Source organism: Coregonus lavaretus, assembly GCF_964263955.1.
Source record: "Coregonus lavaretus genome assembly, contig: HAP1_SCAFFOLD_4430, whole genome shotgun sequence".
NCBI lineage: Eukaryota > Metazoa > Chordata > Actinopteri > Salmoniformes > Salmonidae > Coregonus > Coregonus lavaretus.
In genome coordinates, this window is record NW_028159106.1 from 1 (window position 1) to 50,486 (window position 50,486).

Below are 50,486 nucleotides of genomic sequence, written 5' to 3' on the forward strand. Positions count from 1 at the left end.
GGTTACAATGAACTACTACCCCTCTATCTAGGGTTACAATGAACTACTACCCCTCTATCTAGGGTTACAATGAACTACTACCCCTCTATCTAGGGTTACAATGAACTACTACCCCTCTATCTAGGGTTACAATGAACTACTACCCCTCTATCTAGTTACAATGAACTACTACCCCTCTATCTAGGGTTACAATGAACTACTACCCCTCTATCTAGGGTTACAATGAACTACTACCCCTCTATCTAGGGTTACAATGAACTACTACCCCTCTATCTAGTTACAATGAACTACTACCCCTCTATCTACGGTTACAATGAACTACTACCCCTCTATCTAGGGTTACAATGAACTACTACCCCTCTATCTAGGGTTACAATGAACTACTACCCCTCTATCTAGGGTTACAATGAACTACTACCCCTCTATCTAGTTACAATGAACTACTACCCCTCTATCTAGGGTTACAATGAACTACTACCCCTCTATCTAGGGTTACAATGAACTACTACCCCTCTATCTAGGGTTACAATGAACTACTACCCCTCTATCTAGGTTTACAATGAACTACTACCCCTCTATCTAGGGTTACAATGAACTACTACCCCTCTATCTAGGGTTACAATGAACTACTACCCCTCTATCTAGGGTTACAATGAACTACTACCCCTCTATCTAGGGTTACAATGAACTACTACCCCTCTCTCTAGTTACAATGAACTACTACCCCTCTATCTAGGGTTACAATGAACTACTACCCCTCTATCTAGGGTTACAATGAACTACTACCCCTCTATCTAGGGTTACAATGAACTACTACCCCTCTATCTAGGGTTACAATGAACTACTACCCCTCTATCTAGGGTTACAATGAACTACTACCCCTCTATCTAGGGTTACAATGAACTACTACCCCTCTATCTAGGGTTACAATGAACTACTACCCCTCTATCTAGGGTTACAATGAACTACTACCCCTCTATCTAGGGTTACAATGAACTACTACCCCTCTATCTAGGGTTACAATGAACTACTACCCCTCTATCTAGGGTTACAATGAACTACTACCCCTCTATCTAGGGTTACAATGAACTACTACCCCTCTATCTAGGTTTACAATGAACTACTACCCCTCTATCTAGTTACAATGAACTACTACCCCTCTATCTAGGGTTACAATGAACTACTACCCCTCTATCTAGGGTTACAATGAACTACTACCCCTCTATCTAGGGTTACAATGAACTACTACCCCTCTATCTAGGGTTACAATGAACTACTACCCCTCTATCTAGGGTTACAATGAACTACTACCCCTCTATCTAGGGTTACAATGAACTACTACCCCTCTATCTAGGGTTACAATGAACTACTACCCCTCTATCTAGGGTTACAATGAACTACTACCCCTCTATCTAGGGTTACAATGAACTACTACCCCTCTATCTAGGGTTACAATGAACTACTACCCCTCTATCTAGGGTTACAATGAACTACTACCCCTCTATCTAGGGTTACAATGAACTACTACCCCTCTATCTAGGGTTACAATGAACTACTACCCCTCTATCTAGGGTTACAATGAACTACTACCCCTCTATCTAGGGTTACAATGAACTACTACCCCTCTATCTAGGGTTACAATGAACTACTACCCCTCTATCTAGGGTTACAATGAACTACTACCCCTCTATCTAGGACTAGAAGTCCGTTTGAAGTGGTTGAGCTCATTCCACAGTCTGAGCAGTGGTAAGAATTCTCTCCTGTGTGTTTTCTCTTGTGTAAAGCCAGGCTTCCTGACTGAGTGAATCTCTTCCCACACTGATCACAACCAAAAGGCTTCTCTCCAGTGTGTATTCTCTTGTGTCCAGCCAGGTGTCCTGACTGAGTGAATCTCTTCCCACATTGATCACAGCTATAAGGTTTCTCTCCTGTGTGTATTCTCTTGTGTCCAGCCAGGTGTCCTGACTGAGTGAATCTCTTCCCACATTGATCACAGCTATAAGGTTTCTCTCCTGTGTGTATTCTCTTATGTCCAGCCAGGTGTCCTGACTGAGTGAATCTCTTCCCACATTGATCACAGCTATAAGGTTTCTCTCCTGTGTGTATTCTCTTGTGTCCAGCCAGGTGTCCTGACTGAGTGAATCTCTTCCCACATTGATCACAGCTATAAGGTTTCTCTCCTGTGTGTATTCTCTTATGTCCAGCCAGGTGTCCTGACTGAGTGAATCTCTTCCCACATTGATCACAGCTATAAGGTTTCTCTCCTGTGTGTATTCTCTTATGTCCAGCCAGGTGTCCTGACTGAGTGAATCTCTTCCCACATTGATCACAGCTATAAGGTTTCTCTCCTGTGTGTATTCTCTTATGTCCAGCCAGGTGTCCTGACTGAGTGAATCTCTTCCCACATTGATCACAGCTATAAGGTTTCTCTCCTGTGTGTATTCTCTTGTGTCCAGCCAGGTGTCCTGACTGAGTGAATCTCTTCCCACATTGATCACAGCTATAAGGTTTCTCTCCTGTGTGTATTCTCTTGTGTCCAGCCAGGTGTCCTGACTGAGTGAATCTCTTCCCACATTGATCACAGCTATAAGGTTTCTCTCCTGTGTGTATTCTCTTGTGTCCAGCCAGGTGTCCTGACTGAGTGAATCTCTTCCCACATTGATCACAGCTATAAGGTTTCTCTCCTGTGTGTATTCTCTTGTGTCCAGCCAGGTGTCCTGACTGAGTGAATCTCTTCCCACATTGATCACAGCTATAAGATTTATCTCCAGTGTGTATTCTCTGGTGTATTACCAGCTGGTCTGATATAGAAAAACTCTTCCCACATTGATCACAGCTGTAATGCTTCTCTCCTGTGTGTATTCTCTTGTGTCCAGCCAGGTGTCCTGACTGAGTGAATCTCTTCCCACATTGATCACAGCTGTAAGGCTTCTCTCCTGTGTGTATTCTCTGGTGTGTTTTAAGTATTGCTGAAGAGGTGAAACTCTTTCCACAGTCAAAGCAGCGGTGAGGTTTCTTCCCTGTAAGTCTCTGCTGGTGTTTCTTGAGGTCTTCTGATCTGGAGAGACTCTTCTCTGCCTCGTCAGCATCATGATGTTGGTTAGCCTCCCCAGATGATAAGCCCCTTCTACTGAGAGAGCGACGGTTAGGGCTGTCCCTCCGTCCCGGTGTTTTCCTGCAGTCGACCAGCAGCACAGACACCCTCTTCAGACCCATCAGTAAGTTACCAGGAGAGGCACGACCTGGGGACCCCAAGAGGGGGAGGGGGGAGGAGGGTTGGAGGGAGAGGGAGGAGGGGGGTGGGATAGGTGTTTCCTGATTCATTGTAGAAACGTGTGTTTATGGTCGATTGCAGAGTTCAGGCAATGCAAGAGGAAATGCGTTCTGAGAAAGAAAGAGGAGTAGGGACATCGGTTAAACCCGTAACCGTCGTATTCCTGCCCTCCTTGAACGCATCGCGGGTCTGAATTGCGCTGACCGAGGCCACAGCCTGCGGCAGGGCACCATCCCCAGCAAGCGATTGCGTCATCTTAGGTGAAGTCTGTAGTATGAGGTCTCTATGAGGTAAAAACAAGGCGGCGCCTTGATACCTTCTTAACTTTCACCTTCTGTGTGTGTTCAACTCTGCACCCCTGTTGGTTTGAGTCACGCTCAGTGTGGTGAGTATTAGCGCGTTCAAAGGGAAGTGGGGGCGCCGATACACTGGGCACCTTCGTGACCGTGGTAATCGGGCCCTCCGTGAACGCAGCATGGGTCTGAATCGCACTAACCGAGACCTTAGTCTGCGATAGTGTGCCATCCCCAAATAGCGGCTGCGTCATCATGTCTCCTGACTGAGACTGCAGACTGCTATGAGAGACACTCACTACAGTACTCCTTGGGGTCTGTAAAGTGAGGTCTCTTTGAGATAAGCCAAGATGGTGTCTTGGTATCTTTCCTCACTTCACCTCCTGTGTGCGTTCAGCTCTGCACCTCTGGTGGGCTGAACTACGCTCAGTGTGGTGAGTATTAGCGCGTTCAGAAAGAAGTGGGGGCGCCGATACACTGGGCACCTTCGTGACCGTGGTAATCGGGCCCTTCTTGAACGCAGCATGGGTCTGGGTCGTACTAACAGAGACCTTAGTCTGTGATAGTGCGCCATCCCCAATTTGGTTATTATCAGCGCGTTCTGAGAGAAAACGGGGGCGCCGATACGTTGGTTACGCCCGTAACCGTAGTAATCAGGCCCTCCGTGACCGCAGCACGGGTCTGAACTGCACTGACTGAGGCGTTAGCCTGAGACAGAGCGCCGTCCCGAATAGCGGTCGCGTCATCATGCCATTATCTGGCTGAGACTGCAGCCTGCTATGTGAGACACTCACTACAGCACTCCTAGGAGTCTGTAAAGTGAGGTCTTTATAAGGTACACTTAATACCTTTTATATACCTGCCTTATGTGTGCATTCAGCAACGCACCATGGTGGGCTGAGCTGCACTCATAGTGGTAAGAGAGAGAGCGAGAGTGAGGAAGGTCGAACGCTCTCGGATGTATTATGGAAAAGGGGCTCTTTTTTGACAGTGTCAAGTAGAGCCAACCCTTTATTACACACATCAACAAAAAACATTCTCCTCCATACACTCAACGGTAGAGTGGGGGGGGGCAGTGGGCTCGGTCACAGCAGGCGCTGTGCCGTCTTCCGTTCTCTCCCCCTCGCCTGTCATAAACGGCGTCTCTTCTGGCCGCCCTTCGGGTGATGCCAGGATGACGCTTTAATGACCTCTCTCGCCGGCACCTCTGGCGCTGCAGGGGGGGGGACGAGGCCCGCTCCCTTGCTGCTTGAGGCCGCCGTCTGACGCCAAGCTGTAGCGAGAGTAACGGCCGCCCTTCCTCATATCCACTTCCGGGTTGGAGGGAATGGGGGGCAGCTTAATCTCCCGCTGTTTAGCAGCCCACTCAATGAGACCTGAGAATTCAGGCACAGAGAGGCTGTGGCGTCATCATCCAGGGATGTAATGACCTCACAATTTCCCGAAGGAAAAGGGGTGTTAAACATCTGGGTCAGTGTAATGAATTGTTCCAATAGAATATTCATTTCTTCCCCAATAGCCCTGTCATCTCCTGAGTCAGCGCCTTCAGATGATGCCTCAGAAGCTGAGACTAACACTGATAGCACATCCTCAAGAGGAATATCCTCCCTAAAAATGCCCAACGCTGCTTCCACTCCTTCAAAAAGGAGGGCGCAGCTGGCACATAGTGGGGGATTAATGAAGCTGTCCCTGGAGTGCTGTGTCCCTCAACCCACGAAACATATGTCGGGGGGGTCGACAGCCGCCAAGGGGAACAGCGACATTGAGCTCTGAAAAGAGCTTTTGTTAAATACTTACCCTATGGATAAGCTTGGTGTGCTCATTGTAGGACGACATCGATGATCTGGAAAATCGACGCCGTTTTCTTCGTCCTGAGTCTTCTCTTCGTCTCTTCTTGGCTTCTTCAGTCTAGTCCAGTCGCTGAAGAAAAAGGGAGGCTGATTGAGGGGAGGCACCCCCTCTTATAGGGACACCTGTACTCCTATTGGCTGTAGGTGTGTGCATAATTTTGTCTCAGGCTGCTGCTGCCTTAGGGCAGAGGGTAAACCACTAGGAGCAGAGCTCCCCTATGGGGCGGAGCTCCACGATATAGAACGGCAGTGTATCAAATACTTGTTCTCCCCACTGTAGTTGGCTTATATGTTTGACTTGGAGCAGAGAGGGGGATGGGAGCAGAGAAGGGGATGGGAGGCTGATCATTGATTGGCTGTAGTGTAGGGTGTGTCATACAATGTATCAAAATTCCAACTGCTAGCTCAAAATCTCACTCAAATGTACCACTAATATGAAAATGTTCCACAGATTGTCTTGCAGAATACTATGCACTGACAAAACATTTAGTGTTACAAATCAAAGCTTAACATTAAAATATGTGATTTCAAATGACTAAATAAAATTCAGACAGGCCTGTAATGTGCTCTCTAACACAAACATAAACTGTGTTGTTGTCAACCTTTTCACAGATCTAGGATCAGGTGACCTCCACAGAATGTTAACATTAGCCACAAATATCTGACTTCTGCAGAGTGCACAACCAACAGTTTCACAGGTCAACACGTCTCTGCCCAGGGTTGCCATGTATGCTTTTTTGGGGTTTATTGAGGTACTTTGGAAACTTTGCTGCAGGTGAAAGGTTTTGGTCGCTGGGTGCAAGGTTTTATACTACTTCTATATTGCAACTTTACCAACATGGCATTTTAAAACATTTATTAATTTCCCTGTAATCTGCTGAAATTGTGCTAGTTTTCAGGCTTTGAAGGCAGGTTTTGAGTGACTTCTTAGAAATTAGCAATTGACCTGGCAAGCCTGTCTCTGCCTTGAGCAGCACCTTTTTAAGGAAGAGGAGGATGGTTGCAGATGTTTACGTTCATGCAAGAAGGTAAGCTATTAACTAAACTGCTAACCAATATTTTAGCTAAAATTGTATTTGTATTTGGTGTATTGGCAAGCAATGCATGTTCCCGTTGTCTTTATTTTTAATTAATTAATGTTAGCTCCCAAATGTCTTTCGGTGGAATCCAACATGCATTGACAATGTTGTGTCAGATATACTGCGTCATGACATTGAAATTGGTAGGCTTATCCAAACAATTCATAAATGTGCAATTGTTACTTTGCATGTTTCTACCTTATACTTATTTACTGCTTGCTAAGGGTTAGCGTGCTAGCTAAGGGTTAGCGTGCTAGCTAAGGGTTAGCGTGCTAGCGATGCTAACGATGCTAGCTATGTTGGCAAGCTAGCTAATAAGTTTAGCATAATTGGTAAACATGTCTTTGATTCAGAATACATCAATACACTGTGGTTAACCCAATGTTACATGCATTGGAAAATAAAATTGCTAGTGTAACTTGAATTGGTTTACAAGCTAGCTAGAAAAGCCAGTTCCTTTTCATCTGTTTTGTCAAGTTATAAGCCTGCATGTGTGCTAAAATATTTAATTAAATCCCCTCATTAAATTAATATATTTAAGTTGCATCAGTTTTTTATAGCCCTTTCTTACCCAAATACCATTTTTTCCGTTGGAATAATTTGGATGAAAATAAGAAATATGTGAAAGGAAATAAGTGACCAGATTTTGTTATTGAAAACCCTGGACATTCACTTCTTTAAAAAATAAATATATATACAGACATTGCCAGATTCTTTAACCAAATCCCTATTTGCTACACTAATTTTTTAAGATCGAAAACAAAATGGAAGATAAGAGTCCAGGAACCTACAAAGCAACCATTCGAGACACCCTTCCTCCAAACCTGCCCACATCAGTCTGACAGCTGATTATTACATAATGCGGAGCTGTAGTAAACTGGGACATGCCGGGCATATCCAACTCGGCACTAAGGGTGGAGGGGGGTGCACAGACGCAGGGTGGCCGCTAGGTGGGTGACTCAAAGCGGTGTGCTCGTCATGCTTCGACATGTCAAGGGAGGTTAGTAATCTGGCTTCAGCCCTACACCGGCGTCAACAGCCGGAGCAATGCTAGCCCTGACATGTCTTTCCGAGCCTATTTAAATCCCGGGGAGACGGGGAAGTGGTTCCTACACTTTATGTACAGAATATGAAGGGTGTATTATAGAGATGTGTGTGTGTGTGTATAAGGGACGTCTACTCTTTAGTACTTCTATTTATTTAGATAGGTAAGCTTGTTTCTGTCTTCCAAAGCTTGTCTTGACGTGTATGTAATTGTATACTTTTATAAGGCATTGCATGTTAACTTTGACATTTTAAATGTATTTTTTGCTCTACTCTTCAACAGGTGAAAGACAGAATGGCAGAGAATTGTGAGAGAATGTCAGAATGGCATAGAACTGGTTCCCAAATAAATACGTTGGACAATGAGAAACTTGTAAGTATTAACTTAAATAGCTCTCCCTCTCTCTCTCTATCACACATTTTACATCATATTTGTTTACAATGACATTGAATCTAAAATAACGTTTTTGTTTTATGTGCTATTTTTTCCCAGGTACGACCAAAAGAGAAACTGCACATCTTATTACAGCAGGCAGGTGCAGACAAAGACGTTTTCACCATGAAAGAGGTATGAAGTGACTTGACAGCTGGCTGTCTTTGTTGCCTGTACCCTGCTGATATAGAAACCACACGTCTTTGGCTCAACTTTAGTTAATCAACTTATTGTTTGCGTGAAGCAGACAGATGAAAACCGTTAAGACCCTCAATGGACATTATATCCCAGACTTTTCAGTTTCCATAATATTTTCTAGTCTCATATTTTAATTACGTTTTTTACATTTAAATATTTGATGTTTTGAATTTCCAATTGCAGTATATCTTAGTTTACTCCTAGAATAGTGGATATTAGTTCATTTCTAAGGAAGGAATAGTTCCTCTTCATGTGTTGTTAGCAGCCAAACTACTGGTATAGAAGTTGTGTAGGTGTTGAATCTGGATTCTTCTCCACATAGTTAGATTTACACTAGTTTCACTATTGGTTGTCGCTTTCATCAACTAAGTACTACATACAGTAGATGCTCTCAAAAAATATAAAGGCTTTTGTCTTGGTTCTGTTGTTTTTCCTGTTGATATACTGTTTTACCTACTTTAGTTGAATGAACTGATTGTCACTCTAGATAAGAGCATCTGCTAAACTAGAATACAAATGCACTGTCATTTACTTATTTTAAACATAAATGGTGAGCTATGATTGGCTAGCAGGTCCCCTTGGTTTTGAAGACATGTCACACAGCTTTGGGGAGAATTGTCAGGGGGTCTATCTGTCTGTGAGGAAGTCTGAGTCATAGAGAGAGATTGGTGTTTATCTTAGTTAGAATGTTAGAACATTCAGTCACCTCTTGACTTCCACTCTGACTCACTGGGGTTCAAATGGACCTCTGGAATGTCAAACTAGTCTGGGACTCCTTCCTCTCTGACTCACTGGGGTTCAAATGGACCTCTGGAATGTCAAACTAGTCTGGGACTCCTTCCTCTCTGACTCACTGGGGTTCAAATGGACCTCTGGGATGTCAAACTAGTCTGGGACTCCTTCCTCTCTGACTCACTGGGGTTCAAATGGACCTCTGGGATGTCAAACTAGTCTGGGACTCCTTCCTCTCTGACTCACTGGGGTTCAAATGGACCTCTGGGATGTCAAACTAGTCTGGGACTCCTTCCTCTCTGACTCACTGGGGTTCAAATGGACCTCTGGGATGTCAAACTAGTCTGGGACTCCTTCCTCTCTGACTCACTGGGGTTCAAATGGACCTCTGGAATGACAAACTAGTCTGGGACTCCTTCCTCTCTGTTGTTCATCAGGGAGACAGTTATCTCAGACTGAGAGGCTGCATTGATGCTTTAGTTTATAGGGTGTTGAGTGTTTAACTGGTCCACATTGATTGCTGGAGAATATGTTTACAGTCTGTGTAATCTGCTTTTATGATAAGGAACTGATGCCTTCATGGCAGTGATCAATCACAATAGCCTCCTGTCAGTTAGAGAAGTATATGGGATAGAGTCATATATTTCTACTCAGTACAGTGATTATGTGTCTTATCAGTTGCCTGTCTAAAATGGGACCCAGAATACTCTTATTCTGTTGCCTGGATCAGTATGGGATGAGGTGTATCAACTAGACTGAGACAGAACTGCCTGGATCAGTATATGGAGAGTAACGACTAGACTGAGACAGAACTGTCTGGATCAGTATATGGAGGGAGGGTAACGACTAGACTGGGACAGAACTGTCTGGATCAGTATATGGAGAGTAACGACTAGACTGAGACAGAACTGCCTGGATCAGTATATGGAGAGTAACGACTAGACTGAGACAGAACTGTCAGGATCAGTATATGGAGAGTAACGACTAGACTGAGACAGAACTGTCTGGATCAGTATATGGAGGGAGGGTAACGACTAGACTGGGACAGAACTGTCTGGATCAGTATATGGAGAGTAACGACTAGACTGAGACAGAACTGTCTGGATCAGTATATGGAGAGTAACGACTAGACTGAGACAGAACTGCCTGGATCAGTATATGGAGAGTAACGACTAGACTGAGACAGAACTGCCTAGATCAGTATATGGAGAGTAACGACTAGACTGAGACAGAACTGTCTGGATCAGTATATGGAGGGAGGGTAACGACTAGACTGAGACAGAACTGTCTGGATCAGTATATGGAGGGAGGGTAACGACTAGACTGGGACAGAACTGTCTGGATCAGTATATGGAGGGAGGGTATCAACTAGACTGGGACAGAACTGTCTGGATCAGTATATGGAGGGAGGGTAACGACTAGACTGGGACAGAACTGTCTGGATCAGTATATGGAGGGAGGGTATCAACTAGACTGGGACAGAACTGGCTGGATCAGTATGGGATGAGGTGTATCGACTAGACTGAGACAGAACTGTCTGGATCAGTATATGGAGAGTAACGACTAGACTGGGACAGAACTGCCTGGATCAGTATATGGAGGGAGGGTAACGACTAGACTGGGACAGAACTGGCTGGATCAGTATATGGAGGGAGGGTAACGACTAGACTGGGACAGAACTGGCTGGATCAGTATATGGAGGGAGGGTAACGACTAGACTGAGACAGAACTGCCTGGATCAGTATATGGAGAGTAACGACTAGACTGAGACAGAACTGTCTGGATCAGTATATGGAGGGAGGGTATCAACTAGACTGGGACAGAACTGTCTGGATCAGTATATGGAGGGAGGGTAACGACTAGACTGGGACAGAACTGTCTGGATCAGTATATGGAGAGAGGGTATCAACTAGACTGGGACAGAACTGGCTGGATCAGTATGGGATGAGGTGTATCGACTAGACTGAGACAGAACTGTCTGGATCAGTATATGGGGGGAGGGTATCGACTAGACTGAGACAGAACTGTCTGGATCAGTATATGGAGAGTAACGACTAGACTGGGACAGAACTGTCTGGATCAGTATATGGAGAGTAACGACTAGACTGAGACAGAACTGTCTGGATCAGTATATGGAGAGTAACGACTAGACTGAGACAGAACTGTCTGGATCAGTATGGGATGAGGTGTATCAACTAGACTGGGACAGAACTGTCTGGATCAGTATATGGAGGGAGGGTATCGACTAGACTGGGACAGAACTGTCTGGATCAGTATATGGAGAGAGGGTATCAACTAGACTGGGACAGAACTGTCTGGATCAGTATGGGATGAGGTGTATCGACTAGACTGGGACAGAACTGCCTGGATCAGTATGGGATGAGGTGTATCGACTAGACTGAGACAGAACTGCCTGGATCAGTATGGGATGAGGTGTATCGACTAGACTGAGACAGAACTGCCTGGATCAGTATATGGAGGGAGGGTATCAACTAGACTGGGACAGAACTGTCTGGATCAGTATATGGAGAGAGGGTATCGACTAGACTGAGACAGAACTGCCTGGATCAGTATATGGAGGGAGGGTATCAACTAGACTGAGACAGAACTGTCTGGATCAGTATATGGAGGGAGGGTATCGACTAGACTGAGACAGAACTGTCTGGATCAGTATATGGAGGGAGGGTATCGACTAGACTGAGACAGAACTGTCTGGATCAGTATGGGATGAGGTGTAACGACTAGACTGAGACAGAACTGTCTGGATCAGTATATGGAGGGAGGGTATCGACTAGACTGGGACAGAACTGCCTGGATCAGTATATGGAGAGTAACGACTAGACTGAGACAGAACTGTCTGGATCAGTATATGGAGGGAGGGTATCGACTAGACTGGGACAGAACTGTCTGGATCAGTATATGGAGAGTAACGACTAGACTGGGACAGAACTGTCTGGATCAGTATATGGAGGGAGGGTATCAACTAGACTGGGACAGAACTGCCTGGATCAGTATATGGAGAGTAACGACTAGACTGGGACAGAACTGTCTGGATCAGTATATGGAGGGAGGGTATCAACTAGACTGGGACAGAACTGCCTGGATCAGTATGGGATGAGGTGTAACGACTAGACTGGGACAGAACTGTCTGGATCAGTATATGGAGGGAGGGTAACGACTAGACTGAGACAGAACTGCCTGGATCAGTATATGGAGGGAGGGTATCAACTAGACTGAGACAGAACTGTCTGGATCAGTATATGGAGAGAGGGTATCAACTAGACTGAGACAGAACTGTCTGGATCAGTATATGGAGAGAGGGTATCAACTAGACTGGGACAGAACTGTCTGGTTCAGTATATGGAGGGAGGGTATCAACTAGACTGGGACAGAACTGTCTGGATCAGTATATGGGGGGAGGGTATCAACTAGACTGAGACAGAACTGTCTGGATCAGTATATGGAGATTAACGACTAGACTGAGACAGAACTGCCTGGATCAGTATATGGAGAGAGGGTATCGACTAGACTGGGACAGAACTGTCTGGATCAGTATGGGATGAGGTGTATCGACTAGACTGGGACAGAACAGTCTGGATCAGTATGGGATGAGGTGTATCGACTAGACTGAGACAGAACTGTCTGGATCAGTATATGGAGAGTATCAACTAGACTGAGACAGAACTGCCTGGATCAGTATATGGAGAGTAACGACTAGACTGGGACAGAACTGTCTGGATCAGTATATGGAGGGAGGGTATCAACTAGACTGGGACAGAACTGCCTGGATCAGTATGGGATGAGGTGTAACGACTAGACTGGGACAGAACTGTCTGGATCAGTATATGGAGGGAGGGTATCAACTAGACTGAGACAGAACTGTCTGGATCAGTATATGGAGAGAGGGTATCAACTAGACTGAGACAGAACTGTCTGGATCAGTATATGGAGAGAGGGTATCAACTAGACTGGGACAGAACTGTCTGGTTCAGTATATGGAGGGAGGGTATCAACTAGACTGGGACAGAACTGTCTGGATCAGTATATGGGGGGAGGGTATCAACTAGACTGAGACAGAACTGTCTGGATCAGTATATGGAGAGAGGGTATCAACTAGACTTGTACAGAACTGTCTGGTTCAGTATATGGAGGGAGGGTATCAACTAGACTGGGACAGAACTGTCTGGATCAGTATATGGGGGGAGGGTATCAACTAGACTGAGACAGAACTGTCTGGATCAGTATATGGAGATTAACGACTAGACTGAGACAGAACTGCCTGGATCAGTATATGGAGAGAGGGTATCGACTAGACTGGGACAGAACTGCCTGGATCAGTATATGGAGGGAGGGTATCGACTAGACTGGGACAGAACTGCCTGGATCAGTATATGGGGGGAGGGTATCAACTAGACTGAGACAGAACTGTCTGGATCAGTATATGGAGATTAACGACTAGACTGAGACAGAACTGCCTGGATCAGTATATGGAGAGTAACGACTAGACTGGGACAGAACTGTCTGGATCAGTATGGGATGAGGTGTATCGACTAGACTGAGACAGAACTGTCTGGATCAGTATATGGAGGGAGGGTATCAACTAGACTGGGACAGAACTGCCTGGATCAGTATATGGAGAGAGGGTATCAACTAGACTGAGACAGAACTGTCTGGATCAGTATATGGAGGGAGGGTATCAACTAGACTGGGACAGAACTGTCTGGATCAGTATATGGAGGGAGGGTATCGACTAGACTGGGACAGAACTGTCTGGATCAGTATATGGAGGGAGGGTATCGACTAGACTGAGACAGAACTGTGTGGATCAGTATGGGATGAGGTGTATCGACTAGACTGGGACAGAACTGTCTGGATCAGTATGGGATGAGGTGTATCGACTAGACTGGGACAGAACTGTCTGGATCAGTATATGGAGAGTATCGACTAGACTGAGACAGAACTGCCTGGATCAGTATATGGAGAGAGGGTATCAACTAGACTGAGACAGAACTGTCTGGATCAGTATATGGAGGGAGGGTATCAACTAGACTGAGACAGAACTGCCTGGATCAGTATATGGAGAGTATCGACTAGACTGGGACAGAACTGTCTGGATCAGTATATGGAGAGAGGGTATCGACTAGACTGAGACAGAACTGTCTGGATCAGTATGGGATGAGGTGTATCGACTAGACTGAGACAGAACTGGCTGGATCAGTATATGGAGAGAGGGTATCGACTAGACTGAGACAGAACTGTCTGGATCAGTATGGGATGAGGTGTATCGACTAGACTGGGACAGAACTGCCTGGATCAGTATGGGATGAGGTGTATCGACTAGACTGAGACAGAACTGTCTGGATCAGTATGGGATGAGGTGTATCGACTAGACTGAGACAGAACTGTCTGGATCAGTATGGGATGAGGTGTATCGACTACACTGAGACAGAACTGTCTGGATCAGTATGGGATGAGGTGTATCGACTAGACTGGGACAGAACTGCCTGGATCAGTATATGGAGGGAGGGTATCGACTAGACTGAGACAGAACTGTCTGGATAAGTATATGGAGAGTAACGACTAGACTGGGACAGAACTGTCTGGATCAGTATATGGAGGGAGGGTATCGACTAGACTGGGACAGAACTGCCTGGATCAGTATATGGAGGGAGGGTATCAACTTGACTCTAGATGTGTTCAGTCGTCATGTCCTCATTTCGTACTTAGTCTGTTCAAGACGTAAATGTGTTTCAGATGACGTCCCGATATGGTATGACCCAACCAGAGTAGAGTGTGTGTGTTACACGGTCCTCATATTGTTGGTTAGCAGATATTGTACAGTTTTAACCATTTCTATAGAGTCTTGCATAAAAAGCCCAGATCCACACATGAATTATCTTTCCTAACATCTGTGGTCAATGCAGCCCTTGACCACGGCAATGAGTCTCACCCCAAAGGCGATTATGATAGACAGGTGGTAGGAATATATTGTGACTGAACTGAGTATGATCATTAGTTTACTAATTAGATATGATCTATATTATATAACACAATATTTCTGACATGTTATTGTTGTATTTCGTTACAGACACCAAGTGACAAGATCCCAGCTCAACCTTCAGCAGACCCAGAAGTGAGACAGAAATCCACTTCATCCTTCCAACAGGTTATTAAACATTTATTGTAGATATTTTCTATTTAAATTAAATTGATGTCTCAGTTCATTCCAATATATACATTAAATGGCTTTTTACTGTATTACAACCAACTTTTTGTGTAAAATGTTCACAATATCAACATCCCGTAACTTGTTTCGATATCATTGCATAAACAAAATTAGCCCAACCATTTGACAGAACTAACCGCCCCTCAAAACATAAAATTAATCTTTATTCTCTCTAATGCCTATGTTTTTTTTTTTTGGGGCAATGTTTTTGCCCATTTAACATACTTCTTATCAATTTGCGTGATTTAATTTATATGGCAGTAGATCCATTTACATTACTTTTCAGGTTGTGAGCTTTCTTTGACCACAAAAGGATAACTCAAAGTCAGGAACCTTGACTCTAGATGTGTTCAGTCGTCATGTCCTCATTTCGTACTTAGTCTGTTCAAGACGTAAATGTGTTTCAGATGACGTCCCGATATGGTATGACCCAACCAGAGTAGAGTGTGTGTGTTACACGGTCCTCATATTGTTGGTTAGCAGATATTGTACAGTTTTAACCATTTCTATAGAGTCTTGCATAAAAAGCCCAGATCCACATATGAATTATCTTTCCTAACATCTGTGGTCAATGCAGCCCTTGACCACGGCAATGAGTCTCACCCCAAAGGCGATTATGATAGACAGGTGGTAGGAATATATTGTGACTGAACTGAGTACAATCATTAGTTTACTAATTAGATATGATCTATATTATATAACATAATATTTCTGACATGTTATTGTTGTATTTCGTTGAAGACACCAAGTGACAAGATCCCAGCTCAACCTTCAGCAGACCCAGAAGTGAGACAGAAATCCACTTCATCCTTCCAACAGGTTATTAAACATTTATTGTAGATATTTTCTATTTAAATTAAATTGATGTCTCAGTTCATTCCAATATATAAATTAAATGGCTTTTTACTGTATTACAACCAACTTTTTGTGTAAAATGTTCACAATATCAACATCCCGTAACTTGTTTCGATATCATTGGGTAAACAAAATTAGCCCGACCATTTGACAGAACTAACCGCCCCTCAAAACATAAAATTAATCTTTATTCTCTCTAATGCCTATGTTTGTTTGTTTTTTGGGCAATGTTTTTGCCCATTTAACATACTTCTTATCAATTTGCGTGATTTAATGTATATGGCAGTAGATCCATTTACATTACTTTTAAGGTTGTGAGCTTTCTTTGACCAAAAAAGGATAACTCAAAGTCAGGAACCTTGACTCTAGATGTGTTCAGTCGTCAGGTCCTCATTTCGTACTTAGTCTGTTCAAGACGTAAATGTGTTTCAGATGACGTCCCGATATGGTATGACCCAACCAGAGTAGAGTGTGTGTGTTACACGGTCCTCATATTGTTGGTTAGCAGATATTGTACAGTTTTAACAATTTCTATAGAGTCTTGCATAAAAAGCCCAGATCCACATATGAATTATCTTTCCTAACATCTTTGGTCAATGCAGCCCTTGACCACGGCAATGAGTCTCACCCCAAAGGCGATTATGATAGACAGGTGGTAGGAATATATTGTGACTGAACTGAGTACAATCATTAGTTTACTAATTAGATATGATCTATATTATATAACACAATATTTCTGACATGTTATTGTTGTATTTCGTTGCAGACACCAAGTGACAAGATCCCAGCTCAACCTTCAGCAGACCCAGAAGTGAGACAGAAATCCACTTCATCCTTCCAACAGGTTATTAAACATTTATTGTAGATATTTTCTATTTAAATTAAATTGATGTCTCAGTTCATTCCAATATATAAATTAAATGGCTTTTTACTGTATTACAACCAACTTTTTTTGTAAAATGTTCACAATATCAACATCCCGTAACTTGTTTCGATATCATTGCGTAAACAAAATTAGCCCGACCATTTGACAGAACTAACCGCCCCTCAAAACATAAAATTAATCTTTATTCTCTCTAATGCCTGTTTTTCTTTTTTGGGGGGGGGGCAATGTTTTTGCCCATTTAACATACTTCTTATCAATTTGCGTGATTTAATTTATATGGCAGTAGATCCATTTACATTACTTTTCAGGCTGTGAGCTGTCTTTGACCACAAAAGGATAACTCAAAGTCTGGAACCTTGACTCTAGAAGTGTTCAGTCGTCATGTCCTCATTTCGTACTTAGTCTGTTCAAGACGTAAATGTGTTTCAGATGACGTCCCGATATGGTATGACCCAACCAGAGTCTTGCATAAAAAGCCCAGATCCACATATGAATTATCTTTCCTAACATCTGTGGTCAATGCAGCCCTTGACCTCAGCAATGAGTCTCACCCCAAAGGCGATTATGATAGACAGGTGGTAGGAATATATTGTGACTGAACTGAGTATGATCATCTGTTTACTAATTAGATATGATCTATATTATATAACACAATATTTCTGACATGTTATTGTTGTATTTTGTTGCAGACAACAATTGACAAGATCCCAGGTCCTCATATTGTTGGTTAGCAGATATTGTACAGTTTTAACCATTTCTATAGAATCTTGCTTAAAAACCCCAGATCCAAAAACAGTATTGTCAATTTCTTAAGCCAAATTATTTTCACATACAGTATAATGTATAATATCCTAATTTACTGTTACGGTACTGTGTTATTACAAACAAATATTTATTTTTCATCATTTAATTCAAGGCAAGCAAGTCCAGTGGATTTGTACCCTTCCAGTGTCCTACTGCAAAGCAGGTAAGAAAGCTGCATTATTTTCATTAGATAAAATAGTTAATGTTCTTTGTTAACACAGAAATTTCAAGTAAGACTTATACAAATTAATTTTTGATTTGTACAGCTTAGAAAAAGACGCCATCTGCAAAATCTGAGGCGCCATCATGATCGTTGTGAGGATCGTTATGAGAAGGCTAAAAAAGAGATAGCTGAGAGACAGAGGTCAATCGAAAAAGGAAGACTGCCTTACCTGCAGGGGAAAGGGCTGGATGACATTGAGGTCAATCCTGAAGGTAACATTTTGTTTGAAATATAGTTTTTAGTCACTTCAAATATAACTATTATAAGTGTTGTTAGTCCTTAATTTAAATAATTGGCCGTAAATGTTTTTTACCTAACCAGATGAAGTAGAAATGAGTGATGATGATTCCAGCGAAGAAACCATTGCTGACCTACATCAATGCAAAGGTATCCTGACTTGTATATATGTGGTAATATCTTTAAGTTATGTCACATAAATGTCGGTGATCAGGCCTACCACCGTCGTGCCGTCGGCAAACTTAATGATGGTGTTGGAGTCATGCGCGGCCACGCAGTCATGGGTGAACAGGGAGTACAGGAGGGGACTAAGCACACACCCCTGAGGGGCCCCCGTGTTGAGGATCAGCGTGGAAGATGTGTTGTTGCCTACCCTCACCACCTGGGGGCGGCCCGTCAGGAAGTCCAGGATCCATTTGCAGAGGGAGGTGTTTAGTTCCAGGGTCCTTAGCTTAGTGATGAGCATTGTGGGCACTATGGTAGTCAATGAACAGCATTCTCACGTAGGTGTTCCTTTTGTCCAGGTGGGAAAGGGCAGTGTGGAGTGCGATTGAGATTGCGTCATCGGTGGATCTGTTGGGGCGGTATGCGAATTGGAGTGGGTCCAGGGTGTCTGGGATGGTGTTGTTGTGAGCCATGACCAGCCTTTCAAAGCGTTTCATGGCTATAGAAGTGAGTGCTACGGGGCGATAGTTATGGCCCTCCTGTATGTCAGTTGGTAGAGCATGGCGCTTGCAACGCTTGGGTTGTGGGTTCGCTTCCCACGGGGGGCCAGTATGACAAATATATGCACTCACTAATTGGAAGTCGCTCTGGATAAGAGCGTCTGCTAAATGACTAAAATGTAAAAGAAAATGTAAATGTTACCTTGGTGTTATTGGGCACAGGGACTATGGTGGTCTGCTTGAAACGTAGGTATTACAGACTGGGTCAGGGAGGGGTTGAAAATGTCGGTGAAGACACTTACCAGCTGGTCAGCGCATGCTCTGAGTACGCGTCCTGGTAATCCGTCTGGCCCTGCGGCCTTGTGAATGTTAACCTGGTCCGCTGGAAGTGGATGTAACATTTCAAGAACCCTCCCCCCACATGCCCGTTGCTTCTATGTGCTATGTTCGTCACTGTTTTCAGACCTGGTAGGACACATTCTGCAGAGAGTTATTCGATATGCTAGTTTGCAAAATTGCATAAAATGTAAGAAATACTGGAGGAAAAACTGCATTGTGTTCTGCCAAAAGTGTTCTCTTGACACTAAATCCACAGACTAGATCCAGGCTACCAGCAGGCTAGATCCAGGCTACAAGCAGGTTAGAACCAGGCTACCAGCAGGCTATATACAGGCTACCAGAAGGCTAGAACCAGGCTACCAGCAGGCTAGAACCAGACTAGAACTAGGCTACCAGCAGGCTAGAACTAGGCTACCAGCAGGCTAGAACCAGTCTACCAGCTGGCTAGAACCAGACTATATCCAGGCTACCAGCAGGCTAGATCCAGGCTACCAGCAGGCTATATCCAGGCTACCAGAAGGCTAGAACCAGGCTACCAGCAGGTTAGAACCAGGCTACCAGCAGGCTAGAACCAGGCTACCAGCAGGTTCGAACCAGGCTTCCAGCAGGTTAGAACCAGGCTACTAGCAGGCTAGAACCAGGCTACCAGTAGGCTAGAACCAGACTACCAGCAGGCTAGAACCAGGCTACCAGCAGGCTAGAACCAGGCTACCAGCAGGTTCGAACCAGGCTTCCAGCAGGTTAGAACCAGGCTACTAGCAGGCTAGAACCAGGCTACCAGCAGGCTAGAACCAGACTACCAGCAGGCTAGAACCAGGCTACCAGCAGGCTAGAACCAGGGTACCAGCAGGTTAGAACCAGGCTACCAGCAGGCTAGAACCAATCTACCAGCAGGCTAGAACCAGGCTACCAGCAGGCTAGAACCAGACTACCAGCAGGCTATATCCAGACTAGAACCAGGCTACCAGCAGTCTAGCACCAGACTAGAACTAGGCTACCAACAGGCTAGAACTAGGCTACCAACAGGCTAGAACTAGGCTACCAGCAGGCTAGAACCAGGCTACCAGCAGGCTAGAACCAGACTAGATCCAGGCTACCAGCAGGCTAGAACCAGGCTACCAGCAGGCTAGAACCAATCTACCAGCAGGCTAGAACCAGGCTACCAGCAGGCTAGAACCAGACTACCAGCAGGCTATATCCAGACTAGAACCAGGCTACCAGCAGTCTAGCACCAGACTAGAACTAGGCTACCAACAGGCTAGAACTAGGCTACCAACAGGCTAGAACTAGGCTACCAGCAGGCTAGAACCAGGCTACCAGCAGGCTAGAACCAGACTAGATCCAGGCTACCAGCAGGCTAGATCCAGGCTACCAGCAGGTTAGAACCAGGCTACCAGCAGGCTAGAACCAGGCTACCAGCAGTCTAGAACCAGGCTACCAGCAGGCTAGAACCAGGCTACCAGCAGGCTAGAACCAGGCTACCAGCAGGCTAGAACCAGGCTACCAGCAGGCTAGAACCAGGCTACCAGCAGAATAGAACCAGACTACCAGCAGGCTATATCCAGACTAGAACCAGGCTACCAGCAGTCTAGCACCAGACTAGAACTAGGCTACCAGCAGGCTGGAGCCAGGCTATATTCAGGCTACCAGAAGGGTAACAGCATGCTAGAACCAGGCTACCAGCAGGCTAGAACCAGGCTACCAGCAGGCTAGAACCAGGCTACCAGCAGAATAGAACCAGACTACCAGCAGGCTATATCCAGACTAGAACCAGGCTACCAGCAGTCTAGCACCAGACTAGAACTAGGCTACCAGCAGGCTGGAGCCAGGCTATATTCAGGCTACCAGAAGGGTAACAGCATGCTAGAACCAGGCTACCAGCAGGTTAGAACCAGGCTACCAGCAGGTTAGAACCAGGCTACCAGCAGGGTAACAGCATGCTAGAACCAGGCTACCAGCAGGTTAGAACCAGGCTACCAGCAGGCTAGAACCAGGCTACCAGCAGGTTAGAACCAGGCTACCAGCAGGCTAGAACCAGGCTACCAGCAGGTTAGAACCAGGCTACCAGCAGGCTAGAACCAGGCTACCAGCAGGTTAGAACCAGGCTACCAGCAGGCTAGAACCAGGCTACCAGCAGGTTAGAACCAGGCTACCAGAAGGCTAGAACCAGGCTTCCAGCAGGTTAGAACCAGGCTACTAGCAGGCTAGAACCAGGCTACCAGCAGGTTAGAACCAGGCTACCAGCAGGCTAGAACCAGGCTACCAGCAGGTTAGAACCAGGCTACCAGCAGGCTAGAACCAGGCTACCAGCAGGCTAGAACTAGCAAAATACTCTGACAGAAAGCCTCCACCTCTTCTGTTGGCCAACCAGAACAAAGGACTGAGTGTGGTCCAGACTCCATTCAGCCAATCCGTTGGCGCAGGGGTTGGTCCCAACTCCTCGGCATTCCATTTGTTGCCAGGCATAAGTTGCTATCATTATAACCTGTGGAGTCAGCACCCAAAAGACACCATTCCACTGTACTCCATGTTCAAGGACAGTTTCACAGACATCAAAGAGAGAGTGTTCGTATCTGTAAGAAATACAAGTCTTATCTGTCCTACCCCTAATGTTCCTTACATGAATAACAGCCTGTTATGTGAAACAATCCATATCAGTACAGTGCTCCTCATTAATGCATTCCTTCCAAGCTATTCATCACATACAGATCCAATTATGAGAAAAATAAAACCCAACACCTGGTACCTACTACCATACCCCGTTCATAGGCACTTAAATCTTTTGTCTTGCCTATTCACCATCTGAATGGCACATTTACACGATCCATGTCTCAATTGTCTCAAGGCTTAAAAATCATTCATTAACCTGTCTCCTCCCCTTCATCTACACTGATTGAAGTTGATTTAACAACTTACATAAATAAGAGATCATATCTTTCACCTGGATTCACCTCATCAATCTATGTCACGGAAAAAGCAGGTGTTCATAATGTTTTCTACACTCAGTGTATTAAAATATATTACATAAACAAATAATTATAAGCAGATGCTTTACAGTATATACTCAGATACACAAAATACATCTGGTTTCAGATCTAGAAGATTCTCCTCTTCAATAGTAATATCATCAATTCTGACCAGTAACTTACCTAGGGTCAAAGGTCACTGGTCCATCACTAAAATGTATAGGACGATCCATAGAGAAGTCACTCTTCATGGACAGATGACTGGGTACTGGAGAGACTGATCTCCGAATTTGGTTGGAGATTCTGGAAAACATAATAAATCCCCATGAAACTACATTTAAAAATATTTCAAAACTATATTTCAATAGATAAAATACATTACATGAAGCAATAAAACATATGCCATTACATAAAGCAAAAAGCATACACTGAGTATACAAAACATTAAGAACACCCTCCTAATAATGAGTTGCACCTCCCCTCTCTTTTGCCCTCAGAACAGCCTCAACTCGACGGGGCATGGACTCTACAAGGTGTCGAAAGCGTCCCACAGGGATGCTGACCCATGTTGACTCCAATGCGGCCCACAGTTGTGTCAAAATGGCTGGATGTCCTTTGGGTAGTGGACCATTCTTGATACACACAGGAAACTTTTGAGCGTGAAAAACCCAGCAGCGTTGCAGTTCTTGACAAAAACCTGTGTGCCTGGTACCTACTACCATACCCCGTTCAAAGACACTTAAATCTTTTGTCTTGCCTATTCACCATCTGAATGGCACATTTACACGATCCATGTCTCAATTGTCTCAAGGCTTAAAAATCATTCATTAACCTGTCTCCTCCCCTTCATCTACACTAATTGAAGTTGATTTAACAACATACATAAATAAAAGATCATATCTTTCACCTGGATTCTCCTCATCAATCTATGTCACGGAAAAAGCAGGTGTTCATAATGTTTTGTACACTCAGAATATTAAAATATATTGAGGGGAACGGCACCTCCGTACCTTCAGGCTCTGATCAGTCCCTACACCCAGGCGAGGGCATTGCGTTCATCCACCTCTGGCCTGCTGGCTCCCCTTCCTCTGCGGAAGCATAGTTCCCGCTCAGCCCAGTCAAAACTGTTCGCTGCTCTGGCACCCCAATGGTGGAACAAGCTCCCTCACGACGCCAGGACAGCGGAGTCACTAACCACCTTCCGGAGACATTTGAAACACCACCTCTTTAAGGAACGCCTGGGATAGGATAAAGTAATCCTTCTACCCCCCCCCCCCCCCAAATTTTTTTTTTTTAAATTTGTAGTCGCTCTGGATAAGAGCGTCTGCTAAATGACGTAAATGTGCCCTTGAGCAAGGCACTTAACCCTAATTGCTCCTGTAAGTCGCTCTGGATAAGAGCGTCTGCTAAATGACTAAAATGTAAAATGTAAACATAATTCTTTACCTGCAATATAGCAATTCTAGGATTCAGAACCGTGGACAGCATATAACCAATTTACACTATTGGTTAATCACGAACTGGACACCATCACCATGTAGGAGAATCTAGATGCTCTCAAACACACGCTGGTCCCAAAATCGTTCCCCAATTCAAGTCACTTGCAGATCTGTAGGGTCTGGATGGCTATAAGCAGTACAGTGGTAAAGCTTCCACCATATTGCTTTACGCCTTACAGATCTGCAGAAACGAAGGGTTACAGAGCCGAGGGGTAGGGAGCGATTTGGGAACAGCCACTGATTACATTTCCATCTTCCTTTTGTAGACTCCATTGCATTATCATAACTCAACCAGTCCTCACTACATTGTAGTCTATGACCTACAGGTAGTGGACAAAAAAAGGTCAATAAGTATGCAAACATGACTCAATCAAAAAGCTATGAGATTAATTGACTTCCACATGAGAGGTGCATTCCTCCCAACAGTATTCCAGACCCTGGTAGACTATTCAACCATGCATAGTTTATAGGCCCTGAAATGTTCCACTTATTTTAGTGTTAGTACCAAGAGGTATATCATGGCCTCTACATTGCAGTCTCCGTCCAGATATCGCAACACCTGGATAGGGGTTTACATATTAGCTAACCACATCATATTATATAGCAATCTCATGCCTGACTGTGTACATTCACGACGTTGCATGCAACCTTTGGTTGCTGCATGCGGCAGGACTGCAATATAAATCAGCCTGGAACGGGACCAGTATCTTCATAAGCTACTTGTTATATAAATCATCACATCTTGCTAATAACCACTGGTGGTCCAGTTTGAGGGTAATCAATAGTCCAAACTGGCTAGATGCTGTCCATGGAGCTGAACCTCGATTAATGTATTTACTAGAAAACACTTACTGTATACACTATGGGACGGTTTCGCAGACACATATTAAGCCTTGTCCTGGACTAACAAGCATTCGCAATGGACATTCTCCACTGAAATCACTTTTAGTCCAGGACTAGGCTTTATCTGTGTCTGGAAAACCGGCACTGAGTGTACAAAACATTAAGGGCACCTGCTCTTTCCACGACAGAGTGACCAGGTGAAAGCTATGATCCCTTATTGATGTCACTTGTTAAATCCACTTTAAAATCAGTGTAGATGAAGGGGAGAAGACAGGTTAAAGAATTATTTTTAAACCTTGAGACATGGATTGTGTATGTGTGCTATTCAGAGGGTGAATGGGCAAGAAAACATATTTAAGTGCCTTTTAACAGTGTATGGTAGTAGGTGCACCGTTTAATTGTAATTCTTTACTTTTACCCCTTTTTCATCCCAATTTCGTGATATCCAATTGCTAGTTACAGTCTTGTCCATCGCTGTAACTCTCCTACGGACTCGGGAGAGGTGAAGGTCAAGAGCCATGCGTCCTCGAAACACGACCCTGCCAAGCCGCACTGCTTCTTGACACACTGCTCGCTTAACCCGGAAGCCAGTCGCACCAATGTGTCGGAGGAAACACCGTCCAGCTGGCGACAGAAATCAGCTTGCAGGTGCCCGGCCCACCACAATGAGTCGCTAGAGCGCGATGGGACAAGGAAATCCCGGCCGGCCAAACCCTCCCCTAACCCGGACAACGCAGGGCCAATTGTGCGCCGCCTCATGGGTCTCCCGGTCACGGGCGGCTGTGACCCAGCCTGGGACCTAACACCTCAAGCACTGCGATGCAGTAGGCCAGGTGCACCGGTTTGTGTCAAGAATGGCAATGCTGCTGGATTTTTCACGCTCAACAGTTTCCCATGTGTATAAACAATGGTCCACCACCCAAAGGACATCCAGCCAACTTGACAACTGTGGGAAGCATTGGAGTTAACATGGGCCAGCATCCCTGTGAAATGCTTTTTTTAGCTGCTGCGGCTTATACTCCGGTGCGCCTTATAGTGCGGAAAATACGGTATTACCAATCCCACAAGGTATGACTCCAAACACCCAGAAAAGGCTACTCTCCTTGAAGTTATCCTCACAAATAATCCTGATAAGTATCCGTCTGGTGTTTTCTGTAATGACCTTAGTGATCACTGTTTTACAGCCTGTGTTCGTAATGGCTGCTCAGTTAAACGACCTGTCCTGATTTGTCATAGGCGCTAAAAAACTTTAATGAGCAAGCCTTCCTTCATGACCTGGCCTCTGTAAATTGGTATAGAATCAGCTTGATCCCCTCTGTTGAAGACGCTTGGACCTTCTTTTTTTATATTTTCAGTGGTATTGTTAACAAACACAACCCCATAAACAAAATGAGAATTAAAAACAGGTTCAGCCCCTGACTGTGATCTGGCAGAGTTACTCCACCTCAAGAATTCCATTTGGCGAAAGGCTCGGCACACGCTTACTCAGGCTGACTGGCTCTCGTTCAGGCAAATGAGAAATAAGTGCACTCAGGCTATCCGGAAGGGTAAAGTTAGTTTCTTTATGGAGCAGTTCTCGCTCTGTGGGTCTAATCCCAAGAAGTTCTGGAAAACGGTTAAAGACCTGGAGAACCCTCCTCCTCACAGCTGCCCGTGGCCCTTAATGTTGATGATGTGGTTGTTACGGACAAGGAGCGCATGGCTGAGCTCTTTAATCACCACTTCATTATGTCAGGATTCCTATTTGACTCAGCCATGCCTCCTTGCTCGTCCAACATTTCCTCATCTTCCAGCCATTCTAATGGGACTAGCCTCAATGCTCCTTCCTCTTTTTCCCCTACCCCGCTACAAAGTTTCTCCCTGCAGGCGGTCACTGAGTCTGAGGTGCTGAAGGAACTCCTTAAACTTTATACCAAAAAAAACATCTGGGTCAGATGGTTTAGATCCTTTCTTCTTTAAGGTTGCAGCCCCTATCATCGCCAAGCTTATCTGACCCTCTCTCCTCTCTGGGGGCGTTCCCATTGCTTGGAAAGCAGCCACGGTGCGTCCTTTATTTAAAGAAGGAGATCAAGCTGATCCTAACTGTTATAGGCCAATTTCTATTTTGCCCTGTTTATCAAAAGTGTTGGAAAAACTTATCAATAATCAACTGACTGGCTTTCTTGATGTCTGTAGTATTCTCTCTGGTATGCTATCTGGTTTCCGCTCAGGTTATGGATGTGTCACTGCAATGTCTGCAGCATTGAAGGTCCCCAAGAACACAGTGGCCTTCATCATTCTTTAAATGGAAGAACTTTGAACCACCAAGAGCTGGACGCCGGGCCAAACTGAGCAATCGGGGGTGAAGGGCCCGATGGTCACTCTGACAAAGCTCCAGAGTTCCTCTATTGAGATGGGAGAACCTTCCAGAAGAACAACCATTGCTGTAGCACTCCACCAATCAGGCCTTTATGGTAGAGTGGCCAGACAGAAGCCACTCCTCAGTAAAAAGGCACATGAAAGCGCGCTTGGAGTTTGCCAAAAGGCACCTAAAGGACTCTGACCATGAGAAACAAGATTCTCTGGTCTGATGAAACCAAGATTGAACTATTTGGCCTGAATGCCAAGCGTCACGTCTGGAGGAAACCTGGCACCATCCCTACGGTGAAGCATGGTGGTGGCAGCATCATGCTGTGGGGATGTTTTTCAGCGGCATGGACTGGGAGACTAGCCAGGATCTAGGGAAAGATGAATGGAGCAAAGTACAGAGATCCTTGTTGAAAACCTGCTCCAGAGCGCTCAAGACCTCAGACTGGGGCAAAGGTTCACCTTCCAATAGGACAACGACCCTAAGCACACAGCCAAGACAACGCAGGAGTGGCCCAGCCAGAGCCCAGCCTTGAACATCTCTGGAGAGACCTGAAAATAGCTGTGCAGCGATGCTCCCCATCCAACCTGACAGAGCTTGAGAGGATCTGCAGAGAATGGGAGAAACTCCCCAAATACAGGTGTGCAAAGCTGTAATCGCTGCTAAAGGTGCTTCAACAAAGTACTGAGAAAAGGGTCTGAATACTTGTGTAAATGTTATTTCATTATTTTATTTTTTTAACAAACATTTCTAAAAACCTGTTTTTGCTTGTGTGTGGGGGGAAAAAACAATTTAGTACATTTTAGAATAAGGCTGTAACGTAACAAAACGTTGAAAAAGTCAAGGGGTCTGAATACTTTCCGAATGCACTGTGTGTGTGTATATATATATATTTAAATTAAGTGAGCTTTATGCGGAACCTTTCCATTTTTGCTAATCTAGATTCTTCGGTTTTACACACCAACCAAACTTTTTTGGAAGAGCGTGATGGTCTACCAAAAGACGTCAATCTTAATTGTATCTCTTGATTCTTCGCATAATTTCCTCCCCAAGAACATTTTCATCAAATGCGTTTGAGAAGGAGGCGAGGAGAGAGGATTTAAGGAATGCGGGAAGTATGATTGAGATTCCCTTTAGGCTCAGTACTCTAAAATGGCTTCTTCTCCTTATCTCCTTTTCTTTGTGAACACAGGGGTAAAAGGAAAAGATACGTTTCCACTATATTGCTTTCCCCTGCCATGTCCTGCCAGATCAGAAATCTGCAGAGGATAGGATACGATGAAAGGTTTAAACTTTGAGACAGAGCCATACATACCCGACAGATTCAAAGGAACTGGAACAGCTGCTCACCTGGAATTGTGCTACGCCTACTACTGGAAGTATTATCTGTTGAGGCCTAGGAGAGAAATGGAGGAAAAAACATTGACTGAATAGCTTTGTACAGTCTGTTGATTCAATGTTGCATCTCTTAACTAAATACAGTGGATGGATTGGTAGAGGATCATCTCAAACTGATAAATATCGCCTTAATATTCATTTAAAAAATACAATAATATAATATCCTGTTGAGATGTAACCACACTTAGCACTCCCAATAGCCTACCTGCTGAGAAACAGTGACTGCAGCATGTCCCGAAGCATCTGCTAGTGTTTTGCGTCTGGTGCTGGGTATGGCAGAGGAGGATGGCTTCGAGGGGGCTAAAGCGACAGGGGCTGGCTTGGTCTTTGGCAGGCCAGTCAGCGACGGAAGCTGGGACACAGATCTCGGTGGGGGTAGCAGTGATTTGGGATTGGAGGTGACACTCTGGGGCTGAAGGAACGTCTTCCTATTAGTGACAAGTTTAGAGATAGCTGGTGGTTTGGCTGGTTTTGGCAGGAAGCCCGGAGATAACCTTTTCCGCACATCCGAGGGTCTCTCTGGTTTCCTAAAAGCCTTAGACGTAACCATGGGAGTGGATGTGACCAGCAAGTTGGGATCCAACTCAAGGGTGTTGTCAAAGGTGAAGGTGTCACTTAATTTGTTCTCCAAATCAACACTTTGATTACAAAGACTGTCAGAGCACCGATCTCTCCCAGACGGGCCTGGTTGGGATTGTACCGTGTGTTCACTGACATCGACTTCAGAGCTTTTTGTTGGTTCGGGGTCAGTTTGAAAATTGTTGCTCAGAGGGTGTGCATTGCCAACACTGGTCACTTGCTCAGTAGTTGCATTGAGCTTCAAACAAGGGTCAGTTTGAAAAGTATTGTTCAGAGGTTGTGTGGTACCATCACAGGTCTCTTGCTCAGTGGTTGCATTGAACTTCATAAGAGGGCAAGCTTCAAAAGTAACATTCAGGGGCTCTCCTTGCTGTCTCCTCTTCCACTCTTCTACTTTCCCATCCTCTTCTTCTTTTTGCTAACTATGTTCTGTCTCTTCTCTCTCTCTGTCTCAGGTGTTCTCCAAAGATGAGCTGAGGAAGTTCCTTCAGAAGATGAGGGAGTCGTCTCTTCTCTTATTGGATAAGAGTCTGGACCCGCTGGGGTACGAGATCCAACCATAAATACACCCCACCTGGACATTTGTTTTCTTTTCTTTTTTGTGTTCTTTTTATATTTTTTGCCAAATTTGATGTAATGGAGTGAATGATTTTCTGCATTTTTGTATACAATAAAAGTGACTTGACTGAAATATTGTTTGTCTTTGGACCGTGCACAGGCTGGATGCAAATCCGTATCTGAATCTAGAAGAGTATAAGGAAGGTTTGAGAGACCTTGTATATGTCTAGAATAAATAGTTTAGGTTATCGCCTTCAACTTTCCAAAGTCTCCACGGGGAGGCGCTGTAGGGCACTGACGTGGCTAGTTCTCTTCGCAGAAAAAACGGAAGTAAAGGTCTCTTCATCTGACGTCACTACTCCCGTTAAGTTGCAGCCAGGCTCTTTTTTTTTCCTATATGATCAACATGCGATGGGAAAAGTATGAAAGCGTTGCACAACTGGCAGAGGGTAGACATTTTTACTTGAATTTGTTGGTTTACATTAGCAAGCTAGCTTCATACTATACAGTACTACTGAACCCTATAGGTAGATTTTACAGGACGGTTATCAAGAGGACCATGGCTAACCGACTTTCACACCTTTTCTCGAACAGCCGCCTCGTCATTGGATTATTGGCCAATTTGCTGTCGTCGATATGCATCGTTTTCATCAACAAATGGATCTATGTTCACTATGGCTTCCCAAACATGACTCTAACGCTGATCCATTTCGTGGTGACATGGCTTGGACTATGGGTATGCCAGAAGATGGACATATTTGCGCCAAAGAGTCTCCAACCCACCAAAATTATCTGGCTCGCTCTCAGCTTCTGTGGCTTCGTGGCTTTCACCAATATGTCCTTACAAAACAACACCATTGGCACTTACCAGCTGGCCAAAGCGATGACAACTCCTGTGATCATTGTCATACAGACTGTGTTACAAGAAGACATTCTCCACCAAGATCAAATTGACTTTGGTATGTAGTGGTTACAATGTACCAATGCTGCTGCCTGCTACAATGTAGCTAGCATTCCATACAGAATGGTCAGATTGGCATTTATTGAGATGACTTTTTTTTGTTAAAAAATTAAATACTTTTCTAATTGTACAAACATATACCGAAGTTGAATTATACATTCAAAATGAACATTTAGCAAAGTACATAATCAAGCACACAGGTTTAAGAAAACAAAATTTTACAAAGATCACATAGGTCTTATATACATAAAATTAGACATATGTATGTTTCAAAGGTAGCAGTGAGTTTCCGGTCATGTTTGTTTTTAACCAATCTTAATGATTGCAAAAAAATATCAAGCTGTCTTTCAAAAAATAAATAAGGGGGTAGCCTTCAAAAATCTGTATTTGTGTATAAAGAATTTGGTTAATACAAATACATTTTTGACCATCTTGGAATAAACCAAATTTGACGACCTATGTGAAATTGGCAATAATAATATAATTTGAAAATAATAAATCATAACCACCCAGAAATTGGTAATATGATCACAACTAAATAAATTATGTTCCGTAGTTCCAATGTCATTCCCACAAAAATGTACAGGGATTACGCTCTACAATGAATAGAGATGATCGATATAATAATTAATAATAATAATTAGTCATTTAGCAGACGCTCTTATCCAGAGCGACTTACAGGAGCAATTAGGGTTAAGTGCCTTGCTCAAGGGCACATCGACAGATTTTTCACCTAGTCGGCTCAGGGATTAGAACCAGTGACCTTTCGGTTACTGGCACAACGCTCTTAACCACTAAGCTACCTGCCGCCCCTGGTCCGGCAGGTAGCTTAGTATATACTGAATATACTGGAGGCAGCTCTGCAGAGAAAATCTCTGTGTCCAGTATGAAGGACATTAGAGGTACTTTCACAAGCAGATATCCATAGACTTCTAGTCATTGCGCTAATGCTAGTTAGCGACTTCCTTCAAACTGCATGCATTAGCCATAAAAATGGTATCCACGAGTTCATCTGACTCCGGGGAAGTAGATAAAGGGCCTCATTGCCAACATCCCGAAGTATCCCTTTAACCCTAACCACACTAACCCTAATGCCTAACCCAAACTTTTTTCATTAATTTTTATGATTACAGTTACAGTAACGCTATTTACCTGATGTGTCTGTCTTTTCCCACTACTAGGTGCCCATAACATTAGGTGTGATCCTGAACTCCTACTATGATGTGAAGTTCAACCTCCTGGGGATGGTCTTTGCCACACTAGGGGTGTTGGTCACCTCCCTCTATCAGGTGGTAAGTAGTGATGCTTTGAAGTGCACTTGGGACCTGGTGAACCCGGGATTCAACAAACATGGCTGTCTCCCAAATGGCACCCTATTCCCTATGAGCCCTGGTCAAAAGTAGTGCACTAGAAAGGGAATAGGGTGCTAGTTGGAATGCAGACATAGACTAGAACACGTTATTTATTCCTCTTAAAGGGGATTCCTCACCTTTCAGCATGACAATGCCCCTGTGCACAAAGTGAGGTCCATTCAGAAATGGTTTGTCGAGATAGAACTTGACTGGCCTGCACAGAGCCCTGACCTCAACCCAATCGAACACCTTTGGGATTAATTGGAACACCGACTGCGAGCCAGACCTAATCGCCCAACATCAGTGCCCGACCTCACCAATGCTCTTGTGGCTGAATGGAAGCAAGTCCCCGCAGCAATGTTCCAACATCTAGTGGAAAGCCTTCCCAGAAGAGTGGAGGCTGTTATAGCAGCAAAGGGGGAGACCAACTCCATGTTAATGCCCATGATTTTGGAATGAGATGCTTGACGAGCAGATATCCACATGCTTTTGGTCATGTAGTGTATCTTGGTAATTACTTAGCTGAGTGTTGGACCACTCTTCCTAGACCAGTTTCATACGCTAATGATACTGTCTGTGTGTGGTGATTCAGTACTGACTCTCAAAGGATCAGAGTGTTTGGTAAGGGGGGGGGGCTGCTGATGTCAGGGGGGAAAAGTGCTGCTTCCTGGCCACCCCACTCCTGTTTCTGTGAGAGCATGGGGTCTACCTTTGTCTGTGTGACATATGGCTGGGCGACAGGAGCCAGTCACTCCTTATCAGTGTCACATGGTCCAGAGCTTTGTCATACACCAACCCGCAGATTGTGTCTGTACATGTGCATGTGCAACAACCACTGTTTGTGATATATTATGTATATTATGTAAATGGTGTGTGTGTGTGTGTCACCATCTCATACTGAGAGATATGGGGTTGAGAGAAGCAGAGAAGAGCGAAAGGTAGTGAAATGGTTGCCTGACGAGAAAATGTGGGCCATTGTACAAAACAAAGTCATGAGCAATTGGATCGTCTCTAACCAATCAGAGTATACAAGCCAGTGACGTGATTTATGAATCATGTTGGCCCAACCTGTCGGTTTCTTGGACCAATCAGAATGGTCAGAATGTGATCGCTAGAAGACGTCGGAGAGGAAAACAAATCCAGACTCGTGGTAGAGAAGAAACGCAAGTGGGCGTGGCGTTGGGCCAGAGCCATGGTGGGTGGGTAGTCAGGCTAGCGAAATGGCTCTTTGATGGGAAAATGACCCAATCAAAGAGCCAGCATTACCAATGTTCTAGTAGAGTAGAAGATCTGTAGATCACAATGCTCCTTCAGCCACCCTACAGAGGCATATGTTCAGAATTCCTCTGGGACTCATGAAACTGTCCTTCAGGCTCATTGTATAAGCTGTTGTCTCTGGCCGCTGGGTTTCAGTGTCAAACTGCTCTAAAAGGCCATGGCAGACTTGAAGGTCATGGTCATAATGAATGATAGAGACATCTAGTGGCCAAAAGGCCGTCTTAGCATGTGCAGCGCCATTGAGGGCTTCCATCATTTTAATGTAGTCAACTGGGTGGGACTTCCAGCTTCATTGGCTGATCCTTCCTGGTGACCCTGTTGGAGTCACGTCCAACCGGGTCATCAGGAGGGATCAGCCAATCGTGAAGAAGAAAATGTCCTACTTCAAAATGGAGATAGCCTCAATGGCACTTGCCATGCTGTCAAAGCCGCTATAATGGCACAGATACAAAGATGGTCACGACACATACATCATATCGACCTCTGCATCTTTGTGGACACAGGGAAGGTATTGCTGTTATCAGGTACAGAAGACACTCGCTGCAGATGTTGGCAAACACAATCATGGAACTGGCCTGATTTGGCATGGGAAAAAAAGAGAATATCTGAAAATTGTCCGAATCAGATCAATTAAAGTAAGTTACTGTAGTATGCCTCGTATGACTCATACACGACCACTGTTGACCTAAACAGGGTAGGTAAACACCTGATTGTGTGAAAGTCTAATGACTTCAATTGTGAGGTTTCATTAGGAGAAGTGTCCCAGTGTTGCTGGAGTTCAATAAATCAGAGAAATAAATGACCAATGTGATAATCTGTCCTGGAAAGGGCAGCTAAAAGATTTATCATCTGGTGTGCTTAGAGCACAAAGGCCATCTGATACATACTCACAGTCAAAGGCTGTCTCCTTTCAACTCACAGTCATTCCTGTCCATGTTGGCTGGTTTCACAGAATTCCAACCCTTTTTTATACCCTGAGGTCACAAGATGCACTGAGAAAATTAAAGATGTGATTTTGGAAAATGTTCAAATTCAGGATGGGCGATACGCTATTCACTAAATCTAAATCTCTACAACTGACTTTAGTATAAGGACCGATCAGGAATACATCAGAAGTGGGTCATACTCAAAATGTCACATTTAATGTCAGAACTATTGTAGTATATTAAAATTATGTCTTTGTTAAAGGTTTTTCATGAAGAAATGGAAGGTTGATTATTGCTATCCAGAGGGAAGGTTTTAGCGTGACGTCACATATGACAAACAGGAAGTGGGTGGTAAGATACGGGGATTGAACAGTAGAGGGAGCTATTCAACTCTTGGAAGGCTATATAAAGGGGGGAGCGGTGACGAAGAGTTAGAATACAGCAAGATTTATTTGGGGTCTGGTTCTCCGGATATTGTGTCCGTACTTACGCTGGAACCTCGTGGTTTGAATAAAGGCCTTTGAACACGATCCGCCTAAGCAGACTCCTTGATTGATGATAACACCTACGAATAACCTACACTACACTATTTTTGGACTAATAAGTCAAATAACTGTTCACAACAAATAATGGAATGAGACAGATTCCTAGTTCATTTTTTCAGTATTTAGGCCATACAAATGTAAATAAATGTTTAACAGATTGTGTGGCAAGCAAATACAAATCAAGAAGTGGACCTTCTTGTTAAAATACTATAGTGACCTTAGTTCAACACCTGGCAACCAACTTTAAGAGATGATAGCCTCTTGGGGATGCTAAAAGAGGCATAATTCAGCCATAATCCAAGAGGAAGTTGTGTATCTCTTTACTGGAAGCATCCTCTAATCGTGCACTTTTTCAGTACAATGGGCCTCAGGATCACTTTTTCAGATATTTTTTTTTTTTTTTTTTTTATTAAATTGAAGAGGGGAATCCGTTCAACATTTAAGTAAATGTGTATGGCCTTACTTTAAGAACCTATCTAGAATAAGAACGCTTCTGTGAAGGTGAGAAATAGTGACCATAATCCAATTGGACAGAAAATCCCAATCAACAGTTATCAGTCATTTGAGCGGCCAACATGTTGATTGTTTGACTCAGTGGTAGCCTAGGGCATCGCATCTTCTTCTTTGTATACTCTACATATATGAATAATATTTTTCTCCTTTACACTACAATCTATTAGTGGAAGATATAAACAGGGGGCGGTTGAGAGGGGGAGGAAAAGTGCTAGTTACACTGAACAAAAATATAAACGCAACATTCAACAATTTTACTGAGTTACAGTTCATATAAGGAAATCAGTCCATTGAAATAAATTCATTAGGCCCTAATCTATGGATTTCACATGACTGGGAATACAGATATACATCTGTTGGTCACAGATACCTTTAAATCAGATATGCATCTGGTCACTAGGCCCTAATCTATGGATTTCACATGACTGGGAATACAGATATGCATCTGGTCATTAGGCCCTAATCTATGGATTACACATGACTGGGAATACAGATATGCATCTGGTCACTAGGCCCTAATCTATGGATTACACATGACTGGGAATACAGATATGCATCTGGTCATTAGGCCCTAATCTATGGATTACACATGACTGGGAATACAGATATGCCTCTGGTCACTAGGCCCTAATCTATGGATTTCACATGACTGGGAATACAGATATGCATCTGGTCATTAGGCCCTAATCTATGGATTACACATGACTGGGAATACAGATATGCATCTGGTCACTAGGCCCTAATCTATGGATTTCACAAGACTGGGAATACAGATATGCATCTGGTCACTAGGCCCTAATCTATGGATTACACATGACTGGGAATACAGATATGCCTCTGGTCACTAGGCCCTAATCTATGGATTTCACATGACTGGGAATACAGATATGCCTCTGGTCACTAGGCCCTAATCTATGGATTTCACATGACTGGGAATACAGATATGCATCTGGTCATTAGGCCCTAATCTATGGATTACACATGACTTGGAATACAGATATGCATCTGGTCACTAGGCCCTAATCTATGGATTACACATGACTGGGAATACAGATATGCATCTGGTCACTAGGCCCTAATCTATGGATTACACATGACTGGGAATACAGATATGCCTCTGGTCACTAGGCCCTAATCTATGGATTTCACATGACTGGGAATACAGATATGCATCTGGTCATTAGGCCCTAATCTATGGATTACACATGACTGGGAATACAGATATGCATCTGGTCACTAGGCCCTAATCTATGGATTACACATGACTGGGAATACAGATATGCATCTGGTCACTAGGCCCTAATCTATGGATTACACATGACTGGGAATACAGATATGCATCTGGTCATTAGGCCCTAATCTATGGATTACACATGACTGGGAATACAGATATGCATCTGGTCACTAGGCCCTAATCTATGGATTACACATGACTGGGAATACAGATATGCATCTGGTCACTAGGCCCTAATCTATGGATTTCACATGACTGGGAATACAGATATGCATCTGGTCATTAGGCCCTAATCTATGGATTTCACATGACTGGGAATACAGATATGCATCTGGTCACTAGGCCCTAATCTATGGATTACACATGACTGGGAATACAGATATGCATCTGGTCATTAGGCCCTAATCTATGGATTTCACATGACTGGGAATACAGATATGCATCTGGTCACTAGGCCCTAATCTATGGATTTCACATGACTGGGAATACAGATATGCATCTGGTCACTAGGCCCTAATCTATGGATTACACATGACTGGGAATACAGATATGCATCTGGTCACTAGGCCCTAATCTATGGATTTCACATGACTGGGAATACAGATATGCATCTGGTCATTAGGCCCTAATCTATGGATTTCACATGACTGGGAATACAGATATGCATCTGGTCACTAGGCCCTAATCTATGGATTACACATGACTGGGAATACAGATATGCATCTGGTCATTAGGCCCTAATCTATGGATTTCACATGACTGGGAATACAGATATGCATCTGGTCACTAGGCCCTAATCTATGGATTTCACATGACTGGGAATACAGATATGCATCTGGTCATTAGGTCCTAATCTATGGATTTCACATGACTGGGAATACAGATATGCATCTGGTCACTAGGCCCTAATCTATGGATTTCACATGACTGGGAATACAGATATGCATCTGGTCATTAGGCCCTAATCTATGGATTTCACATGACTGGGAATACAGATATGCATCTGGTCACTAGGCCCTAATCTATGGATTTCACATGACTGGGAATACAGATATGCATCTGGTCACTAGGCCCTAATCTATGGATTTCACATGACTGGGAATACAGATATGCATCTGGTCATTAGGCCCTAATCTATGGATTTCACATGACTGGGAATACAGATATGCATCTGGTCACTAGGCCCTAATCTATGGATTACACATGACTGGGAATACAGATATGCATCTGGTCATTAGGCCCTAATCTATGGATTTCACATGACTGGGAATACAGATATGCATCTGGTCATTAGGTCCTAATCTATGGATTTCACATGACTGGGAATACAGATATGCATCTGGTCACTAGGCCCTAATCTATGGATTACACATGACTGGGAATACAGATATGCATCTGGTCACTAGGCCCTAATCTATGGATTACACATGACTGGGAATACAGATATGCATCTGGTCACTAGGCCCTAATCTATGGATTTCACATGACTGGGAATACAGATATGCATCTGGTCATTAGGTCCTAATCTATGGATTTCACATGACTGGGAATATAGATATGCATCTGGTCACTAGGCCCTAATCTATGGATTACACATGACTGGGAATACAGATATGCATCTGTTGGCCACAGATACCTTTTTTTTTTAAAGGTAGGGGTGTGGATCAGAAAACAAGTCAGTATCTGGTGTGACCAACATTTGCCTCATGCAGCGCGACATCTCCTTCACATAGATTTGATCAGGCTGTTGATTGTGGCCTGTGGAATGTTGTCCCACTCCTCTTCAATGGCTGTGTGAAGTTGCTGGATATTGGCAGGAACTGGAACACACTGTCATACACGTCAATCCAGAGCATCCCAAACATGCTCGATGGGTGACATGTCTGGTGAGTATGCAGGCCATGGAAGAACTGGGACATTTTCAGCTTCCAGGAATTGTGTCCAGATCCTTGCTACATGGGGATGTGCATTATCATGCTAAAACATGAGGGTTTTGCGGCAGATGAATGGCACAACAATGGGCCTCAGGATCTCGTCACGGTATCTCTGTGCATTCAAATTTCCATTGATAAAATGCAATTGTGTTCGTTGTCCGTAGCTTATACCTGCCCATACCATAACCCCACCACAGGGCACTCTGTTCACAAACGTTGACATCAGCAAACCGTCTGCCCACACAGGCGCAATACACGCTGTCTGCCATCTGTCCGGTACAGTTGAAAACTGCACATTTTAGAGTGGCCTTTTATTGTTCCCAGCACAAGGTGCACCTGTGTAATGATCATGCTGTTTAATCTACTTCTTGATATGCCAAACCTGTCAGGTGGATGGATTATCTTGGCAAAAGAGAAATGCTCATTAAGAGGGACGTAAACAAATTTGTGCACACATTTTGAGATAAGCTTTTTGTGCATATTGAACATTTCCGGGGTCTTTTATTTCAGCTCATTAAACATGGGACCAACACTTTACATGTTGCGTTGATATTTTTGTTCAGTGTAGTTCCACCCCCGAGGGCGTTGCCCAGAGCAGGAGGGGGAAGTCACAAAAATGGCTACTTGTCACCACGGCTGGCAGGACACATGCCGGAACGGTCAACTGCACATTGACATTTTGTGTAGCAGGCAGCAATAGAGAGCAACCCCAGGATAGAGGTGCACAGAGGGAGCTGACACAACTGTGGCCAGACACCGATGGACTGGGAGGACGTGCACTGAGAGGAAGGCTAATTGGAAAAACCACTGATGTATTGGGTCTGCAGGAGAAAAACAAAGGCATCTCTTTTGAGTGACAGCAAAATGCTTTTAATGCACAGAGAGCATTATGTTTCACTATTGAAAGATGATACAATTGTGAAATAAGTTGGCCTGTTGCTTTACCATATAGACTTTGAGCAAGCACCACTGATTATTTCAGGCAGCAGATAAGGCCTATGAAATCAATTTTAGTCAGACTGGGGAGAAATTGTGTTTGTATTACCCAGATACTTTTTAATTGAACGTACAGTATAGTATCGCTGTTACATTTCTCAATTATTAAATGCCCCCAATATGTGAAAAACACATGAACTTTACAGATAAGCCTACACATCCAATTTGATTTTATTGGAGAATACCAGTAATTTGTTTGACATGATGTAGCCTTTAGTCTGCATAAAAAATGAGGGTCGTCAACTTATCATGGACCTCATGAGTTGCTTTTAGACAGGTGTGATTTGGCTCCACTAAGATGGGCATACAGAGGAACCATAAAACAAATTGCACCTCATTCTAAACTGTTAGAATAATGGGTCTGTTGTCAGTCGGATATAGCACATTATCAAACCCTCAGTAGAGTAATCCACTGAGCGGCTATCCTGAGCAATGTACTGATGATATCATAATTGCCTGAAATCATTGACCATGAAGGGAGTATGAATCACTGGTGTCAATGTGTAAAGAATGTCCGTTTTCAGCTATGCCTAGTCTTCAACTCCTTAAGGTTAACAATGCATCTTTCCAGATAGTGAGTAATCGGAGGATTTCAGAGAAGCATATGAAATTCTGTGCAGTATGTGGGAGAGGAGCAAGAGGAGAGAGCCATAGTTGAGGTTAATCATTTGCAGCTTGGTGGAAATTCATTTGTAATTAAAAAGTAATGCATTTTCATGAATTCATTGGCATCAATGGCTTCATTACTCCTTTATAAAAGAGGTGACATGTTGAGGCCGAAGACCTTTGTTAAAGCCACAAGACTGGACTACCAATTACATTGGAAAATACATTGCAGTATGGCACCAATGGATGAATGGCTTAGTTTCACCAGTTGTCAGCTCTTTTGAAGCAAGTGGCATTGTGACATGCTCGGCTTGATTAAATTCAGAAAATAAGTTTGTGCATGCATGCGCGTTTTCTGGCGGTATGTAGCTTAGAAAAATAAATTGGGAGAAAAACAAAACAATTTAGAAAATCGCAAAAGATAAATTTATTTCAACAATATAAATATTTACATTTCACATTTAACAGACAAATATATTTACGGACGGATATTCCATTAAGAAATATAAAATGAATGTACAATTCAGGTAAACATTCTGTTTTTGGCTTCCAGTAAGATTGTCGCTTTCTGACGACAAATGCCGAATACCTGGCATCACGGGATTGTCACAGAATACAAATGTGTTCTAATACAGGGTATTCCAATAGCCGAGATCCCTTTGGTATGTGGAGAGGAGGCAGTGGGCTAAAAGGTCCATGAATAAAACTACTAAATAATAGTTAAAATTTAGTTGGTTTTTAAAAAAGGTGCGTTATTGAGTCTTCATCCAGGGCGGCGTTGATCTCACAGGCGCCTGACGTTCCTCTTGCTGCGAGCGCTGCCGATGAGGATGGCTCTGGAGCTGCTAGGCCCCCGGGCCAGCCCTGTGTGGCAGGCTGAGGAGCCATGAAAAGGGCCCTGGCACAGGGTGCAGAAGTCAAAGGCACAGCTGAGGCGGGTACAGGTGGCCCTCATGGCATCTGCGTTGTGCTTGGCAGGAGAGCCGCAGCGCTTACAGGGCTTCAGCGACTCGTGCTGCTTCAGCAAACTGGCAGCCTAGAGAACACAAGCAAAGAATGTATAAGGCTACGGAGCATAACTCACTCATTGTATCATTTGTAACATGAACATGTCAATTACTTTCTTAGAACTGATTGAAGGGTGACACCAACTCTCAATAAGTACACACACTGAGCACCATCATGTCCTCTGAACCTTTACATGCAAAGTGAATAGCGCAACCGTCACCGCTTGGTATTCTCTGAAGCGAGATTGCTGGGAGCAGTACAGCGACGGTGTGCCTTCTCTCTGGGAGAGCATCCTATAGCTAGACTTATGGATAAGGGGTTGAAGCTACCCTCTGCATACAGGTCATTACAACCCGGGACAGGGCGGCGTCTCGTGTCAAAGAGCCGACATTCTCCAGTCCTACAGAAGTTCTTGGGTCCTACAACAAAAACGGACATTGCCATTTACCAAACAATATTCATGCAGTGGATTACCCTATGGTTAGGTAATTAAGATTGAAGTACTTGAAGGAGCCCCTGTAAATGAATCCAGATTAAGAACATATCAGCATAAGGGATTAGCAAAGTTTGGAGCCTCTGCAAGCTAAAAAAAACAAACCATCAATGTGGTTCAAAACCATTGACACCTGATAAAGGGTATACAATGACTAAAGGAACCCCAGTTAAATGTTAGCGCTTACCCTGAGTCTCTGTTTAGCCTGGTCGCATCTACGGAGTGCAGACTTGCCTTGGTAGATTTTTCTCCAGGTCTTGCTCACTTTTCTACAGCTGTGAAGAAAACCACCATGAATGAATACATGATAAGAGTATAAAAACATTTCCATGTTGAAAAACCTGTACAATTGTCATAGGACCAGTAAAGGTCACATGTTTACCTTATTACATTTGTCATTTACCTTATCAAGTCGACATCTCCTAGCAGATGCAGGATCCTGGTGAGGATGTGCTTCATGTCCCTCTCCAGCAGTGCTTTTAAAACAGCCATACATTCAAGGCCCATGTTCCCACCCAAAACCCTTTCAAGGCCGGAGTCCTCTGCTAGCCGGCTAATCACAGACCAGTCATAGCTATGGGTCCTCTTGAAACTGTTGGCGAGATCTTGGCATACAGCGTGTTGAAACTTCAGTATGGGGAGTTTTGAGGCAGTATGCTTAGCCTTGTGATAATCAGCAACTGGAGTACATGGGGAGAATATATCCTGTCCTGGAGACTGTTCTAGTTCCTTTATGTTATCAACGTCCTCTATCTGGCTGTTCTGTAAAGAGAGGAAACCGATGTCCTCGAATGCTTCACAGCCTAGGTTTACCTCGTCAAGTACCCCATCATGTTGGTTGTTCTCCTTATTGTGAACACCTTTCACATCATCCTTGAGGCAAAAGTTGGCAGCGGTGGTGACACATGGTGAGAGCTGTGGTTTGACTACTACTTGGACGCATTCCTTTAGTGGGGAGGTTTTCAGGCCCGACTCCTTGTATGTGACAAGTTTCTCCATGTTGCATGGAAACCGGGGTTCCTCGTAGTTGGACGGACACTTCATTTTTAAATGACTGATTGTGGTCACAAATTGTAGCCCTGAGGAAGAGAAAATAAAACGGTGCATTAGCCAGTTTCATCTCAATCAAAACGCGACAAACTGGCTAGCTACAGTAGCTACATAACACGTTGTATCACACCACCGTGGATTGCACACTCATACTAGAGTTAGTTACATTCTCTAAAATGTAACATTAGCTAGATATTGTTTTGGTTGATCAAAAAGTTAGGACAATTTAGAGCTGCAATCCCTCCAAATCAAAGGGCGCCCTACCCTAGTTCCCCCCAATTTAGCTTGCAGCATAGCTAACTAGCTAGCCAGGTTAGCTAACCGGCTAGCCAACTAATTTAGAGTAAAATATTATAGTTAACTACTATTGGGGATTTATTATTCTCCTAAATTGATGGGATGACTAACTTAGAAAGAATGCATTCTTGACTGGGCTAATGTAGGCTGTGACACCTGGCAGGCTGTGATTGATGTGAAGAGCTGTTTTAGGGGGTAAAATAAGATAAGGATTGTGTCTTCAAATGCTAGACTATACTGGTTCTTTGTGATCTGTGAGCCTTCCTTGGACGTAGGAATGATGTCTAAGGGAGCTGGCTCTTCTCACTATGATAGGTTGTTATGATAATCTTGTGCCTGGCTGAAGTGTACAACAAATGGCGCCGAGGAGATGAGACCAACCCCTGAACCAACGGATTGGCTGAGAAAGTTTAAACCACGCTCAAGTCTTTACTCTAATTGGCCAGCAGAGAAGTGGGAAAATTTCTCTGTCGGAGTATTTGAGTATTGAATCTGGAACAATGTTTTTAGTTGTCTGGGGTGTCCTGCGAGACATCTCAGAGAGCCCGTATATACGAAACATCATATTTACCATCAGGGGCGGTGTGTTCATTAGGGCGATATGGGCGACGCACTGCCAAACGGGAAAAGGGATTTTTTTTCTAATCAATTATATCACGGCAACAGTAGTTATCAGTGTTTTAATCTAGACGTCTGATCTGCCACTAAATGTCCAATCAGGCTAAAGTCGTGCTTCAAATGGCCCCGCCCCTTTTGGGGCGATTTCAGTCAGGTTGAAAATCGCCCCAGAAGTCTGTCATAGCCTCTCATGTAAAATCTTATTTTTTTCAAATATCAGAGCTTTCAATACAATCTCTATGGGTTTCTGAGGGCTTGCACTTACGCGCTTTCGTCATACGTAACATAACCATGAACGTAACTAAGAAAAGAGCGGGTAGCAGCGTCAATCAATTCACGTACTACTATCAAAAGATGGCTAGCGTTCAGAGCTACTGGATTGTATGCTAGCGGTCATGAGGGAACATATTGTGGAGGAGGTGAAGTCGGCGAACTTCGTAGCTAGCCAAGCTGACGAGACCACGGACGTTTCTACACAGACACAGCTGGTGCTTGTGCTGAGGTACATAGATAGCAACCACAAAGTGCAGGAGCGCTTTTTTGAGTTCCTTCCCATCTCGGAATCAACCTCAGTCTCAATCGCCAGTGTGCTTTTGGAGAGACTGAACGGTCTTTTTGCCGAGGACGAGAAAGTCAAACCGTGGTGCACTGGCACTTTACCAGGTTCTCATGAGCTACAACCTCCAGGAGACGTTCTCTGAGACTGTGACTCTGTTGAACATCCTCATAACTACTCCCATGACAACAGCTGAAGCTGAGAGATGTTTCTCAACTTTGACACGAGTTAAGACATTCCTGCGAAATTCAATGGGCCAGGAACGTCTGAATGCACTGGCCATGCTTTCCATGGAGAGGGAACTAGTCCTCAGCATGCCTGATTTCAATGAAAAAGTCATTAACCGCTTTGCTGCATTGAAAGAGAGAAGAGAACAGTTTCAGTACAAGTAATGTAGCCTCTCTCTCTCTTTGTCCCTCCCTGTCTGTCTCTTTAACACACACACGCCCAAATCAGTTCACAGTTGATGTTGTTTAAAATAGTTATTTTTAATTTTTAAAAAAGTTTAAAAAAAAATAATAATCTGTTCATGTTCATTTTTACAAATCTATACAATTGGCCAGAATATGGTTGTTCATTTTTACAAAGCCATACAGATAGCTGTGTTTACCTTTTCTATAAATTATTTTCAAATTCTGTTTTCAGGCAAAATGTCTATCACTGTTCATTTTCACAAATCTATACAAGAGGGCAGAATATGGAAGTCTATAAAAATGTCTTATTACCAATAACTTGCATCAATGTTTTCAGTAGCCTCTATCAAAAGCTCCTGCTTGCTTGTTGTGAATTATGCTCAGGTGCACATATTTCCAATTCAACCATGAGGCAACAAATGTGGTAAAAGCTCTTGTTGATCCTGCAATCTGAACAAATACCAAGATGCTGTATTTTCAGCTGATATTTCATTTGTTTATGGAAATGCATATTGTTTATGCAGTGTTGAGGAATGTGAAAGAACACCCTTGATTATTTTTACTGTGATAACTTATTTTGCTTTTGTAAGCCAACACTTTTGAGATCAGTCAATAAATGCTTCTGGCATTGACTTATATGCTGCCCCTGTCTTCATGTTGTTGCTGGACATACAGTGGGGAAAAAAAGTATTTAGTCAGCCACCAATTGTGCAAGTTCTCCCACTTAAAAAGATGAGAGAGGCCTGTAATTTTCATCATAGGTACACGTCAACTATGACAGACAAAATGAGAAAAAAATTCCAGAAAATCACATTGTAGGATTTTTAATGAATTTATTTGCAAATTATGGTGGAAAATAAGTATTTGGTCAATAACAAAAGTTTCTTAAAACTTTGTTATATACCCTTTGTTGGCAATGACACAGGTCAAACTTTTTCTATAAGTCTTCACAAGGTTTTCACACACTGTTGCTGGTATTTTGGCCCATTCCTCCATGCAGATCTCCTCTAGAGCAGTGATGTTTTGGGGCTGTCGCTGGGCAACACAGACTTTCAACTCCCTCCAAAGATTTTCTATGGGGTTGAGATCTGGAGACTGGCTAGGCCACTCCAGGACCTTGAAATGCTTCTTACGAAGCAACTCCTTCGTTGCCCGGGCGGTGTGTTTGGGATCATTGTCATGCTGAAAGACCCAGCCACGGAGCATCTTCAATGCCCTTGCTGATGGAAGGTTTTCACTCAAAATCTCACGATACATGGCCCCATTCATTCTTTCCTTTACACGGATCAGTCGTCCTCGTCCCTTTGCAGAAAAACAGCCCCAAAGCATGATGTTTCCACCCCCATGCTTAACAGTAGGTATGGTGTTCTTTGGATGCAACTCAGTATTCTTTGTCCTCCAAACACGACGAGTTGAGTTTTTACCAAAAAGTTATATTTTGGTTTCATCTGACCATATGACATTCTCCCAATCCTCTTCTGGATCATCCAAATGCACTCTAGCAAACTTCAGACGGGCCTGGACATGTACTGGCTTAAGCAGGGGGGCACGTCTGGCACTGCAGGATTTGAGTCCCTGGCGGCGTAGTGTGTTACTGATGGTAGGCTTTGTTACTTTGGTCCCAGCTCTCTGCAGGTCATTCACTAGGTCCCCCCGTGTGGTTCTGGGATTTTTGCTCACCGTTCTTGTGATCATTTTGACCCCACGGGGTGAGATCTTGCGTGGAGCCCCAGATCGAGGGAGATTATCAGTGGTCTTGTATGTCTTCCTTTTCCTAATAATTGCTCCCACAGTTGATTTCTTCAAACCAAGCTGCTTACCTATTGCAGATTCAGTCTTCCCAGCCTGGTGCAGCTCTACAATTTTGTTTCTGGTGTCCTTTGACAGCTCTTTGGTCTTGGCCATAGTGGAGTTTGGAGTGTGACTGTTTGAGGTTGTGGACAGGTGTCTTTTATACTGATAACAAGTTCAAACAGGTGCCATTAATACAGGTAACGAGTGGAGGACAGAGGAGCCTCTTAAAGAAGAAGTTACAGGTCTGTGAGAGCCAGAAATCTTGCTTGTTTGTAGGTGACCAAATACTTATTTTCCACCATAATTTGCAAATAAATTCATAAAAAATCCTACAATGTGATTTTCAGGATATTTTTTTCTCAATTTGTCTGTCATAGTTGACGTGTACCTATGATGAAAATTACAGGCCTCTCTCATCTTTTTAAGTGGGAGAACTTGCACAATTGGTGGCTGACTAAATACTTTTTTTCCCCACTGTATCTTTTTTTTAAATGTGTGTAGGTCACCTAAATCGTCAGAAAAATTGCCCCCCCTGAGAATTTTTTCAGGAGCCTCCACTGTTTACCATTGAAGGTTTTTGCATTAATTAAAATAACTAGTATATCTTAGAAGTCGTGTTGACCTCTTTTGTTCCTAATACCAGATTTGAATTGACGCGACTTTGACACTACTAAACGATAATTGTTAACATTAATCGTAGGCAGCATCAGATCAGTCCAGTAACGTTAACCTTAGCTATATTAAAGATAATAGTAATGTTAACTCTGTGGATATTATATTCATAGGATAGCCAACGCTAGCTAACCTCTAATTTTACGCGCGTACGTTTTGCGCTTAAAACGACAATATGTAATATTGACATTAACGTTATTGGAAAACGTATAGCTACTAAGCAGTTTAACTAGTTACCTGACGTTAAATGAATATTCAACTCCATTGCTAGTTAGCTAAGCCAGACAGTTATGGCTAGTTAGCTAGTCAAATTGGTTGACATTAACTAACGTTAGCTAATGTAGTATATTAAAATTATGTCTTTGTTAAAGGTTTTTCATGAAGAAATGGAAGGTTGATTATTGCTATCCAGAGGGAAGGTTTTAGCGTGACGTCACATATGACAAACAGGAAGTGGGTGGTAAGATACGGGGATTGAACAGTAGAGGGAGCTATTCAACTCTTGGAAGGCTATATAAAGGGGGGAGCGGTGACGAAGAGTTAGAATGCAGCAAGATTTATTTGGGGTCTGGTTCTCCGGATATTGTGTCCGTACTTACGCTGGAACCTCGTGGTTTGAATAAAGGCCTTTGAACACGATCCAACTTAAGCAGACTTCTTGATTGACGACAACACCTACAAATAACCTACACTACAATTTGGAGGCTCCGCTGAGATATTGATTGCATCGTTGTTGGTCCCTTTCCTGGATTCGCGAGTTGACTACTGTTCAAGCCGGCTAAAGGTGAGATTATTCACAAACTTTGGACACTAGTCATTTCGTTGATTGGGGAGAGGGCTTTGACGGTGTACAGTTAAAAGTACTTGGGTCGTTATTGAGGTATGGTGTTGTTGTTGATTCGGAGTCTGATAACAAATATTCTAAATTGGGTTGATGGGTAAATGGGGAATAATAGCATGTTTAGGACAATGGATTGGTAGAGAATAAAGGTTGGGAGATATCTGCATAATTAGAGCACCGTGAATCTGGACAAGACCTCTTGATCGAGGCGATTCTTTAGGGATGGGCTACAAATCCTGGGCTTAGTTAGACTGAATCAGGTTGATTTCTTAAGCGGGAATTATGAAGTGAATTGGTGTATTTATGTTATACTCCTCCTCTGGCCGACGGGAAATTGGTTTGGGGATAACCGCTTGATATGAGATTCATCTTTCAAGGCAACAAAAAGTTAGATGGAGATATTATTGATAATCATGGACAATGATTGGGCCGCGGTGCGGGGTGTTCATTTGTATAGCTAGTAGGCTGCAGTTAGCTGGAGGTTGGTGTTAATGCTGGATTGTTTCAGGCCACGTGGTGTCTCGTGGCTAAGGCTTGATTGTATGGTTCGGGTCACGTGGTACATCGTGGCTAAATGCTAAATGCTAATGCTTAAGGCTAAAGTGTGAATCATGCTACATCATGGTGGCTGAGGTGGATGCTAGTGCTAATTGGGTTTTGTGTCACGGTGTACCGTAGGCTAAGCTAACTGCTAAGGTTGAATGCTAATTGTGTTGCGTGCTACATGCTAACGGATATCCTTAGAGATTCCATTGCGATGGGTTAAAGTCTCTTAAACTTGTCACTGTCTGTAAGTCAGGTTGTATGTTTTGTGAGCGCTGTTAAATGTTGTTTGACTATAAGGGGGAAATGGGAAGTTACAGCTGGCTGTTATTCTTTCTGTTTGGGGAGAGAAGGTAGAGAATCATTCTTTCATGGGGAAAAGTATTTGTGAATGGTTGTGCGCATGCGTTTAATTTTGCGACACTACACTACAGAAAGGGGGAGTTTATGACACGAGATTAGGACACGTTTTGGTTTACGGCACTAAATCTACGACATGCGGTCGTGCTGAGGCGACGGAACAAAATGGTGGCCAGTACGGTCATATGATTGTTTCAGGTTTCTTTTCAGGGGTAATGGCTACCGGAAAAGGTGAACACGACTCTTTTAAAATTATTAAAGTAACTGTTATGTGAACGTTAAACTATTTGTTGAGATGTAGTACATTTATAAATTAAATATATGGTGACGAAGTATAATGCATTGATTTGAATGACGGGTTAAAATAAAATTAAAATGTTTTGAGCGATTTATTTATTCTTGGGGTCCGGTTTAAAATGTGTTGATTTATTTCTTTCTAGGTTCCGTTTGGTAGCAAATATGAGTGGGGAATACCTTGGTTAAGTGTAAACTTTAAATGCTTGGCTGTATCGTTTTCTTCCCTTGTTATATGAGGCTGTAGAACGGAGCGAAGGAGAGAGAGGGGGGCTAACGTGCGCGGCGTTGCGTGGCGTGACGTGACAAGGTGTGACGCAAACAGAGGATCATCCAAAATCAGGCTAGTACTTTTTTGTCTACAAAGTCTCTCAACAGGATGTTGGATGCAATGATACTCTCTTACACGCTTGGCAACAGACTGATCAGGGAATAAAAGTTGCAGTTTTGGGTCTCAGTGCATTACTGGGCCTGACTGGGGGATTCGGTTGGAAAGCAGGTACTGACATTATTCTGTGATATTGAAATATTTGGCTTCATATTAAACAATGGTTTATATTGGTGTGGTATTGTTGTAGATTGGAAGTCTTTTTATTCTGTGATATTAAAATACTTGGGTGCATGTTGTTTTATTCGGTGATAGTAAAATACTTCTGGGTGCATATTAAACAATGGAATTTATTGGGGTGATGGTGTTGTAGATTAGAATTCCATGTTGTTTGGATTGCTGTGGAAGTTGACTACTGGTATTCACTTTCCGGAGGGGTTAAGGTAAGTGGGTCCTAAATTGGTAAAATAGGTGTAGAAATAAAAATTGGTCTTAATTATTTATAATTATTCATAGTTGTTAATTAAAATTTTAATTGAATAATTTAATGGATTTTTTTGGGGGGGTTTATTTTTAATTAAAATTTTAATATTCATATTTTAATTTTTTTTAATTATTCATATTTTTCCAAAGGTTTAATATTCATATTTTAATTTTTTAATTATTCATATTTTTCAAAAAAAAAATTTGATATTCAGATTTTTAAAAAATTTTAATAGTCATATTTTTTAATTTTTCGTTTTATTTAGTGATTTAAAAAAAAAAAAAAAAAATTTTGTTTTCTCTCTGGTTGTTTAGGTTATATTAATAATTAAAGGGGGGGAAGCCATAGGCTAAAATAAATAGTTCACAATAAAGGAAGATAAAAGAGGACTTACAATGGGGAGAAAGGATAGCAAGGCTATGAAAGTTATTACACCAGTTAATATAGTCGAACATAGTAATCCTTTAGTTAAGGGTATTGCGAGATTATCCGGCAAATGGAACAAACGTTGGCCTGACATTGAACAACCCTGGCCAGAGGAAGGGACTCTTAATCCGGATGTTATCAACATCATGAAAGTACTTCTGTCAATTTACAAGGCAGATCAGAAGAAGGGAAAACAAAAGGAACGACGTAAAGAGAAGAGACAAAGGGAGCTGGGTGTTCTTAAATTGTTTGAAGACGAAGGACAAAAACTGATGAAAGATACCAAAGACAAGGGAAGCAAAGGTATGGAGAAGAAGCTAAAGGAAGAGACGTCGACAGAGAAACTGAGGGTAGAGGTCGGTATACCTTTCTCACATACGGATTCGGCGAGAAGACCCCCACCGTATGAGAAGGAAGTTGAGCTTAGGGATGCTTATCCTCAGCTTCCAGTGATCCTCCAACAGGGGGATTATTACATCAGAGATGAGGATGAACAAATTATAGAGAGAGGACAAGCAGAAACGACCGTAAAAATGCATCCAAGCACCAAAGGTGGAAAGAAAACGAGAGGTCTGAAAACTAAGGGTGGTATGAGGTTAAGTAGGATGGAATTGGAGGAGGACGATGATGATCAGA

General features: G+C 43.4%; 1 protein-coding gene and 2 pseudogenes across 7 annotated transcripts; 2 read left to right on the forward strand and 1 right to left on the reverse strand.

Moving 5' to 3' along the window:
- The first annotated feature begins 3,131 nt into the window (after positions 1–3,131).
- On the forward strand, positions 3,132–29,457 carry LOC311123279 (uncharacterized protein). Of its 5 annotated transcripts, XM_084197538.1 has the most exons (12): positions 3,132–3,218; positions 6,030–6,169; positions 6,392–6,445; positions 7,824–7,913; positions 8,034–8,108; positions 14,992–15,069; positions 15,871–15,948; positions 16,751–16,828; positions 17,787–17,837; positions 17,941–18,109; positions 18,219–18,284; positions 29,226–29,456. In XM_084197538.1, exons 2-12 carry the CDS (start codon positions 6,143–6,145, stop codon positions 29,240–29,242), a joined length of 783 nt encoding a protein of 260 aa, XP_084053664.1. In that variant the 5' UTR covers positions 3,132–3,218; positions 6,030–6,142; the 3' UTR covers positions 29,243–29,456. The 5 variants fall into 5 exon arrangements, with proteins under 5 accessions (XP_084053664.1, XP_084053663.1, XP_084053666.1 ...); XM_084197537.1 differs by lacking the exon at positions 3,132–3,218 and having other exon boundaries at positions 5,275–6,169; XM_084197540.1 differs by lacking the exon at positions 3,132–3,218 and adding an exon at positions 7,249–7,496 and having other exon boundaries at positions 5,275–6,445; positions 29,226–29,455.
- Positions 29,458–29,774: 317 nt separating this feature from the next.
- LOC311123277 (solute carrier family 35 member E3-like) lies at positions 29,775–31,762 on the forward strand (annotated as a pseudogene). The gene is made up of 2 exons: positions 29,775–30,287; positions 31,471–31,762. The product of its transcript is annotated as a solute carrier family 35 member E3-like (transcript).
- Positions 31,763–40,014: 8,252 nt separating this feature from the next.
- Positions 40,015–42,218, reverse strand: LOC311123280 (F-box only protein 5-like; annotated as a pseudogene). The gene is made up of 4 exons: positions 41,578–42,218; positions 41,362–41,449; positions 40,902–41,100; positions 40,015–40,709 (listed from the first exon to the last, which is right to left on the reverse strand). The product of its transcript is annotated as an F-box only protein 5-like (transcript).
- Positions 42,219–50,486: the final 8,268 nt, after the last annotated feature.

Bases quoted from the DNA above. Each gene is read 5' to 3' on its own strand.
- LOC311123279 (XM_084197538.1), top strand. From the start codon at position 6,143: ATGTATGCTTTTTTGGGGTTTATTGAG. The intron at 15,070-15,870 runs GTTATTAAACAT...ATTTCGTTGAAG, and splicing joins CCACTTCATCCTTCCAACAG to ACACCAAGTGACAAGATCCC. The intron at 15,949-16,750 runs GTTATTAAACAT...ATTTCGTTGCAG, and splicing joins CCACTTCATCCTTCCAACAG to ACACCAAGTGACAAGATCCC.